The sequence below is a fragment of the Macrosteles quadrilineatus genome, unplaced genomic scaffold (genome assembly GCF_028750875.1).
Source record: "Macrosteles quadrilineatus isolate MER2022 unplaced genomic scaffold, UCM_ALF_1.0 Scaffold_4__1_contigs__length_99947679, whole genome shotgun sequence".
In the NCBI taxonomy this organism is placed as follows: Eukaryota; Metazoa; Arthropoda; class Insecta; order Hemiptera; family Cicadellidae; genus Macrosteles; species Macrosteles quadrilineatus.
In genome coordinates, this window is record NW_026542597.1 from 11,816,491 (window position 1) to 11,879,270 (window position 62,780).

General features: G+C 34.9%; 3 protein-coding genes and 2 non-coding genes across 8 annotated transcripts; 2 read left to right on the forward strand and 3 right to left on the reverse strand.

The window, feature by feature from the left end:
* Positions 1 to 21,261: 21,261 nt before the first annotated feature.
* Positions 21,262 to 21,333, forward strand: Trnaw-cca (transfer RNA tryptophan (anticodon CCA)). The gene has a single exon. It is a non-coding gene; the product is annotated as a tRNA-Trp (tRNA).
* Positions 21,334 to 22,280: 947 nt separating this feature from the next.
* On the reverse strand, positions 22,281 to 22,354 carry Trnat-agu (transfer RNA threonine (anticodon AGU)). Its single transcript has one exon. It is a non-coding gene; the product is annotated as a tRNA-Thr (tRNA).
* Positions 22,355 to 26,335: 3,981 nt separating this feature from the next.
* LOC128993346 (CCR4-NOT transcription complex subunit 2-like) lies at positions 26,336 to 45,857 on the reverse strand. Of its 4 annotated transcripts, none has more exons than XM_054417189.1 (8): positions 45,853 to 45,857; positions 39,286 to 39,557; positions 38,878 to 39,110; positions 31,361 to 31,539; positions 29,785 to 29,878; positions 28,267 to 28,528; positions 27,654 to 27,761; positions 26,336 to 26,770 (listed from the first exon to the last, which is right to left on the reverse strand). In XM_054417189.1, exons 2-8 carry the CDS (start codon positions 39,543 to 39,545, stop codon positions 26,557 to 26,559), a joined length of 1,350 nt encoding a protein of 449 aa, XP_054273164.1. In that variant the 5' UTR covers positions 39,546 to 39,557; positions 45,853 to 45,857; the 3' UTR covers positions 26,336 to 26,556. The 4 variants fall into 4 exon arrangements, with proteins under 4 accessions (XP_054273164.1, XP_054273163.1, XP_054273161.1 ...); XM_054417188.1 differs by lacking the exon at positions 45,853 to 45,857 and adding an exon at positions 45,603 to 45,686; XM_054417186.1 differs by lacking the exon at positions 45,853 to 45,857 and adding an exon at positions 45,243 to 45,438.
* Positions 45,858 to 45,907: 50 nt separating this feature from the next.
* LOC128991767 (V-type proton ATPase subunit E-like) lies at positions 45,908 to 51,035 on the forward strand. Its single transcript, XM_054414949.1, has 5 exons — positions 45,908 to 46,031; positions 47,604 to 47,779; positions 48,502 to 48,670; positions 49,467 to 49,559; positions 50,085 to 51,035. Exons 1-5 carry the CDS (start codon positions 45,999 to 46,001, stop codon positions 50,292 to 50,294), a joined length of 681 nt encoding a protein of 226 aa, XP_054270924.1. The 5' UTR covers positions 45,908 to 45,998; the 3' UTR covers positions 50,295 to 51,035.
* Positions 51,036 to 52,990: 1,955 nt separating this feature from the next.
* On the reverse strand, positions 52,991 to 60,130 carry LOC128992529 (bis(5'-nucleosyl)-tetraphosphatase [asymmetrical]-like). Its single transcript, XM_054416151.1, has 3 exons — positions 59,824 to 60,130; positions 57,747 to 57,862; positions 52,991 to 53,251 (listed from the first exon to the last, which is right to left on the reverse strand). The coding sequence occupies exons 1-3, from the start codon at positions 59,927 to 59,929 to the stop codon at positions 53,054 to 53,056; spliced, it is 420 nt and encodes a 139-aa protein (XP_054272126.1). The 5' UTR covers positions 59,930 to 60,130; the 3' UTR covers positions 52,991 to 53,053.
* Positions 60,131 to 62,780: the final 2,650 nt, after the last annotated feature.

A 62,780-nucleotide genomic window follows, 5' to 3' on the forward strand; every position in this document is an offset into this window, starting at 1 on the left:
TTTTAGTCCTTTAGTTGGTAGTAATATATAAGGATTTGTACAGATTTAGTAGTATGGCGTAAACTATCGTACGTCACTCGTCCAAAATGTGTTTACCGGACTCGTATGGTAATCCCATACTTGACTTCGTCTCGCACGGGAACGACCACACTCGTCCGGCAAACACTTATTTTCAGGACTAGTAACGTCATATACTATAACACATGTAAGAAGTACCTTACATGTCATGTCAGTTTGAAAACTGAAAAGTATTAGTAGTGTTGACAGTATTTGGTATAGATTATTGAGACGTGAGCAGTATCAATTGTCATACTATTGTCATTTCATAATGCATAGTACACGAAAGTATGTGGAGTCGGGTTGTAAGTGTGATGAGCAGTAGTGCCATACTTTCTGAAAATGTATTTGGAGTCAATTTGTAAAACTGATTAAGTATGGTAAGAAGTTATCTTACTTCGAATAAGTACTGTAAACAGTATTGCCATCAATTTTTAAAACCTTGTGAGTCTGTTTGTAGAAACGAAGACGTAGGCCTATTTTGATCAGTAATAACATAAATATAAAAACCAGAGTCGGTAAGAATAAATATTTTGAGTAGTATTGCTATAGTTTGTAGAAAAATATATAGGGAATCCGCTAAACTGAAAAAGATATAGAAAGCAGTAATGTGACAATATGGTTTTCCTCTGACGCATTCGCAAAATATTTTGGAAAATATTACAAATCCTTAAAAGTTATTATTAGACATTGAAGGACATTATATTGTAGTTTTAGTTTTTTTAAATTAACGTAGCAAATTAATTATTGTATTTTTTCTGCTTTGAAAGAAGTTGTAAACGGAATTGGGATGTATCTGAAAAAAAAACAGCTATTTCTGATATGACTAACATCGGTGACATCAAAAATTTCCCTTCTTTATTTGAAAGTGCACGGAGGAAATTATCACTTAAATCCCATACAATATTTAATTGTTACACCTAATAAATGCCCTTCATTAAACTTATCTAATTTGCAAATATGTATTAACTCTTGGTCTTAAAGATTTGTTGTCAAGTCCAACCAATGAAATTCCAACCTAGTGTTTACAATTAATTAGTAAACAATTAATTAGTGTTTTGCCCTGTTGTGTACATAGATATTTTTATTTGTTTTCTTTACAAGTTTTTTTTTTTGTAAATCGTAGTCATCTCTGTGCCATTTAAATAGTTTATGCATCTGTTTTTATGCTTAACACATTGTATACTATTTTTTTTCTTTTTTTACTTCTGTTTTTCAGCATGTAATAATCTACTATTGAACTGAAGATTGAGCCTGATCCTAAAAATTATTAGGAAAAATGTTGGACCCTATTATTGTCATCAAGTTTGATCAAGGTTTGATATCTTTGAAAATTATCTTTGTTTACAATTAAAATACGAGTATTATCAAAATGGTTTAGAATAATAATAAAATCTGATACTTTGGACTAAGCTAATTAACTTGTTGCAACTCGCGAACGATAATAAAATGACTATTAATATTGTATAGTGTTAAAGTTATTGTTGTTTTGGCATTATCACTACATAATTAGCTTGGTTGTAAATCATAGTTAATGTTGTGTTTTCCTGTCAATTAAGCTACTTTTGTTATTGCTTGCTAATTATATTATACACTGTTATATTTATATTTGTATAGAATTGTTATTTACATTTTTGTAAGTTTGTATATTATTATCCCTTGCTACTTATATTAGACTATATTAGATGAGTTCACTGTTTCATAATGGTTTTTAATTCACAATTTTTACAGCTACACTATGTTTTAATTTTGTATGTGTTTATGTTTTTAGTATGAAGCTATGAGTTCTTTGTCTGTTGATAGTTTCAATCTAACACTTAAGCAAATATTAATTGGTAGGCCTACATAATAATACATGTTGATAGTTTTTAAAATTTAAAGTGGAAAGTTTATATTATGAACGTTATAATTTATGAGTTTGATTATCTTAATGGTTATGTTTTTATTTTTATACTAGACTTTCAATCATATAAATATTGAAATTAATCGTTATTCTTGAACATAGAGTAGTAATTTTGATTATACCAAAATACATGCATGTTTCTATGTCTGATAAAGTTCTGACTTATTTATTTATTTATTGCCAACGGATTTAATCAATTTGCAATAATGAATTACAATATAGTGAGTTACTCATCATGACTAAATACTAAAACTAAGTTACAATGCAAAACTAATGAACAATACAATAAAGATAGGTCTACATGCAAAATCTAAGACAACAATAAAAAAAAACTAATAAAAAATATTAAAAAAAAAACTACTCATACCTAGGAGTAACAAGACATAAATAATACAAGACGGACGGTAATTGAATAAAAAGCACAAAAATTTAAGTCTAAGAAATATGTACATAACAGAGACAAGTGAGACTAACCTAGGAAATATAACGATAAATATAATTGATATTTGGACTACAGTTACTTTGTCTGTTATTTATTTGTATTTATCAGTGTTATTTTTTTATTCCATTCCAAAAGCAAATACCAAATACATAATAGGAAGCATGCATATATGGCTACATAAAAAAATAAAATTTTTGCGATTGCAAAAATATCAAATGCATAACCAAGCAAAAAATAATAAATCAAGTGGAAAGAGACTCGTAATTTATTTAGTCGTATTGTTTTACTGCACTGGATTATTTAATAATGGAAGTCTTTTAAAACAGGTGCTTTGTCATTAATAGATAAAGTAACACCCCCGCCGCAGCAAACCTGCAGACTAAGCGAATTTCCATTTTCCTGATTGGATTTATACTAAAATGTCTCCTTAAAAATATCACATTTGTTTTCTATCTAAATAACATTAGTTATACGAGTACTTAGGTTTGCCGCAACAGGGAGGGTAAAAGGCGTTTTTTAATGTTAATAGTTTAGTATGAAATGAATGCATTTTCCAAATTTGATCAAAATATGTTCATAAACAAGCAAACTACAACAGTTTACTTATTCTCCATAAGAATAACATGGGAATTTTAAATTTACAGTTTTTTGGAATTTTCTCCGTAACCATTAGGCGCATAATAACGCTGAAATATACTGAATTATTTTGTTTTTAAGCTCTACAAAATGGTTTGGAAAGAAAATTCTAAATTTTAAGTTTTTAGGGTCAAAAATAGGAAAAATCAATCTTTACCCCATAAAACCCCCCATAAACCCCTGTTCCCATAGTCCGACCGATCATGCTGGTTCGCGAACTCGTTCGAATAAACGTAGGTTTACACGTTTGTACGAAATTTCATCAAAATCGGATCATTTTTGCTCGAGTTATCGCGCTAACGGACACATATAAATATAGATATATATGCATATTTATAATTATTATTACTATTTATTATTAACTATTACTATTTATACATTTTTAAAATTTAAGAATATTTAACAAAACGCCAAGAGAAAGATAAAATAAAAAAACTATAATCAATTATATATAATGGGTCCAGGTCTTACCAAGAGTACTACGGTAATAGCTTATTCCCTATAGGGGAAATTCGCTAAAAAGAAATTAAATTAACATATAATTTGAAGAAGTATATTGGAAAAATCCTGCAGCCTAAAAATGTTTTACAAAATTATCACTTACTCGAATAAATTAATTAATTTTTGACACTGTCTGAAAGAAATCGAAAAATATATAGCTATAAAAAAATTAAATAATTAATTAATTGTATCAAATTTATTCACGCACAAAAATATAGCGTCAACTTAACCAAAAAACAAAAAGTCTGTTAAATTAAAAATATACTGTTACAAAAATCTTCTAATTAGTTCAATGATTCACAATCTTTTTTTCGTTATATAAAAATCACTGACGCGGTAATAGGCTACTAGTCTAGAGGTTTAAGTAGAACTATAGCGAAGACTCCTACCATTTTATTTATTGATTTATTCTAACAGCAAAAGCCAATTTCCACAGTTCTTATAACACAAATGAATAAAACGATGCAATATTAACAGTAAATTATCAACAATAGCAGGTAGAATAATTCGTCGAAAATTGTTGAATAAAAAACTATGTGCAAAATATTTCTTATATCGTCAATGTACGTAATATTCTTTGAAATATTACACTTATAATGGGAGGATAATCAAAGCAGAATCAACCCATAAAAAGGGAGAGAAATAGTTTGTTGAATAATACTTGTCATAAATACAACACGATTTCATAATATGTATGCGGCATTTTATTTTAGCAATAATAGGTCTTGACTTAAAATCAAGATATAAACACTTACGCAAATAGAAATGCAAGTTATTTAATAAATATAAATATATTGTAAGTAATGAGGAGGAGGGCACACCCAAACGTCTTCGGTGTAGGTACGTCCCCAATCGAATTAATTTACGTTGAATTTATTTTTATCACATAAAGTAATTAACTATGTATTATTTAAATCAAAACACACGGACTATTTTGTGCAATTGTCTAAGCTTAATTATCACGTTTATGCATTTTATTAGCAAAGCCATAGAGTTCTTAATTGTCGAATAAAAAACTACTGTATTAGTTACGTAGTTAGACCTATGTGTGTAACATTCTTTTAAAAATTAACTACTTTAAAAAAATACACACATTTGACATCTCTTATATAGCCTACTAAAAGACTTTTGCAAATCTTATGACAGTTAGCCTGACTATACTACTACACCGAATTACACGCGGTTGGTACCAAATGAAAGATATTTTCCTGTAGATGTGCAGAATCCTTCTATAAATTAAAATAGGCTAAAAATAGCCACAAAAAATGAATTTGAAATTTAAAAAAATAACATGGGCCATATGGGTTGCCATGTTGGTGACGAGAAAATCAATATATTGAAAATCAATATATTAAAATCAAAACAAATTGAAGAAATTCCTCACATGTTTTATTTACAGCGAGGGGTGAAAATAGAGAAGTTTGCACAATACATAGCCTACTTTTGGTCGAGTTATCGACCACGGGGCGAGGTCTCTTTAATTATTATTCTATTTATCCTACAATGGAGTGTTAACAGTTCAATTATAACCTAAATATACTGACTATTAACGAATAATATAAAGTAACATACATAACTGTGGTGGGCTACGTTGAAGGCACAAATATAGAGACACTTATTATAGAAACATTTCCACAGTCAAAGTGACACAAACTCGCCCGGCAGACATGAACGGTGGGCTAGACACAACGCGGAAACACTATCTTGCCAACTAAATATAACGTCTATTAAAAGATCGCGCATACAAGCGAAGGTACGTGCATGCCAAGGAATTGATTAAACTAACTCTATGCTAGACTAAAACAAAGTACAACGTGTACGTGTGTTCCTTAGGGCATGATGGACTTTATGGTCGAAATTAATTTGTGAAGTGTCCACGTACGTGCCTTTGCACTTACCTTTGCCGCTTAAGTAGACCGTTGTCGTCGGTGGAGATTGCCGGAGCACGTTCTAGTTAAATCTGAGAGTCCGAGTCGGCAGCATGCACTGCAGCGGCGGGCGTTGATTGGTCGCGCGGGGCGTGGCCGGCCAATAGCGCGGCGAGGAATGGCTGCGGTCTGGACCAATGGGAGCGCGCGCTCGGCATTGTTGTCCCGGACGCTCCAGTCCCCGGGTGGCTGCATTTGAATAACACTACAGCCACTGCCGCACTTGGTGATTTATCGTGTGGAATAGAAAATGGACACACTATTGTGAAATTTGAGTTATTTTATAGTTGCCAGGTGGTGAAGATTCGTCGGTGATTGTGATAGTGACGATGATTTAGTGTTTAGCCGTTTGAACGCTTCAATCGCGCTTGCACGTCCAGTCGTACTTGCCTATTCACTATACATAACTTTAATATTCCACATTTGAGTAAGCTGCTACTTTTTTAGCTTAAGCCTTAAAATAGTTTTCTTTTAACATATGAAGAGTTAGCCCACAAAAGTCTTATATTTTGTTTATTTAGCCTACATCCCAACGGCATCAACCAGTTTATACAGAGAAACAGTTCATAATTTAAAATTCTAAATTTTTCTAACATGCAAAGTGTCAAGATACAGCAAAAACTACTACAAACAGTCTAATGATAGACTATTTAAAAAGAAAAAAAAACTATGTAAATAATTGAACAATAATGTAACAATATAATATAGCCTAGTATGACAATATAAATTAGCAATCTAACAAATGTGCATAAGCAATCTACAAAAAATAGGGCAATCTAGTAGGTAGTGCTTAATTAAGAAGTACAACAAAATCATAAATTGTATAATGTATACATACATTTTCTATCAATTCATTTGCATTACCATTATACGAATACAATCGATCGGAAATGCGATGAATTGAAGACATATCTACGTAAATATGTTGATCCAGAATGTTTGACTATGATAACAATATCAAACTGTAGGCCTGTCAGCATTTTAGCGAATTTCCCTATAGGGAAGTAGCTATTACCGTAGGTCTCATGGTAAGACTTAGGCCCGGGACCGATTTACTTTTTCATTTTAATGTCCCCAGAGGCCAAAAACACCATTGGTTGAAATTTTTATATATGTATATATATATATATATATATATATATATATATATATATAGGTATATATATATATATAGATTTATATATATATATATATGTGTCCGTGAACACGATAACTTGAGTAATTTTTATCCGATTTTGATGAAATTTGGTTTGAAGGTGTAAGGCGGGATAAACTTGAATGAGTTCGCGATCCAGCATGATCGGACCATGGGAACAGGGTTTTATGGGGGGTTTTATGGGGTAAAAATTGGTTTTTCTCACTTTTTACCCTCAAAACACAAAATTTCCCAATTTTTCTCTAAACCTTCTTAAAGAGCTTAAAAAAACAAACAATTCAGTATATCAAAGTGTTTTTGTACGGTTATTGGTTACGGATAAAACTAAAAAAATTGTAAATTTAAAATTCCCATGTTATTCTTATGGAGAATATTGTAAAATGTTGTAGTTTGCTTGTTTATGGATATATTTTGATCAAACTTGGCAAATTTATTTATTTTATAGTAAGTTATCAATATTTTACTAAAAACACACTACTTTATTAGTTTCCTTGTAGCAGCAAACCTAGGTACTCGTTAAACCTAATGTTATTTAAATAGATCAATTGAAAATCAATTCTGCCAAATGGAAATTCGCTTAGACGGCAGGTTTGCTGCGGCGGGGGTATTTATTCTTACCAGAATTACTTTCGATATCTTCACCAAATCAGTTGTTCGGTTAATCGTCAGGTTTCATCCTAACCAGTTTATAATTGAAACAAGACTACTTATTGATAGTGGGGAAGGGTGTGGACCTGCATGGAGAAAATAGTCCATAAGTTTAAAACAAGGTATGACGGCAAACACATCTAAATCAAGCCATGTAAAGGTTATTTCCTTTGTGTCGATGGACTGCACAGTTCTAATGATTAGTTTAGTTTTGACTCAATCTATCCAACAACTGCTGGTCAAAGATAAAGAAAAGAAGTATGAAGAATACAATAAATCTGTAATAAGACAGCAAAATGATACATTATTAAATACTCGAAAATGGCTAATAATGTTCATTTAAAAAGTGGATTCCATTTAATTTATAGGTACCATTTAATTATGGTACTATGGCTAGGGCATTTAAGTCTTAGGCCTATTCCGTTCATTTGGTAGAAATGTTAAATACTAGCTTCATTACATCTGTCTATCTATTGTTTAATGGCTTTCCTTAGCTAATATCATTCTACTTTAATTACTGTATAGATGTGATGTTTATTAGACATACTCATTTATAAACAGTGGACCAAAGGGACAAATTCTACCAAAAAGGTGAAATGCAATTCTATCACCCAGTAGTTTTAGGATTTTGCCTGAATTAGAAAACAATGTTTTATCAATTAGTACGAACTAGTTGTGTTTTCTGCGGACGGTTTTTTTTATCAGTTGAAACCTTAATTATCAGATCATCAGTTGGATTGCATATAAAGTTTACATTTTTCCAGATATGCATTCAAAACTATTAGCTCTATGTGAATAGGCTACTCATGACCTTCGCAAACACAATATCTAACAGTTTCAAGCCAAAATTTGGCATAAAATTTCCCACATTTTGTTATCCTTGTGTTTTTTTGTAGCTCTAGTGGTTTTCATGTAATTTGAGGTCAAAGATTTTAGATGGCCGCCATTTTGAAACGGCTATAGTCAACAAAATGAAATTTTCCATGTTTGTGTGCCACGTTAAAATACACAAGTGTGTCAAATTAAAGTTTGTACCTTGATTCAAACTCGAGTTATAAGGTTATTTATAAAAAACACATACAGACAGACAGACGGAAAACGAGGCTCCGGCGACCCATGTTTATAATGTAAAATATTCATGTATTAACCCAAGGAATAATCCTGTGAATTTTTCCCAAGGAATAATCCTGTGAATTTTTTCGAGAGAGTTCACAAACACCCTGTATATTTTTTAAATTACCCATATAATCTATAGGTATTACAATCTTCGTGCCATTGTATTGCTGGGATTAAGAGTAAAAAAAAAATCAAATACAAGACGAAATTAGGAAGGATAAATGTATACGAAGTTGACAAAAGATTAACCAGTTTTGTGATTCATGAAAACTAGCCTACATACTGAAGAGAGATTCTATTCTTTAACAACTTGCAGGAAATATGTTTAACTAGGAACAAATGTGAAATAAGTAATTATTTATATAGAACACGAAAAAACTGTTTAAAACAATAAAATAAACAAGTATAGATGATAAGAAATAAAATATTAAATGATGAATAAGCCACAGACATTTTTAGCAATATTTTTAGCAATATTTTTAGCAATATTTTTACTTATGTTGTGTACTAGTTTGTGTTAGTACGTTTTAAAAATAAATATATAAATAATTTCAATAGCAAAATAACTGCTTGGTAATATAAATACCATTGAAATACTTGCGGGGTTTAAATAAATAAATTAAACCAGTGTTGAAAGTAACAACATTAAACTTTCACATCAAACAACACCCAAGTGCTATATAGAATAAATTAAAATATTAGACATATTAGAAATATTAGACAACACTTTCAACGAATGGTGTGAAAATTGCTACATTAAGGAATAAGTCATAGACATCATCTTAGCGAAATGGACTACAGTACTAAAACTTGTTTTTGTGCAAAAAATTGTGTCCACCAACACAAAAACATTCTGCTAAAAAATTGGTAAATATGATAATAATCCAAGTCAGCTTCGTCAGCGAATCAACAACAACAACAAAAACAACAACAACAACAACAACACCACCAGCAAGATCAGCAGAGCAGCGTCAGCAACAACAGCCAGAGCATAGAAACTGGAGCTGCAGCCAGAAAAATTAACAACAAATTAAGGCTTTCTTCGTTCAAGAGTATCTCAGTACACTGACTGAATACTGACGAAACTAAAACTACACACTTAAACTAATATAGATCAAGTAGTTAGCACACTAAAAACTAACTTATAACTTATCAGAAATTTTAGTTAATTTTTTTGCGTTGGCAAATTTTCTTTATCTAAGATACGTTTTGCATCCATTCCTATACTTTTCTGTCATTCTATGACATTTCGGCTACAACCAATTAAATCAATCGATAAAAGTGATAGCTTACAATCGAAGTTTACAACTGACATAACTGACTTAGCATAGGGACTAAGGGTATTTAATCCCTAGGGAGTACAACAGCAACTTTGGACCCGCAATGTGTTAAAACGGCTGTTTTTCTGCAGTATGACGAGAAAATAGATTTTGTTGTATATTTGTTATACAGGGTGATTAAAATAAGTGTGCCAGCCGTTTTATTCGAAAACCATAAGAGATATAAAAAAAAGTTAAATGGTGAATGCCTTGGATTTTTTATCTTAAAAATTTTAGTCAAATCGAAAAAATTATTTTAGCTGCTATTTTTCCAATATGGCCGCCAACTTTGATTTTTCTTATGGAACACCCTGTATTTTATGATGTATTCCGGTAGAAAATGTAATTTTAAGACGATTTTATTCTTGTAGTTTTTTTTATAAACCTACCCGTTTCAAAGATAATAATGGTTAAAGTTGTGAAATTTTTAATGGTTTTTTGAATAAAACAGCTGGCATGCTTGCTTAGGCCTTTATCAAAACTCTATCTTATAACCGAAACTTCAAAACTTTAACCATTATTATATTTTAAACGGTTAGGTTTATGAAAAAAAATTACAATAATAAAATCGTCTTAAAATTACATTTTCTACCGGAATACATCATAAAATACAGGGTGTTCCATAAGAAAACCCAAAGTTGGCGGCCATATTGAAAAAATGGCGGCTAAAATAATTTGTTCGACTTGACTAACATTTTTTTAATAAAAAATCCAAGGCACTCACCATTTAACTTTTTTTGACATCTCTTATGGTTTTCGAATAAAACGGCTGGCACACTTATATCAATCACCCTGTATAGGCCTAATGCTTTTAAAAATATTTTTCTATCAGACGGATTTTAATTTTAATTTGCTTAGCCTGCAGGTCTGCTGCGGCGTGGGTATTTTGTATTGTAATACCATTCCAGAAGTTGCCCTAACTACTTTCTTCTGCTCTGTGTTGTCAGTATCAACTACAGCTGTTTATATTGAAAATTAATACCAACACTGCTGCACTCTGTTGGTAAACATTGTGATTTTTGAGCGGAGCGAGCGAAGCGAGCGAAGCTCTTATACGTCGACTTTTATGCATTTCGTAATACGCAAACTCCTCCTAGACGGCTGAATCAATCGTTTTCAAATTTTGGATGGTGATAAAGACCATATCGGTGAGTGCCAACATCTATATGGCGTTAAAAATAACTCTCAGGAATCCGCCCCACTGGGTCTCAAAGTTTCAATGTAATCCTTATGGAAGCAGTATTTGACACATAAACAAAGACATATGATCAGCTGTTGACTTTTGAATGCAGTAGATAAATAAATAGCTGATAGCATTATTCCACAGATATTAGAACATAAACGGTGGTATGGATCATAAAATAATCAAATGACGACACTAGCTTGAGGTCCGCGACGTAGGAAGTGTTAAAGAAAGTACTAAAGGTGAACAGTCTGGAGTGTGGAAACTGTTTATGACGATTAGATTTAAGGTATCTGCATTCCAAAAATTATAAAGGAAGATAGGAAAACGGGTCCGCGACGTAGGAAGTGATAAAGGGAGTAGTCAAGGCAAGCTGTCTGGAGTGTGGGAACTGCTCATGACCATTATATTAAGGTATCTGCAATCATAAAATGCTATGGAAGGGAGAGAAACAGGTCCGTGGCGTAGGAAGTGGTGAAGGAAGTAGTAAGGCGAGCAGTCCGGAGTGTTGGAACTGTTTATGACGATTAGATTAAGGTATTTGCAATCATAAAATGCTATGGGAAGGGAGCAAAACGGGTCCGCGACGTAGGAAGTGATGAAGGAAGTAGTCAAGGCAAGCTGTCCGGAGTGTGGGAACTGCTTATGACCATTATACTAAGGTATTTGCAATCCTATGATGCTATGGGAAGGGAGGGAAACATGTCCGTCACGTAGGAAGTGGTGAAGAAAGTAGTAAAGGTGAGCAGTCCGGAGTGTGGGAACTCTTTATGATGATTAGATGAAGATATCTGCAATCCTAAAATGCTATGGGAAGTAAGGATAACGGGTCCGGGACGTAGGAAGTGATGAAGGAAGTAGTCAAGGCAAGCTGTCCGGAGTGTAGGAACTGTTTACGACAATTAGATTGAGGTATCTGCAATCGTAAAGTTCTATGGAAAGGGAAGGAAACAGTTCCGTGGCGTAGGAAGTGGCGAAGGAAGTAGTTAAGGCGAGCAGTCCGGAGTGTTGAGACTGTTTATGACGATTAGATTGAGATATCTGCAATCATAAAATGCTATGGGAAGGGAGGGAAACAGTTCCGTGGCGTAGGAAGTGGCAAAGGAAGTAAAAATGCTATGGGAAGGGAGCAAAACGGGTCCGCGACGTAGGAAGTGATGAAGGAAGTAGTCAAGGCAAGCTCTTCGGAGTGTGGGAACTGTTTATAACGATTATATTAAGGTATTTGCAATCCTATGATGCTATGGGAAGGGAGGGAAACAGGTCCGTCACGTAGGAAGTGGTGAAGGATGTAGTAAAGGCGAGGAGTTCGGAGTGTTGGAACTGTTTATGACGAATAGATTGAGGTATCTGCAATCATAAAATGCTATAGGAAGGTAGCAAAACGGGTCCGCGACGTAGGAAGTGATGAAGGAAGTAGTCAAGGCAAGCTCTTCGGAGTGTGGGAACTGCTTATGACCATTATATTAAGGTATTTGCAATCCTATGATGCTATGGGAAGGGAGGGAAACAGGTCCGTCACGTAGGAAGTGGTGAAGGATGTAGTAAAGGTGAGGAGTTTATGACGATTAGATGAAGATATCTGCAATCATAAAATGCTATGGGAAGGGAGGATAACGGGTCCGCGACGTAGGAAGTGATGAAGGAAGTAGTCAAGGCAAGCTGTCCGGAGTGTGGGAACTGTTTATAACGATTAGATTAAGGTATCTGCAATCATAAAATGCTACGGAAAGGGAGGGAAACAGGTCCGTGGCGTAGGAAGTGGCGAAGGAATTAGTAAGGTGAGCAGTGTGGAGTGTGGGAACTGGAAACCGTTTGTAGCAGTTAAATTAATGTATCTGAAATGCTGAAATGCTATGAGAAGGGATGGAAGCATCCCCACGACATAGAAAATGGTGGAAGAAGTAGTAAAGGCTAGTAGTGCGGAGTGTGGGGAATGTTTTGGCAATTAGATTAACGTATCTAAAATACTAAATTGCTATGGAAAGTGATGAAAACAGGCCCACGATGTAGAAAAAGGCTTAGAAAGTAGTAAAGTATGAGCATAGTGTGAAAACCGTCTGTCGCAGTTAGATTGATGTATCTTTAATCCAGAAATGCTATGATAAGGGAAGTAAACAAGTCTATGACGTAGGAAATGGTGAAGGAAGTGGTAAGGCTTGCAGTTCAGAGTGTGGGAACTGTCTTTGGCAATTACATTAATATATCTGCAATCCTAAAATGTTATGGGAAGAGAGGGAAATATGTCCACGACGTAGGGGGTGGTGAAGGAAGTAGTAAAGGTGAGCGTGTTGAGTGTGGGAATGGATTAATGTATCTGCAAAGCTAAAACGCTTTGGGACGAGACTGTAGACTGTAGGTTAAAATAATTTCGAAGCACGAATCGATACATATTTCGATACATGCAATCGTTTATAATAGAAATTTACAACTGAGTTGACAACAGCTGATTTTTACTCCATAGAGGATAAAAACTATTTTTACTCCATAGAGGATAAAAACTTTTTTTACTTCCTAAAGAGTAAAATTGCTACTTTAGACCCGCAACGCATGCATTAAAAACGACTAGTATTACTGCAGTATGACCAAAACAATATAATATAAACCCTTGATGACTCCGCTCAATTTTGTGGATGCCTCTGCGAACGCCGCCTAGTTTAATTTAACGTTATAGAACCAACTTGTTTAGTTAAAACAGCTGTTAATTCCTTTTAAATTTGAATACGCATACGGTTTACATGGGAAACTCCAGTCGTGCTGCAGCATGGCTTTATTTGGCTTTGTACCACTGGGGTGGAGCCTGAAAGGATTTTTCAGATGATAGCCTATGTTAATCGGGAATGTGAGCTATCATCATGCCAAATTTCAGCCTAATCCGACCAGTTAGCTTGATGGAGCCCCAAACTAACACAGAAACTTTCACATTTATTATATTATAATAAGATCTAAGATTGAATGAAGATCTAATCAAACGTGCTTATTAGATCTTACCCTCCCCCACCAAGCAGGTAAAGTTAAGAAAATAAAAACTACAAGTTTACAAACAAAAACCCCCGGTGACCTCCCCGACTCTGGGATTTCCGCCCCGCCCGCGCACCTGTTAGCCCAATAAATCAAAAGCGCTGTTTAAACGGCGGCAATATTCACGGCACGCAGTGTGAAATATTTCGCCAAAATGTTTCCCACGCACAGGCCTACTTTCGTTTTCATAGCTTCCTGTGTCCAGACAAAGCTTTGGAGGCACCGAGGACGACTAGCGAAGGTGTCAGTCAGGTTCCTCGAACCTTGTTAGAAATAACACCAAGTGTAAATCTGTAGATTGTATGGGTCGTATCAATCAATCAATCAATTATTTAAGATGGGGACGCCACTATGTGCGTATTTTAACCCAAATACGAGTGAAGGATGAGTGTATGATGAGTGGCGCGATCTTGTAGCCTTGTTAGTGACTGAGGCCGACATGTTCCTTAAAGACACAGCTGTTAATTAATAGCCCATACAGCTAATGGCAACTAAGGGACCTACAGTTTATAGTGGAATCCACGATTACTAGAGTGGTGGAATCCGAACCACATTTTTTCCTTGTAATTTACGAATTTGGTCTTATTATCAGGATAGTACTGTGGACAGTCGTTGTACTCACTAGTGCGGACGTTAATCCACACCAGGGAGCATCGCATCCACAGTGCATCCCTATAAATATCCACAATTCGTGACCTCCTAGTAGCTGGATTACAGGACGACGCCACCCGTCCCAGTCAACACAGACAATAGACCATAATGGTCTATTGTGGTCGTATATTGTTGCTATTATATATTGTACAAAAATAATAAACGGTTTCAGCATCAGCAAACTGACTGTAGCTTGTCAACAACCCATAAGCAGAAAGTAGAGGTAGTTTATGGTATTTTATGGGTAAAATCACAAAGGCTGCAATATTGCATTATTTAATAATATTATTATATTATTTAATATTATAATACAATAATATTATTTAACTGTCGAACCGTATTTGAAATTTTGATCAAAGTCGTTCTTGTTTTTGTGAAAATCAGATTTTCCTTTATTTTTACTTTCTCCCCCTGGCCCTATACATAGTACATAGTACATATATAGTACATATATGGAGAACTTATTGTTGAGGACCCAAAAAAGTGGTTTTCGAAGTGATGTGTGCGTGTGTGTGTATGTGTGGATGTGTACAGAGCTACAGACTACACCTGTGGTCTGATTTCGATGAAATTTGGTGTGTAGGTTCTAATCCATGGTATCTCCAGGAGTTTTCTCATTTTTTGAAATTTTGATTTTAAATGTTGATTTTCCCATGATGAACGATTTTGATATAAATTTAATATGTTGTAGTCCTTTAAATTCTGAACAAAATGGGACAAATCCCATTTCCGTAAAAATTACGGTTCAAAAGTTATTGTAACTTTTGTAATTTTTAACTATAAAATATCATATTTACTCTAATCGCTTACGCATGATAAAGGTTGTTGACAAGCTTATGGGAGGAAGTATATGTGTTAGAACGCTGATACCGTTTATTACGAGTTGTAATGGGAAAATCACCTTCAAACATCTTATAAAAAAAATCCTCTGGAGATATTATGGAACAAGTTGCCTGACTTTATAGTGCGTTCAAACAGCCGTGGCACCTGAGGGATTAGGAGGCCCCAAGGGTTTCCATGAGGTCTCCTTAATCCGTCAGGTGCCACGGCTGTTTGAACGGACTATACATACTAAATTTTATCAAAATCGGACCACAGGTGTAGTCTGTCTGTAGCTATGTAGGTACACAAGTCTAAGTCTACCGAATCATAAACGCCACAATGTGAAAAAAATCTGCGTTGAATTTTAACTGTCAAACTAATCTTCTTTGATAGGCGAAAATTTGAAGGTCTGGTGGTAGTGTTTTGGGCGCAAAGAAAATGTGTAAGATAATCGTTTTTTTCTGTTAATACCTAAACGTTATTGGCTAAACGTACTAGGGCGAGAGCAATTTTGTAGGGGGATAATTTGATAGACACGGCACTTTCTTGACTTCTTCATGATAAGACTACGTAAGGAATAAGTGCCACTCGCCACTGTCTTGATTAACTGTGAGTTTGGAAAAAATGTGCTGTGGGTTTAGTGCAGTCTTTTGTGGCATGACTACACAACAACGCGTGTCGCACGCATATTAACACTTGTACTCTAAATTTGATTGATAAAGCTGTTACTGAGTCACCGTTTCAGTTAAAATTATTTAAAGTAAATTAAAATTATTATAATAACCGTCTGGCGTTTACACAAACATAATATGTGATGTGGAAAGCGAAAAGGTACCTCTTTTTGGCGATGCAAACTTTTTAGTACGGCCGATATAAGTAATAAATGTCGAAAATATCTTTGGGTTACCTCATTTAACATAGAACAGGACAGTATCGGTTAAAATATCGAATTGATAAAAGGTCGAAATGTTGGTCGAAATAAATAACTTTGCTAGCCTCTGGTCTGAGAAAAGGTACCAAGGTACCTCTTGTCGCTCAATGTTATTTTGCCATAACATGAGGTCCCATTTCTAATATTCACTTTATAAACATACTTTAACGTCAAAGCTTTAACTTAGTCCAAAAAATGAATTGTCCTGCATTCTAGTGGAAATTTAGAAAACTACAACAAAGTTCAGTTTACGGAGAACAAAATATCTCACAAATTTCACGGTCCCAACAAGAGGTACCTTTAATATGGAGAAACAACTGTAGAGCCGACAAGAGGTCCCTTTTCTGAAATGCGATTTTTACGACATGCATGCTTCAATAAAACAATTATTTAAATGAAAACTATCGTGAGTTAAGACAAAAATTGGTAAAATGCCTCCAAAGAGGACATTAGTTTTTTCAAAATGACCCTTTTCCATATAAAAAATCGTAGATGCGTGGGACTTGCCAGTGGCGGCTCTAGGACCTAGTCTAGGGGGGGGCTCCGGGGGGTTTGGGGGGTGTGGAGCACCCCCCAACAGAAGAGGGGGGTCCGGGGGTCCTCCCCCGGAAAATTTTTTAAATTTTTAAAGCCGTTTGGTGACTTTCTGAAGCAATTTTAACGCCTAAAACTGTGTCCAATAATAGTCCAAAAACTCCCATTTCACCTGTTTTTTGTCATGCATGAGCAAATAGACATAAGTAGAGTAAAGTAAAGTATATTTTTTAAATAGTTTTTACCAATTTATTTAATAGATCAGATTTATTATCCTAATATAACTAGGCCTATATTAAATATGAATAGATATTGCAAAACATAACAATTAATCCTCTATTGTGGTTTCTATTTCATAATTCAACTTTTTAAACCTAGTTTTAATTTTTACTGCTCAATTTCGGAATTTTGGGGGAGGGGTTTGACCCTCTAACCCCCCTCCCTGCCTACGGCCTTGTAAAACGGGACTACACTGTATTGAAAATATAACTAACAATTGATAATTTAATAGTAAAATATCCACGGCAATAATGAGTAGATAACCAAACGGTAAGGCCTGACATTGATTGAATTGTATAATTTAAACACCCACGGCAATAACGAATAGAAAACCAAACCATGAGGGTAAGGCTTGACTAATTGTATTTTATATTAAAACATCCACGGCAATATGAGTAGAAAACCATACCATGAGGATAAGGCCTAACTTTAATTGTACTGTTTGAATGTGAAATCCATCCTCCTTTCTTTCTGCCCGGCGAAGTGATCTATTACTTTTTCGTTGAAGTTTAAAGTTGACAACAGCTTTTTTTCGATAGAACACATAGCAAGCGCACTTAGTCTGTCTTGTTTCATGGTACTCCTGGTAAACGTTTTAATTCGTTTCAAAGTAGAGAAACAACGTTCACTTTCCGAAGTAGTCATAGGTATTGTGCTTATGATTTTTAAAAGTTTGATTGACTCTGGAAGCACATCTTTGAGGTTGTTGTCATAGACAAAGTTGAGAAGTCTTAATGACCCTGTGGCCGTTGAAAAATCATCCCTATTGTAAATAACATTTAACTCCTGTTTCAATTCAGTTTTATTTAGGCTAAATAGTTCCGCAGCAGCGTGTAACTCTTTTTCGGGAAACTTGGTTTTAAACTCCCCAAACAAACTTGGCTGAAACAGTTTTGCCGCGGACAAATGATTCACAAACGTAAAACGGTCATCAATTCCCGACGTAATTATGTCACACACTTCCTTTGCGACGACGCGTTTTTGATCGTCGTGTCTTCTCCGCTTTTTGCTCGATTCGGGTTCACTATCTCTCGGTTGATCTAACATGGTCGAGTTTCTTACGCGATCTACCACAGTTTTGAAATCGCCGACAAACTTAAACGCCTTGACGCAATCAATTGTTGTTTGCTGCAGTTGGTTGTACAGAATGTCACTGTGGGGCAGTATTTGATTGAAAAAGTCCAGCCAGAAAATAAAGTCTTCGTCTTTTAGAATACTTCTTAGGCCAACAGCTTTATTTATTGTGGCATAGTCATTGGTGTCATCGTCGGGTATGTAACTTAAACATTCCTCCAACTCTCTTTGATAATTAAAAATTGTGCTTACAATTCTGGATTTAAAATTCCACCGAGTACCTGAGCTTTTTGGAATACGACGTTTTACTATCTCATCGAGAACTGCAGTTCTCTTTGTTGACTGGGAAAAGAATGATGAAAACCCCTCGATATTACTGAAGAATATCTTAACCTGCTTATTTTGTGTAGCACTGCGTTCAATGATTAAGTTTAATTGATGTGCGTAACAGTGGACAAAATTTGCATTCTTATATTTAGATTTTACACGCGCTTGTACTCCCGTGTGTTGGCCACTCATTACGGAAGCCCCATCGTAGCTCTGGGCAATGACTTTATCAGGAGTTTTGTCGAGGTTTAATTGCTCTAATACTTCAAAAATTGTTTCGCTAACTGATTCTGCATCATGGCCTTTTGGTCTAATAAAAGTGATAAATCGCTCGTGAATCGTGCCATTCAGCTCGTACCTAATAACAAATACTAGTTGGGATAAAGTGGCACAGTCTGTTGTTTCGTCGGCTTCAATAGCAACATAGTCGGTTTGTGTCAATTCGTCACGAATCATTTGCAGACAAACGTAATATATTGAGTCCAATAACTCGTTCTGTATGGTTTTAGACAGACCCAAAAACACTCGGTTATTTGTTTGATTTATGTGCTGTTGCAATGTTACATCCAGCTCCGCCATAAGGTTAACCAAACCATGAAATATGCCAGGATTTTTTGAATTTTCGCGTTCATCATGTCCTCGTAATGCTAATTCAAACGCTCCACAAAATTTAATTGCATCAATTAGCTTACTTAGAATGTATCGATTTTTCGAAACATCTTCATTTTGTTTTTGTATTCTTAACCTATATGCATTGTCCAATTGGCATCTAATATCAACTTTACCTAAAACAGCATATTCTATTGACGCATTTATGTGTTTTTCACTTGTTTTGTGTTTTTTTACTTTTTCCAGTAGATGTTTAAGGTCTGAAATGCCGTCTACAGTCCATGCTCTATCTTGAACCCCCATGACCAAACAAGTGTAGCAGAAAAATGAATTTTTAATTGAACAACCACATAGCCAATCTGCATGATTGTACATATGTGGCGAAAATTTCCGTGTGAAGCTATTCTTATTCTTTGAACTGTTTTGAATTTGGTTTATGTTCATGAAAGGTCTAGGAGGTCCTAATTTTTTCAAAGAAATTCTGTGGTCAATATTTTTGATCCCTTCATTGATAATCAGACTAACTTCGTTAGTGACGTTAGCCGTCGACGACAACGAAATGCCGCCGTCCATTATTATTTAGATTTAGGCCTTCAACCCACGGCAAATTTACCCGTAATAACTTATTAAGACTAATAATAAGTAACTATAACTAAAATTGTCCGAGTCACTTTACCTATGGCTAGTCTACTTAGTTTTCGGGTTGATTAGGTTAGCCTATACTAAAACTACAGACGTAACTTATTGACTCAAAGATACCAACTAACTAACTCAATCAATTAAGTATAACTATTAATAATTTCTACTTAGCTCTTTCAATCTTCAACAAACTACCGCTGCCTTCCTTACGCCTCCATCACTATCACTAAACACTATTGATCACAAAACAACAGGTCGTTTGGCACTAAACTATAACTGAACTGTGGTCATGGACATGGAAAGAAGTGAGGTTAGTTAATGTTTATGGTAGTGACAGTGTGGATGATGGCTCCAGCGCTGCCAACATGGTTCTTCCTATCCTAATCGTGTGTGATGCAGAATTATCCAGTTTAGGGTGGCTGCCCTGATTTATGGATGCGCGCGCAGCTTTGGACTCTGCCCCAGAGTCCCTATTGTAAAGCATTGGAATGACGTCACGGCACCCTCAGCGCTGTTAGGTGTTTCTACCATAAGACTACATGCATTGAGTTTGGGACGGAGGTTGCCGCCGTCCGCAATCCACATTATGAAAGCGACTATCGCAAAACAGTCATTACTGGATTCAAAATTTAAAACTATTTCATTTCATATTATTATCATATTGATTAAGTAGTCGTAAGTAATTGTAATTTAATTTTAATTACGACATATTATTTTTTTATTACATAAATAAAAAAAATACTGATTTCTGTATTGTTGGGAGGGCGGCGTCCGAGAGTCCTTATGGGCTAGCCGCTACTGGGACTTGCACCAAGTGATTTGGAATTTAATAAGGAATCCAAATATCTATATAACCCAAAATCGAAAATTCCCGACAAGAGGCTTGTAGGACTGAGTTCAGAGGACACCGAGGCTGTTATCGCGTCGGGCTGACCTGACCGTTGACCCTACACTACAACACACAATCACTGATACACCACCTCAATGACTAACTAATACTTAAGGATTCACAGTCAACGCTAATACACAACCCGCCACTCCTCTCCGCTCAACCTATCACTTGATTTTTGAGAAGCACTTTAGATTCTACTTAGTTTCAGAGAAATATCGTTGTCCAGTTCCAAGCAAGACAACATTTATTTTTCAGACGTGATAACAATCACTTCAAAAAAAAATTCCCATTCACTAAACAAATTACCCCTAACTCATGTCTGCGCACAGGCCCTGCCTATGTAGACACATTTCCATATAAGTTGATTAGGTATTTTTTGTTATCTCTTTGTGCCATTTAGTTATAATATTATTTTGTAAGTTATTTAGACAAGGATTAAGTAATTTATTCTGTAAAATACCATGAATTGTACTTTTTAGTTGGGAAATAAACATCATTTCATTTCATTTCAGGTCCCCATTCGCTTTCCAATCACGTTAAATTTCTCTAGAGTTCATATTTTTGTTTGACTATTTCTCCCTAGATTCTCAACTGACCTCGTGGCGCAACGGTAGCGCGTCTGACTCCAGATCAGAAGGTTGCGTGTTCAAATCACGTCGGGGTCACTAACTTTTTATCCGAAAACTTTCACAAATTAGTAAAGAAACTGTTAATTTTGTAAGATACCACTCCAACTCACAGGATTTTTTATCTAAACAATTTTAAATTAACATTTTGGATAACAAATGAAATTGATAGTATTTTGCGATCGTCATAACACATTCTGTAAACACCAGCATACTACAAAGTTGGTAGTTTGATTGTGTCTAACACAATACTTTATAGCAATACTGTACCTAAGTTTTAAGTTACTTAGAAACGTGTGAAAAAATCCAAATATTTTACTAAACTTTGAACAAACGCTAACAAGTTTATTTGTTTGGTTCTGTAAGTTACAAGAGTAGGCTAATCTAATATAAAATTATTATTGAAGAATGAATAATGACAGCGCAATTGCATATAAGCTCAATTCCCATACTCAATTTATTTTAAAACTAAAGCTATAGTCATTGAACATTAAATGCCCGCAACTACAAAAAAATATTCGTTTAATAGTCTATAAGACACAACAGATACATCAACATCTTTGTCTTTAAAACTGGGGGAAAAAAATACAATTAGCAATATAAATTGACACATTAAATCAAATGTGTTTCTATATAAAACGTTAATAGTAATAGATAAAAATTAATGATCGTAATTAAGTTAATGAAGGAATTTAAAATCCGCGTACAATAAATTACCTATGCTTAATTTATTTTATAACGTCGCTCGCTTAACAAAATTTATCTCCGCAATAAAGTTAATTGATATAGTACGGTTGATAAGGCACAATAAATACAGCAATAATCGTAACTTAATCTTTGATAAAAATCTATTTAAATATTTATACATTTATAAATATGAATTATTCTTAAAAATTAATTAAATAAAACCTTTTATTGATTAAACATGTATAACAGCATTTGAATACACAGACTTTCACATAGTAAAAATATCGTCGAACAAAAAGAGGCACCGGAGGGATTCGAACCCTCGATCTCCTGTTTACTAGACAGGCGCTTTAACCAACTAAGCCACGGCGCCGTTGGTGGGAGAGGCCGGAATAGCAACTGTTGAGACCGACCCCCCAAACGACGCGTTGAAGTTGACATAATTTTGAAACGAGTCGATTATTATCAATGTAAAATAAAAATTTGGCGGTGTACTTGTACCACTGTTTTATTCATCGACTTTAGATACTGAATTATACAAACGTGCTTCCTGATTAAAAGCATTTGTTGGATGGTTACTTCATTAGATAATGCAACCACAAAATATAACAAACATAATAAAATGTGCAAATGGTGAAGTTGTACTGGTAACATGGTGGATTATTTCAGTTCTCATTACTACTTAGACGTACTGAATCCTTCTCAAAACCCACTCATTGAAGTACTGAAGTACTCAACATAAGTTGCAGTTAGTTTAATACACTGTATAGTAAGTGCATCGTTGATATTAAGCGTGGGCCCTACTTCAGGAATAGGTGGGCTTAAATTTTAGAAAATTAACTTTTTCAAAATAATGTTAAGTTATTAACGTTTTTACATGTTTACAGGACCTCTTTGAACACTGTGTTTGAAGTAGACCTAATATAGCCATATATGATTTTTGTGTTGATGGCTTTGTTTTTACACAGAAAGCGACAAACAACTGAATGTGTAAAAATAAACAGGTTGGCACCCTTCCTTCTGTGTCTGTCCATGTGCCTTTTAAATTCATGGCAAAGGTAACTTTTACAGAAATTCCTTCTTAGTCAGTTTGAAAGGATTACGAACTATTGCGTAGTATGACAGATTGCCGTCTTACAGCCAACTTGGCTTTGATAGTGTGTAGGTGCCCAAGTGAGCTACAACCAATCTTTAACGCTGCTTATGTTTCTCATCAACATGATAATAGACCTCTTTTTAGCATGAGTTTATGTGGTGACAAACCTAAAGGGCTTAATGAGTTCCAATCTCTAAAATTGGATTCTACAGACCGTTCTCCGTCCCTTGGTAAAGAACTGAATCAAAATTGCCAGTGACAAATTTGACACAACATAACCATTCATTGAAACCTGTAATAAAGAAAAGATAAGAGGTGATGTTTGAAGATGGAATTCTTAAATGTATATAGAATGGTAGTAAGTGTCAAAAGGAAGACTATGTCGTAAATAAAGAAATATAAAAAACTAAGTATCCATGTGGTACTTACTTTTGAGTTGTTCTTGTTCAGACTTCTTCAAAGTGAATAATCTGATTTCATCCCCAGGTTATTTATTGAAGAAAGCAAAGACTAAGTTTGTTGGTCGTCTTGGATGACAAAAACAAAACACTCGGATATGAAAAATAAATATTCGTTCCTTTTGATTAATTTAAATCACATTTTTCAGCTGATCAAATAACGTAAATAAACATTGCAAGTCTAAATTACTTGCAGAATGATAAAATAGATGGTTTTTACAAAAACTAGTGATTTTGTATATTTTACCGTTGTAGCAGGTAAAAAAGGCTTTAAAATGATGCCTCATTTGTGAAAATTGGTGAAGAAATAAGGAAGTTATGGTGTACCTACGACAAAAAAAGAAATTAGAATATAGATGGTGGGGAAGATAAGAGAAAACCAGATATTATAAAAAAATGGCCCAATTAACAGAGAATAATGTAAAAAGACTTGTTGTCTTATGGTAATTTATTTTGGAGACTCTTTTGAAAATTTGTTTTATGTTGGTGGTGACAATTAAGTGTTACAATGTCAACTATATGTTTCTCTAATATTTTAGGGTGGATTTTGATGTCACACTTTTGTTTTAATACCAAAGGACAAGTACAGTAAAACCTCAATACCTCGACAATTTGTGGACCCAGAGGTTGTCGAGTTATCCAGAACATTAAAATGTTTAATGGGGTTTAAATTAATACATAACAGACAAATTTTTACATATATTACTTAAGTGAGCATTTTTACATATTGAGTAAGCAATCTTCAAAGAATTGTCAAATTTCAAATATTTAACAATTGGAATTGATGAAACTACAGTTCTGAAAAAATTGCTTTTTTTGCTTGCACCGGCACCCTGTCAGCTGTTTAGTTGGTGAGGTTTACTTTAAATGACGGTTAAACAAACCAAATTTTGTTGTATAGAAAAGAAGAAACATACCTACCGTATTAATATTATAATATGAGTATTTGACCAGCAGACTTTTACTGTACTCTTGCAGTTTACATAGAATATTTCATTTTCCCATAGCTTTATTCGTGTTTCGAAGGTTTTTGTTATTCTGGGCCATGTACAGTATTCCAACTATATTTCAAAAAGCTAGGCCTATGTAAATGTTGATAAGCTTGGTGGAAGGGGCTTACCAAAATGGTGGAAGACTGAGGGGTAATTATTTGTGAATTTTAGGCTAGCTTAACTACGATCCCGATTGGTCCGATACGGCCAGTTTTACAATAGGTGTTAATCAGTGCACAATGGCCGACTGGTTGGAGGGCCAAACTCTGCAGATTTTGGTTTAGCCCGACTGTTGAGACAGCGAAAAATTGAACACATTGAAATGGCGACGCAGACTGCAGGACCTGATCAGTAGGTAGTCCTAGTTCAAGTGAACGGTTTGCACTTGTTTTTTGTGTGAGGAGCAAAATAACTTCTTTTATAATGTTGTAGTTACATTTTGAATGAGAATTTTGTTACGGCTATTAAAGAAATGTCTTCTATCGTCAGAAGGTTGTGCCCAAGAGGCGCAAAGAAGGCAGCTTGGGAGGATGTATGTCAACTTCAGGAGATTGACAAAGATAAAACTTTCTTGTCGGTGGGTATTTTTCTTTTTCTTTTGTTATATAAAAAATTGAGATGGGGACGGCCCCCAAATTAAAGATCGAAGATAGCTGAGAAAAATAGACCTTTGTGAACATTAAAAAAGTCAAAAGACCAACAATGAAACTAATTCCTTACAAAACAAACGCATGAAACTTCACAGATCTACAACTCAGATAAAATAACATGGGGAAACATAGAAGTTCATAAGAGAACAAATTCTGGCTTCTACTAAAATTCAAACTAAATTCTCCTGGAAATACTAATAATCAGCAAAATCTGTGGCAAATAATCTTAGTAATTAGCATGAAATGTTTCTCTGCCTTGTCACCAACAAACTAACTCATATGAATATGGTATTGATGTTTTTGTTGATGGAAAATATGAAGTTAATTATTTTTTAATGAGGATGTACCTTCATTAGACGTGTTGGTCTTTACCTTCATCCAAATTAATTTTCTTACGACAAACTCTACTCCTTATGGGGGAACTATCTGCTCTTCTAAATAGTAAATACACAACTAGGTCTACATACAAAAAGAACTTCTCAAACGACTTGTGGACTATGGCTAAGTCAGGACCTTAGATGTTAAAAATATATACTTGTGGCATTCCCTTGAACTGCTTACAGCAACAAGTTTCAGCGTAATTTTCAAGCTGGCATCATCATTGCTAAAGACTGTCAAAGAAAAAAATAGACCTAAAGTTGAGTCTAGACTGTCAAGTTTTCCTGTCGTCTCCCAAATTGACAAAATGGATTCTCAAGAAAAAATATCTTCATGATGACATAAAACTCACTGATTTTATGTGTTGACTTTTGAACGGCTCAGAGAGATAACATTGACAGATCTTTGCAGATAGGTTAAAACATTGAAATCTAATGCACAGTTTGCCTAATTCTTTCAAGCTTTTTGCCAGATTGGTTACAGATTGACAGATTCTCCCAAAGTTTGGGCACAGTTTGCCTAATTCTCCCAATGTCATCAATATGAAGTCCTTCAGTCAAAATTTCAGTCGAGTAACCTTAGTAATCCTTAGTAGTGATTGTTTCTTAACACTTGTTGTACTTCCATAGCATAAATCTGACTACTTAACATAGACGTTTAACATATTCAGTTTCAAAATCACTACTTCGATCATGCACTCGGACTTGCTACAAACAACTACAGGAAAGAGACAGAGGGCAAGATAAAAAATGTATTACAAAATGTGCAATTTTTATATATAATTATACGTTTTATTTAACTTAAAGAAATTATTAACATATCCTAAAAAGTCTTTTGAACGATAGATCGGTTCACAAATAAAATAAAATAATATTCAACACGTTTCTTAAAAAACTATGAAAATTGATCATTTTTTTACAGGAATGGTAATTCTTAATGAATTTAGAGATAAAAATTAGGACAACAAAAAACCTGAGAACAATTCGTAAACTTAGAGTCTGTCATACAGAATGCAACTGTTGCGGGATGCTGGGCCTGTTCTCTAGTTTGCTGTAGTCCAGGTGAAACTCTTTGGGCACTTTACGCCAGTTCTGTGCGTCGAAGAAGTAGTAAGTGCCTCGCTCGTACGTAGACGTCTTCTCCACAGCTCCGTACCCTGGTGCCTGCGTAATCCACACCTTCTCTTCCATGTGGTACCTCCATTCTCTTGTGTAACTGAAACATCATACTCTGGTTAAACAAAAGATGCGTATGAGAACACCGATGTTAGATAGGCTAAACAAATAAGATTAACCCATTGGTAAAGGTACCGAAGATGCACTAACTGATTACACACAGGAATTCCTATTTTTTTCTCTTTTAGTGAGTAACAAAAACAGCTATAACTTCTTTATTCACTATTTTGTCTTGAATTATTATCTTACTTCTTAAAAATATTGGGAAGGAAATTAGCAATTATCTACAAATAGGTCTATTTCACTTGACCATGAAAGAGAGACTGTTGTGGCATTTTGACACAAAACATGACATCAACAGTCCCATTTATTATTTACTTACATATTTGTTTTCCAAAATATGTTAGGCAACCAAGGAAACGGAAAATACTTGCAATAACTATAGCAGGTTCACGAACAGATGGACGTAATAGTTAGAGTACATTTAGCAGCAGGGCAGAAACGTTCCGGCCTAAGGGTGCCAGTGAGTTAAATAGAGTAAAGCATTTACCAATAAATAACTTTCAGAAGAATGAAAATAGTGTAATTGTGTACATAAAAAGAAAAATCTGTATATGCGGTCTCCCGCAGTTACGGAAACGTTATTATCATCTTGAGAAATCACAGCAATTTTACTATAGTGCGATCTTCCCGAACGAGTTGAGTATCGGTGGTATCGATAATCGACACATCCCACATCCCTACTCTTGATCAAGCAGGGGGCAAACAGCTGTTTTCCCAACAAATTCCTAGTGTGGAAAGTTTAGTAAAACTAAAGTAGCCCAGTGTGGCAAAAAATCTCTCCGACACCATCATCTGTATGATTTATAACACTATACTATTTAAGGCTAACAACTAAAATCTCTCAAGCCATATAAACTTACAGTTCTGCTGCTGCAGCAATTTGAAGTACATCTCCCATGTTGGTATAATACATAAAGAATAAGAGATCATCTTTATACCTCGACAACTTGATTGGGGCGAGTTTTTCCCTGGAACACAACATTTTTTGTTCTTTAGAGAGAAACATGTTGATTATTTCAATTGATAATCAACAATTATGAACAACAATATTACACAACAACAATATTATGAAACTTGTTTAGTATTCTTAGTCCACAAGTAGTGTTATTTTTTATATTTACATTACTGCTTCTAGTAGCTGAATAATATGACATACGTATTACATTTTTACAAAAAGAGGATGTTGGTTAGTAATTTGCATGTTGTGATGGACACATTTTTATTTTTACAATTAAATGTGCAAAACGGTGTCAAGCTCAGGTTGAAGTAAACAGTATCAGTGTGTTTATTAGTAATTGCGCTCACAAAACCTGTTTTGCTTCTGTTTATATCAGTATAGAAGAGGAAAAAAAACATAGTGGTAGTTAATTAACGGAAATGGTCCAAATTGTTTGCTCATCTCAAAACGACTAACGAAACGATTATACAAAAATGTATTAGTTTAGATATGTTTTTTATTTCCCGTTGTCTCACCGAATGCTGTGGTTGATGATGTACTCGGGAGGGACGTGGTAGTCAATATCCTGTGGCCTGCAAGGCATTTCCGCCCAGGGACCACCGAAGGTCGGGTACAGGTTGTCTGGAGAGTTAAGGTTGAGCCCCAGAGCCGTCAGGTCTTGACCCAGCGCTAGAGACACGAGGTTGGGGTCCGTCTCCGCCGCTCTGATGAACGTCAGCAGCCCCACCATGCCAAACTGGTCCTTCACCATGCTGGATGGGATATTCGTTACCTTGCCTGTAACAATTTTACTGGTAATTTATACTCTGCTGCCTTACAACATTTAGTATCAAACACTTAATTTGATACTAAGATGTCAAATTTATAGATTAACACACAATCAAAAAATGGAATGACTTGTATCGGTGGCAGAGTGTTGTAGTGATCACCTTCAATTTTTAATCAGGGATTTTGGGCCCAGAAGAAGCCATTTGTCTTTTAGTTACAATCAATGATATTAACTATCAAGAGGTTGAAGTTAAATGGTATCAAGACCAGGGCATGGACAGTTTCCTTACAAATTAAATTAGGCCTACAGTACATACAAAGTTCAAATGGGGGAGAAAAAAATTGATCAGTTTGATTTGATCAGCAAAGTTTTGCTGGGCAATAAGAATTTCATTCAAGGTTACAAGAAGTATTTATCATTTTATTTTAAAAACAATTCCTTTAGAGAGAAATAGGCCTATAATACATATTTGAATATTTAAGTAGAACTAAAAAATTATAGGTTGGATAACATGTTCTTTCACTAAAACACATAGAAGACATGCACACTAAAAATACAGAGGAAACATGTTACGGAACAACTGTGCGCTTTTAGCTCTGGAATGGCGGGGCGGTAACATACTAGTATCGAGCATGGAAGAGCCCGAACGGCAATTGATTACAACAGCAGTTGTAGCGCACAGGCTTTTCCTACAGTGTGAGCTATGCAGTATGACGGTGAGGGGGAGAGGAGAGCGGAACGGGACAATTAATAGAATTTGCACTAGACAAGACTTAACCTCACTTACAAATGAGATAATAATGAAGTAAACCATTGAATGTTTCCTCTGTACCGTATCTTACTTCTCTATGACTAAAAACATTGAAGATTAGCAATGGCTATAAAAAGACACAAATAATCTACTAAATATTGCATATATCATTTCACCCAAAAAAAATTGTTATTTTAAATTTTGCCCAAAAAACCAAGTAGGAAAATTACAAATTAACTGATTGGTCTTGGACCTTTCTACACAATACACAGCATAACTGTAGTTCCATGATTCAGGAACAGAACGTTTAGTCAGAATAAGAAACAATAACATAAATTATTCTTCAAAAACTTATTATTGGGTTTATCCAAAGACAATCATCGGTTTTCAGAGATAAAGGGTTTTCTCAGTTGGAAAAGGTAAGAAAAAGTATTAAAACTATTCAAACTACAAGTCAATTAAGTGACTTAAGCAAATCTTAAGTCATAAATTATTACAATTATGAAGTCTTACCGTCCGGTGAAGTTTGGATGCCTCGTTTTAAAGCTAAGCTCTTGTCATTGCTGAGTACTAGCCTGCTGTTGACCAGGTCTTGACTAGCAGGTGGCTGTGTACAGAATAATACATCATTATACACTTAAATCTAACTGGAAATATAAGCAACACAAAAAACAATAGTAAAAAAACAGGAATTACTAAGGAAATTGACAGGAAAGCAGGCTTACCTTTAAATAAGTCCATTGAGACACATAAAATATACAACACAAAAGTTGAAATTTTCCTGGAGAAAGTGGTTTTAAAAAGTGGTCAGTGACAAAAAAAATTCTTCTTTTGTGTTGTACAGTATTTTTTATCTGTCTCTATGGACTTATTTAAAGGTAAGCCTGCTTTCTTTGTCAATTTCCTTAATAATTCCTGGCAAATGCCCCATCTTTTAATCAAATAGTAAATAAACAGATTTGATATTTCAGTAGCATAGCAATGTTATACAAAAACAGTATTGGTTCCATTGATGATATAACATGCATTTTGCAAGTTGACTTTGAATGTGTGACCAAAATTTGGCAATCTTGTAAGAATTCAAATTCTGCTTCTAACCTTGTTCAGCAGCTCGCTTTGAGCAATCAGTTTTGAAATTATTACTGTGTTTAACTCACTACAGTAGAACCTCTTTAATCCGAACCCCCGTAATCCGAACGTCCACTAATCCAAACCCCTCATTGCTGTACTTTACACAGTACAGTAGTTCTTTATCGTATACTGTATTTAATTTACAGTACTGTTTATTCACCATGTTAACTTCTATATTAAATAAACACTGTACCTATTTTACTTTATAGCCTAAAACATTTTTTCACTTTTCCCAAAATAATGTTGATCAATTTTAGCTATTGTTATGTAAAAACAACAATATGTTCTGTAATCCGAACTATTCAATAGTCCGAACTACCCCTGGTCCCAATTGGTTCGGATTAAAAAGGTTCTACTGTATTTTAATTGTAGAAAAATATTTTCCTACTCAACTCGATTCATTATGGCTTAATAAACTTCACTATCATAATCTAACCTAACTTCAAAACCCTTATACAGTCAAAATCTTCAGTGTGAAAAAACTGTAAGTAGACACACAAAAATAATTGGTAAAAAAACTATATTTAACATTTGCCCAATCATCAAATATTACTTATTGAGAGTTTTCCATCATCGTCAATTTTACTTATTCAGAGTTTTTAATCATCAACTTTTGCTTATTTAGAATTTTTAATCACCAGCTATTTGCCTTGCATCGTCAAGGATCCTTTGTATACACACTACTATAGTTTCAGACTTCTGGAGTCCATAATCAGGAGTGATAAATAATGAGGTCCAATTTGGTTGGATCCGTCGTGACCATTGTAAAACAAACAAAAAACATATACGATAAACAAAAATAATACTGAAAAACTGTAATCTTAGGAGACACGTGCAGCGATGCCGGAAGATTCGTATTGCTTATTCAGAGTTTTCAATCAACTTTTTATTATTCCGAGTTTTTAACCAACAGCAATTGCTCATTCAGAGTTTGGCACAACGTAGGCAGGGTATTTACCTGGTCGGAGGCGGGGGTAGTCTTGTCTCCTCCACCACTAACCACTGACCCGCCGGGCGAAGGACCCTCTGTACTGGCCGTGCCGGGTAGTGCGGGGAAGTCCTCACTGCTCATGGTGAACTCACTCGACTCTGACGTCGGCTGCTTCACCATACCCACTGCGACACCAACGGAATTCACTTCAGAGTCATTCAACAATAAGGATTACGTCAAACATGTGTGGTAAATAAGGTTTAACGAAAATAAAAAGTAACAAACTAAAAACCAGTTGATTGATCGAGTTGTGATTTGTCGGTGTAAATGTTAAGATCTGTTACACTCGTTTACAGTGATTTTAGCTACAGCCTACTCCTTTCTATGTTCACTTAGGGTACAGGTCTTATGGGTCATAGTCGTGCTATTAACATAATTAGAAACGTCATGTTTACTGGTACTAGCAGACTTTATCAAATATGGAAAAGTGACCCACTGGGGAGAAGACCACGAGGGAGACCAAGGAAACGTTGGGCGGATGAAGTAAAGAAAGATATGGCCAGGATGGAAGTCATTGAAGATACCACAAGAGACAGGGCGACGTGGAGGCAGTGTGTTGGTGAGGCCAAGTACCACTTGAGGTACAAATGGCCATGGGAGTAAGTACTTAAGTATGTTTACTGGGTACAGGTAATATGGGTCATAGTTGTGCTATAATTAGAAACCTTATGTTTACTATCAAAATTTTGAGTCAACTTTCCTTGTGATTCTCGTGAAGGTACTGATTAAAGTCATTTTACTTTTTATGCTTTTTAAAGATTGATATTTTAACATGTAATATGTAGGTACTTTGTATTTTGATATTGGTATGGTAGTAATTAGTTTAAAAACGTAAGCAAATAAAAAAGATAGGGAGTAATGCGGGGCTTAATGTTCTTAGTGTCGCTGTACTGCCATTTGAAATACATCCTATGGAATCCTACGGCTAACTCTTCAGCAACTCGATTTATTGGTTATTTCTTGGTTAAACTTTTAAACATAAACCTTACAAGCATACATTCTAAGCCAATGTGTAATGGTTAGTTCAAAATTCAGGATAACTAATGTAATTAATTTCTATATGTTAAATATAATATAAAAATAAAATGTTTGTTTAAGCCTGCCTTTATTAGAAAAAGAACAGCTGTAATGAAATTATTAAAATAACATCACAACAATTTAATGGTGTAAATAAAACTATTAGTGGAATGTGTTTGAGAATCTTGTTGTTGGTTTTGTGAATAATAATTTTGTTTAATGTAAAAAGTGAGTATTTATTTAAATATAAAAAAGTAAGAAAACTTTTCAGGTTATGGGCCCAGGGCTGCTCATGCCATAAAACTAAAAATTAACAACCAGGGCTGCTCATGCCATAAAACTGAAAATTAACAACCAGGGCTGCTCATGCCATAAAATAAAACCAAGTAAGAACAGGGCTATTAATGCCATAAAACTAAAACCAGAAGAACAAAGTTTGAAGTTGTCTATTAGCGTGAGTATATCAACATTTACTAATAATGACCAGTGAAAATGATTATAACACTATTCAAAGACTTAAAAACGTGGAAACATTTGCTATGTGGGAATTTGAGATTAGTGTGTTGTTCAAAGCACGAGAACTGATAGATGTAGTAAACGGAACTGAAACCTTAGATGAACAAGGTGATGACGCATCAAAAATAAAAAAGTGGAAGGTAAAGGATGCCAAGGCTCAACATTATATATTGCTAACAATTGATAACCAAATTAAACCTCATATTTTAACTTGTAAAAACGCCCATGAAATGTTTCAAACACTAAAAAGACTTTTTCAAAAAGATACTGAAACCCAAAAGTGTGCATTACTTCAGGACTTTTACAACTTCAAGTACAATAGAGAAATTGATATGATGAGTAACCTTTGCCTAATACAGAACCTAACTTATAAACTAAACCAACTCGACCAGAAAATAGATGACACAATGGTGATAACGAAGATACTGACGATACTACCAGAAAGCTTCAGACATTTCAACAGTGCCTGGGACTCGACATCAGCTACAGAAAGGACACTCGAAAATCTGAAAGCTCGACTCGTTCAAGAGGAAAGTAAGATGAAATCTATGGACAGCAGTAGTGGTAATGAAAGCACAGTTTTTAAGGCTAGCTCTACGCAATATGAATAAGGTATGACTAAATTTAATAAGCCTAATAATGTAAAATGTTTCACTTGTCAAAAGATAGGTCACATTCAAAAGAATTGTCCTAGTAAAAAGTTTTGCTCTTTTTGTAAAAAGAATAACCATTATGAGTCAAACTGTTATCTTAAAAATAAAGTTAAGGAAAATAGGCCAATGATGTGTACTATTTGTAAGAAAAGTAACCATGATACTAAGAATTGTTTTTTTAGAGATAGGTCTAGTAAAAATAACAATAACAAAGATCCTAAAAACACCCATAAAACTGTTTTTCTGACCAAGGTTAAGGAGGAACAGGTAGGCCTAATCCTTGAAACAAGTATGCCTAAGCATATAAATGAAGTAAGTGAAGTTAACAAGGCTTTTGTTGTTGACAGTGGTTGCACCCCAAACCATATGACCAACTGCAGTAATATTTTAAGTAACTTAAAAGAGTTTAAACAGGAAATATCAGTCGCTAAGAAAAACCAGTCAATGTTTTCTCTAGGTATTGGTAGCATTGAAACAGACAAATGTATTTTAAATAATGTCTCTTACGTACCAGAACTTAAAAATAATTTAATGTCTGTAAATGCCATTACGGAAAAAGGTGGCACAGTTGTGTTCACTAAAAATAAAGTAAAAGTCATTAAAAATGATGAAATGATACTTGAAGGTAATAAAAATAGTCAGGGATTGTATGTAGTCAATTTAAGAAGCAGCATTTGTAGTGAGAATAGTCTCTCTAATGGTAATACCAGCGTCACAATTCAGTCAGGTGAGGTGGTAAATAACAACAGTCAACAAGAAGACAATAGTGAAAACAATGAAGTCTGTAAAGGAAATGATGACCGTGATAAAAACGAACCTAAAAATCAAGAAAATTCTAGGGAATTAATGAAAATATGGCATAAAAAGTTAGGACACCTAAATAATGAGAGCATGAAGAAATTAACTAAACCTAAAACCAATGATCGACAAGACGTTAAAAAAGAAGCTGTACTAGATGAAAGTGAAGAACTAGAAGAAGAAGACACTATAACTGAACACAAAGAAGAACATGAACAGGAACCAGAAGACCTATATCAAGACGAAAATGGACATACTGATGAAGAAGAACCTGGAATAAGAAACCAAAGATATAATCTTCGACAAAGAAACAACATAAAAAGACCCGTCAGATATGAAGACTATGATCTTAACGCACTTTTGACATACAATGAATGTATCAAGGGAGATGAAAAAGAAAAATGGATAATTGCAATAAATAATGAAAAAGAATCTCTGAAGAAAAATGAAACTTGGGAAATTGTTGACAGAAAAGAAACTTTAGGAAAGCAAATTTTAACAACTCAGTGGATTTTCAAAGTCAAAGATGATGGAACCTATAAGGCGAGACTTGTTGTTAAAGGATGTCAGCAAAAAGGGAAAATAGATTTCAAAGATACATTTAGTCCTGTAGTGGACAGTACTTCACTAAGATTACTTCTTGCTATAGCAGCACAAGAAAACATGCATATACAAACATTTGACATAAAAACAGCATTTCTATATGGTCTAATGGAAGAAGACGTGTATATGTTGATACCAGAAGGTTTTGAAGAACAAGGTCAAGTCTGTAAACTAAATAAATCATTGTATGGTTTAAAACAGGCACCATGCTTGTGGAACAAGAAATTTACTTCATTTCTTAAAAGTCAAGGATTGACACAACTGGAGTCAGATCAGTGTATTTTTAAGAATCTCGATAACGATCTCTACTTAGCTATCCATGTAGATGATGGTATTTTGATTGGTAAAAATGAAGGAAAAATTGCAAACCTACTAAAACAACTTGAAGATGAATTTGAGATGACGATAAGTCCAAATCCAACAGTTTATATAGGGATGGAGATCAAACGTAACAGGGACGGAATTTTACTCAGCCAAGAAAAGTATGCAAAACAAATTCTTGAAAGATTCAATATGAAGAACTGCAAAGAAGCAAAGACACCAATTAACCTGAAAGATACAACTGTAACTCCAGATGAAAATACTAAAGGAGCTTTTCCTTACAGAGAAGCAGTAGGAAGTCTGCTTTACCTCACTAACAAAACCAGACCTGATATGAGTTTTTCAGTCAGTTATGAAAGTAGACACTTGGAAAATCCTGATAAAAATGATATCCAAAATGTAAAGAGAACCCTTAGATATCTAAAAGGAACACAAACCCATGGAATAAGATTCTCTTCAATTAAACGTGACAAAATTGAGCTGAACGCTTATTGTGATTCTGATTTTGCAGGAGACACTCAAGACAGAAAAAGTACAAGTGGTTATGTAATAATGTTCGCAGGTGGACCTGTGACTTGGAGCTCAAGAAAACAGCCCATTGTAGCACTTTCAACAGCTGAAGCAGAATATATTTCCGCTGCTGAATGCTGCAAGGAACTAAAATATTTGAAAACTCTAATTAGTGAACTTACTAACAAGCCAGTGAAAATAACACTCAACATAGACAATCAAAGCGCAATGAAAATGATTCAATCTGGTCAAATGAACCGCAGAAGCAAACACATTGATGTGCGCTATTACTTCATAAGTGAACAATTTCATGAAGGCCTGTTTGCACTCCAATACTGTAGGTCTGATGAACAGTTAGGTGACATTTTCACAAAATCTCTTACTTACCCTAAATTTCAAAAGTTCAAAGAAATCCTCATTAAAAGCTTTGCCTAATTTTGAGTTGAAACTTAGAAATAAGATGATGAGGTAAACAATGTACTGTAAATATAATGTAAATATTATTCATTAAATTAAATGGACAATAAATAGACAATCTAATAAAAACATTGTATTTTCAAATGTTAAAACTGTTTTTCAACTTTGTAAAACACAAACAATATTATTAACTAAGCTAGCAGTATGGGTTTACAAGAATCTAGCGTTGAGAAATATATAAAACATTTTATTCTTAAGGGGGAGTGTTAAATATAATATAAAAATAAAATGTTTGTTTAAGCCTGCCTTTATTAGAAAAAGAACAGCTGTAATGAAATTATTAAAATAACATCACAACAATTTAATGGTGTAAATAAAAACTATTAGTGGAATGTGTTTGAGAATCTTGTTGTTGGTTTTGTGAATAATAATTTTGTTTAATGTAAAAAGTGAGTATTTATTTAAATATAAAAAAGTAAGAAAACTTTTCACTATAGGCTACTCATGACAGCACCTTATGTTACAGCACCAAAACCATTAGCTTGCATTGAGTTGGATAAATTTAGTATTTTTTTATGTTATGAGCAAACTTAGGTAGGTAGAAATATGTGATGGAAACCTCAATCATTGTCAATTCGTAGCTCATTCTTTAAACCTAGGATTAAAAAAGTTTCTTGAAACAACAAACTCAGGCAAACGTGTAGGCAAAGCTCAATCGTACTCATTGATTATTTAAATGCAGATTTACTAATGTATTACCATCACTTTATATAGTGTATTGCATTTAAAATATATGCAACAGTCTAATTCATTGACCACATAGCACCAAGAAACAAATCATCATATAAACAAATTTAATTATAGCTGAACAAAGCAAAGCTGAATAGCTGGGTTAGTATATTTTCTTCATAAGAAATACATTGGGATTTTGATGGCCTGTAGGGCAAAGCCTGAGGACTTTTATTACAGGAATTGGTGAAAGGGGGCGTCTACACAAAAAAATACATAATTTTGACACGTTGTTTTTAAAAATCCGTCCAATATTAACGGAGGAGTAGTGTTTCATAGAAAATTTGTATGCCTTACATGTGAGTTGTATAAAACTGTCCATGTAATTGTTATTAGCATTGAATTAAAATAATATGAAGCATCACAAGTTTCGCCACAGTGAAAACCTCTGTCAAAAATCAAATAACAAAGCTTTGTGTTTTTGTAGGTAAATTCTGTAATTAACTGACAAATAAAAAAAACACACATATTTTAATCTTCAAGAAGAACTGTTAATATTGAAATGAATATAAATCTAAATATATAAAAGGCAAAGCCCTCACTGACACACTCACTCACTCACTCATCACTAATTCTCCCACTTCCCATTTACCTAGGAGGCTGAAATTTGGTACACTGATTCTTTAGGAATTAAATAGGAAAACTAAGCTATTTTTATTCTGATCGGACTCTCGGGCTCCGCCCCAGTGGCTCTGGAGTTTCCCATGTTAACCTTATGAGTACTCATATTTAAATGGAATTAATGAATATTAACAGCTGTTTCAATTAAACAAGTTGGTTCTTTTCTATGATGTGCAATAGCATTTAAGTTACAAGGATTACCAACAGGGTGCAGCACTATTTTTTAAATTTATGACTACAGCTAATTAGCAAACAAAAGGTGAGTGAGCGTAGCGAACGAACTTCAACCTGGAGGCGAGTTAGCGTAGCAAACGAGCTAACCTGAAGGCAAGTGAGCGCAGCGAACGAGCTCCAACCTATAGGTGAGTGAGCGTAGCGAACGAACTTCAACCAGGACGTAATTGAGCCATGCGAACGAGCTCACTTATGAAGTTAAACGGGGCAAAGCCCGCGGGTACAGCTAGTTAAAAATAAAAACTTCACCAATATTTTAAAAGTTTTTGATTTCATGAGGTCTTTTGACAGCTATACTGGCAAAAGGCCTCATGAAATTAAAAATTTTGAAAATATTGGTGAAAGTTTTAATTTTAAATTTATACACATTTTAATACTTAGTGTCTCAGATTAAACAAAACAAGAGATTAACAGACAAAACTATTCCAAAACTAAGCTGAAAAGCCGTAGCTTGGTAGCGAGCGATTAAACTGCTTTGCCTAAATATCTGTAGGTCGGCGGTTCAATCCTGATAAAGAGACATACAATTTCTGATGGAGTAAACCCCGTTGTTCTTAACTATTGGTCTTTTAATAAATTGTGCAGGCTAAAGAATCGCTGGTCTGGGTCAGTAACAACGCTAAACAACAAAGTGTTTTACTTATCCTAATCTCATTGTCTTTTTTCTTGGCACCTTAGTTAATCATCTGCTCAAAATAATGATAGCCTAGTGATATAAAAAAAGATTTTTCCTTCAAAAAAACATCCGCCGTTAACCGGTAGGCCTATAATAGACAGAATCACTTTACGTTATGTTAATAATCTTTTCAACAATAACTATTAGTGTGATACAAAATAGATCATTGTGTACGTTTTTCACTGACTACTGATTTTTCATTAGCTTTCCTGACTGTTGCATAGCTTTTTGCTTACTCTGAAATTCAGGGAAACCACGCATTCAGTCTGATCATATTCGTTGTTTCAAGGTTTGATTTAGTTAGTTGTAAGGCACATGCTGCTACTTACCATAAGGTTGTTTGCCAGGCATGGTGCTAGGTTGTGGCATGGAGTCGCCTTGCCCTCGATTGGTTAACGACGGAAACTCAGAGAGAGACAAGTCTAATAGTGGAGGTGTGCTGGTATCTCCTCCGCCTCCTCCTCCGAACACAGAGTGGAAGTTGCTCATAGCACCTTGAGATCCGAACGTTCTATTCTGGGGAATCCCAAAACTCCCCATACTTCCCATTGGGTTTGAACTCCTGCAAAAATCAAGCTCAAACAGTATAAAAATGAAGTGTGGAAGTGAAAAATCTGTGACAAACAGCATCAATGCAAAACGTCTTTAAGGACGGACTTAATATGAACTGAAACTAGCACCTAATTGCATCAATCCTGGAGACAAAAAGATTATTATATTATTTTCGTAAAACTCACCATTCTTGCATCACAGAACTTAGCGCAGGTACAGGCCTCCTCTCCGGAAAAGCTCGTTGGCCAAACAAATTTCTGTTGGTCATTGGAGGGAGGTTTCTGTTCGGAGACAGTTGTTGAGGAGTGAACGAGCTGCTTGAACCTTGGAACATTCCAGACGTAGGCGTAACATGACCAGAGAGAGAACTTGTACCAAAGCCTGTCCTCGAAAGACCTTGGTTCGCAATACTTCTAGGCGGTTGTTGAAAATTAAGGTTGGCCATGGCCACCGATATCTAAAACAAGCATTAAACATAAATAAAACAAGCGTAAACCAGAGTATCAAGTACCCTGTTAAATAGGCATACATTATGTCCTATGTATTTAACGTCCGGACTACAAATAATTTTATACGTTATCGTAAGCTACCATATTGTATCAAAGTGGAGAAGGTTAACTTAACTTAGTTTTCCCAATGGAAAACAAGTGTAATCATAAAATAAGCTAACTTAACCCTCCATTTCACACGCTGCGGTCTTTGAGTCTGCGCATTTGAAAAAGTGTGCCGAAATAAGTGAATCCGCAAGCGAATGACATGACGCCCCATCTACCAACGACACAGGTTCCTTAACTACCTTCCCAGGGACAATGGCGGTGTTTTGATTGTCTTAGCATCAGTTGGCCCTGAGCTACAACGGGGTGTAAAGTTAGGCGCATCATGTTTCAAGAAGATGAAGAATGTCGGTTTTCAACACAACATATTCAAATTGAAATATTTGTAATTATTTTGAAATTTATCTATATCTATATATACCGGTGCCTACATTTGAATTATTTGAAATTTTTATATTATATGAACTTAGGTATATATAAAAGAGCGTTTCCAGTTTTTAACCATTTTGTAAGGCCAATGAAGTATCGAATCAAAAACTATCACTGGACTAGACTTAGATAAGAGTAGAGTGCCAAAAGCAAATTTATTTGTAATGAATTTCTCTTAAAAGCACTAGAAAGAGCTATACACAATCAAATTATTGCACACCCGGAAAGAAATAACATAATCACGTCATGCCAACATGGATTCAGAAAAAAACTTAGTACCACAACAGCCATAGCAGACCTTTGTAACAAAATTGCAGAAATCTGGGAAGAAAACAAACGGCCTCTGGCAAATTCATCAATCTGCAAAAAGCATTTGACTCCTTAGACTGGAAAATACTTATGTAACAAAAAACCACTAAGTGGTAACACTTCCCCCGCCAAGTCAGCAACCCAAAAAAGACAATAAATCACCACTTTTCCGCCAAGTAAAACAATGTAATGTATGTAAGTTTGGCCACTTGGCGGCAGACTTTTGCTTGTTTTTTTTTCATTAAAGTTACGTTGGTGGATAATTTCACAAATCAACTTCTCTAATTAATTAGTCCAACTAAGTATAATAATTTCGAGGTAATCAGTAAATATAAAACCATCACTATTATGATTTTATGAAATGTGACACAATTAAGGTCAAATTTTGTAAAATAAGCTCTCATCTAGCAATGTACTATTTGGAGAGATACTTGCTCAATGAAACTAATTTTATGGTATTTTTTAAAGTGATCAAGCAAAAGTCTGCCGCCAAGTGGCCAAACTTACATACATTACATTGTTTTACTTGGCGGAAAAGTGGTGATTTATTGTCTTTTTTGGGTTGCTGACTTGGCGGGGGAAGTGTTACCACTTAGTGGTTTTTTGTTACATTTTATTTATTTTTGTAGAAAATTAACAGTTAAAATAAAAATCCTCTTTTCTCTTATATATAGACCAGGGCACAACTACATATAAAACGCATTGGTGTTACATAAGTGTTCCGATAATTAAACCCGTATATCTAAAGACTAGTGTAAATTGAGCCCTTATTAGAGAAGTAAAAATGTAATCAAACAGATTAGGTTTGTTAGAAATAGCATAAGGCAAAACAAATATTGAAAAACTCATTTTTATCCTAAATTTACATATCACTTTTTACATTCACTTTTTTGCTTGTTTAACATACGTAGACGGATTTTCCCGATTGTTTTATTTGTTTTAGTGTATCAAAACATAAAACTAACCTTAGTACTAGTACTAAGTTTCAAGTTCCTAGGTTTCATATGTTTTGATAAGTAGTATTAAACTGTTAAAAATGACGAGCTGCTGTACCAGTGTACCATCAGTACACTGCATTTTTCAATGGAAAGTATCGGGGAATATCACTGCTCTAAGTAATTTTATATAGTAAGTAGCTCAAATCATTCGGTATACCTGAAAAAAAAAAACTTTATAAAAGTTTTAAAATAATGTTTCAGCTGTTCCTATGAATTTCTCTAACATTTTAAATTAATTGAGATTTAATCGCAGCTGGTCCTTCTTTTGTTTTGATTTTAATCCCATGTTATTTAAATGGGCCAAAATCGTACTTTGAGGGCTTGCCAAGGGTTTATGGGTCAACGCACCGACTTGAGACCCTCAAAAGGCACATCTACACGCTAAGGGCTTTCAAACAACATAAAAAACATTAAAATTGAGCCAGTGGTTTGGGCTGTAGGTCCGTCAACATTTAAGGAGAAGAAGGAGAACACGGAAAATTTGTGAATTTTCAAACTAGTTTTTCTTGGCTCAAACACAACCTTTTTTTAAATTCTTTTGTTTATTTTGCTAAGAATGATTGCCCCTATCCAGTGGATGAACAATTATTTTAATAGCTTTTGTTTCTTCAGAGCTATAGACGAGTAAAAAAGCCACTTTGTCACGTCATGTATATATACACTGCAGCAGCTGTGTACCGCTGGGGGACTTGGCGGGGCGGAACGCTGCCGCGTTCCTTAATACGAAAATTAGAAAAATACAAAATTCAAAATCAAGCCATAAAATGAATCAAAAGCTATCTTACAGACAGAACTCAATACCGGTACACAGAAATAAATCATTACAGCCTCAAATCAATCAATATAGTAAAATCATCAATCAAACAAGTGACAAGAGGTGTACCTCAGGGCTCAATATTAGGACCTCTACTATTCCTCATATACATAAATGACTTCCCAGACAAACTAAACAGCACCCAAAAACGTGTGCTCTTTGCAGACAACACTACAATAATAACCCCAACTGTGAGAAATGGAAATAGAAAGCCGCATCATGAACTCAACAATAGATCAAGTAGCCTACGGTAACAACCATCTGTAAACCCTACAACTAATAATAAATAACAAAGCAACTTTGCATATCAACTTCACACCCACATGCACAAAAAATACTGAAACCAACAATTGAAAACTCGTAGAAGCAGGCTCAACTAAATTCCTTGGCATCATAGTTGACCAACACCTCAGCTGGCATCAACACATATAGACCACCTCTGCAAGAAGCTATCCAAGGTGTTATTTGCAATAAGAAGAATAAGAAGCATAACTGATGAAAAAACAGCCCTTATGGTATATCATGCACTGTTTGCCAGTCACATTAGATACGGCATTGTGGCTTGGGGATCTTCAGCCAGAACAAATTAGACCAATTACTCGTGATTTAGAAGGCCATTAGAACAATATTCCGGAAAAATTACCAAGAACACTGCAAGCCGCTCTTCAAGAACCACAAGATCCTGACCATCACATCCACATACATCCTGGAGACCATAATCCTCATAGTAAATTCAAATCCAATCCTTTGATCCAGTCACACAACCACAACACCCACAACAAAAACAACATTCACCTTCCACACCACAGACTGAACAAAACCAGTAAATCACCATCTCACTCGGGATCATCCCTCTACAATCTCCTGCCACAATCCATAAAACAGATAAACAAGCGAAGCATCTTCATTAAGTCACTATAAGGGTACTTAACAGAAAGACCCTACTACTCACTATCAGAATACACTGAAGAACACACACACGCCAACACCTCAAATAGGGCTCATCAAGCTACTTCAATAAAATATTGACGATTCCCCAATCACCAGATTGTGGAGAAGACATCGAAGGTAAAGGTAAAGGTAAGGTAAAGGCAGCATCACTCCAGGCCCTGCATAACTTTTAATCAATTACGTCAGATATTTTGATTTTTGGAAATGTGGAAGAGAAACTGCCTGTCTAGAACACAAATTCTGTTTTTAAACGACAGGTTTATTTTTTTAGGTCTGACCTATTAAATATTGGTAGGTACCTTACACAAGAATTAAACATTAAATTTGCTAACCTAACTTATTAACTTATTTGTCATAGCCAACAATTTTTGTAAGAAGGTAAGTTAAGTACTTAGGCCTAGAACTAAACTGATAAGTTAAATGCCGAGGAGATAATAAATAAAGAACCTGAGCGGTCTTAGCTTAGAATCTAACATCAGAATCTCGATGTCTAAGTTAGAACATAAATCTAGCGTTAGAAACTAACTTAAGTTAAGTTACCAACGCTTAGCCAAACGTCTGTGTTGTTGTAACTTTAGTAAAAAACCATAGCCTACAATAAAATATCAAATATCTATGTTCTTGCGCAGAAAATATCGATGATTTCGGTAGGCTACATCGAAGGTTAACTTAAGTTAAACTTAAAACCGACGTTGCCAGTACCGTACCATAAACGGTGAGCATCGAGAGGGTTCCAAGAACTCATCTCTTCAATACAAAACTATTTAAGTTAGGTAAGTACATGTAAGTTTAGGCTACTACTTAACTTTGGTAATTCTGAGCAATTACTTGGTCAACCCAAATTTTTTTCATATTTTGCTACGGTCATACTTAAGGATGTTATCAGAAAACAAGAAACATATAATTCAAGTGCCGCAAGGCCATTGTACAGGTTGCCGGGCAATAAGTTAAGAAGGTTCAAAGTCAAACTTACACGATAACAGTGGCTTGCGGGAGACGCGCGGAAGGCCAGTTGTGACAGTACCGTTATGTTATGTTAGGTAAGGTTAATTCATACATTAACCTATCATATAGGCCTAATATAATTCATATACCTCCAGGATCATTATGAATTAACCTAACCTAACCTAACCTTGCGGGACTTGAATTATAGCCTAAGTTAAGTTATGTTTCTTGTTTTCTAAGAACATCCTAACTTAATGACCGTAGTAAAATATGAAAAAGTTTGGGGTTGACCAAGTAATTGCTCAGAATTACCCTAACTTTTAATGTTTTGTCCTTGTTTGAAAGAAGACTGCTTAAGTTAGGCCTAATCAGATTAAAGAGTCAAATAAAACTCAATATTTTTAATACACCTTTAAATTAATCCAATAATAATTTATTTTGCACTGATAATCAAGATAAAATAATAGGCTGTGGCTCAAATCTAGTCTAAAACTAAACTTACAGAGGTAGCCTACTCAAAAAGAGATATGGATAAAGCCTAGCCTATTTTTTGTCTAGTCCCTGGAATTATTACTTCTTAGGGTTTGAAATCGTACATGGTTGCGTGAGTGAGTTAGATTATAATATGAAAATATCCGGTACATTTTAAACGCATATTGAAAGAGTACATCTATGTTAAGCCCTAAGACTGGGACGGGTGGCGTCGTCCTGTAATCCAGCTACTAGGAGGTCACGAATTGTGGATATTTATAGGGATGCACTGTGGATGCGATGCTCCCTGGTGTGGATTAACGTCCGCACTAGTGAGTACTACGACTATCCGCAATACTATCCTGATAATTAGACCAATTCGTAAATTACAAGGAAAAATGTGGTTCGGATTCCACTATAAACTGTAGGTCCCTTAGTTGCCATTAGCTGTATTGGCTATTAATTAACAGCTGTGTCTAAGGAACATGTCGACCTTAGTCACTAACAAGACTACAAGATCGCGCCACTCATCCTACACTCATCCTTCACTCATATTTGGGTTAAAATACGCACATAGTGGCGTCCCCATCTTAAATAATTGATAATTGATTGATTGAATTGATTGATAATTGATAAGCCCTGCTGCAGTTTTATAAACCTAAGTAACTTACACTTAGGCCTAGGCCTACTCAATGAAATCCTACCACGGTTCTACGAAGAAAATAAAGGTTAAAACTATTTGTGACACCATTAAAATGTGTAAAAATGAAGCGGGGAATTTTAAGAAAATAACCCTTTTTGAACTTTTAAAATTTTGACAGGACTACGCAAATACTTAAAAAGAAAATACAACAATAGCAAAATTATACGCGTATTCTGGACAAGCAGGAAGTCTCAAAGATGGAAGCTGTGTACCCAACCTTTTAGGCTACCCCTCCATTAATAAGAAGTAACAGAACGATGAAACTATATTTTTAATTTAAAATTGAGTCACGCATGATTAAAAAAGCACACTAATACAAAAAACTTACATTATGATCGAGAGTTTCTATTTACAATTAACTGTTAACTGTAACTCCACATCAAGAAACCATCCATGTTTTTCACTGCTTGCCAAATACCACTGAGTTCAGTTAACTACCAAAAATATTACGTAAAAATAAAAGGTTTTCTTATAACATTTTTAGTTGTAACTTAAAAACTAACTATTATCTTAACTGATTTATTTTTAACAAGCCAATAAAAAATATAAAACAAAATATTGATTGAAACCAAACTAACCTTGAGTACAGTAGACTATTCCAGCTCGATCATATGATTTTTCTTCTGCCTGTCTGTCTGTGACATCGTCTTCTTCAGGGCTTGGTCTACATTCTCAGACAATTTTATTTGTATTTCTAGAAATTCGTATCTAACTTCAATCAATCATGGCTTTAAGTGATGCGGACGTACAAAAGCAGGTATGTTTTCCAGTTATGCTAAAAATTTTACTAATTTTATATCCAAAATAAGCAGTAAATATCCTTTCCCTAATCAGTTGTTCCAACTGGGTGTCTGTACTAAGACCCGAAATTTCAGCTTCTATTTTAGACGCTTTTATCTTCTTCGACTATTCTGGCATTAAGTTAAACACGATTATTGTATTGTTACAAAAATAATTTTTAATGGCATTTGTTACAAAAAGTTAGGAATTTGATTGACGGGGACCTCTTTTCTAATGGGAAGATAGGCTCTCCCAAGTCATGTGACTCTGTCAGGATAGTCCAAAGCCACATCATTTTTGTTACAAGATAAGTTAGGCTACCTACATATCTGACTCCTGATAAAAAATCTCATTATCTTTGTACCCTTAAACATTTGACTGAGAATCAACATTTTAAGCTGCTGATGTTGCATGATTTTTTATATAAGTTATGTTAGCCTAATTCAAGCCTACTAAGTTATGATGGCCTTGAAATGTAGGTTAGAGCTTGTATTCTCTATCTAGACCAAAGACTTCAGAATTTTTTGGTTAGAAAAGATTTGGTTTACCACTACTGCGGATACTTATTTTAATCTATGCCCTATTAAAAATCCAATAGATAAATTTAATAGGACGGGTCAACATTTATAAAAGCTGATTTTAAACTTTGTGATTTATAAAGTGTACTGTCTTAAAAATCCTCTCATTGGAAAAAGACTGGCTAACTTAGAGCATGGTTGTAAAAAGCGCAGCTTTCAGTATATATATGGAATATATATATAGTATATATATGGAACTGCTTACACAATGATAAATAACATTTCATGATGCTCAATTTCAAATATTGGTGCGATTTTGGCTATACAATATTTTTTGCAGGACCTATTTTTCTCAAGTTATGAAGAACGAAATTGTTTACATTTTGATAAAAGCTGTATAATTTAATTGCTGTTAATATTTAAGGTGTTCGGGAAGGGTGGGGGTGGGGCGGTAGCGGAGTGGGGGAAGAGCCATAGTCTGTCTCACGCCTACAGCTCGGTATCTCTCTCTCTCGCACCAATGTTACGAGGAGGTAGTTTTCTAACCGGCCGACCTATAGCATCCACGATGATAACATTTTATGGAATAAATGTGTTTTTGGCCAGTGGTATTGCTGGCCAACACTCTTAGTTTTGTTAAACGGGTACCGTAAGTGTTTTTTTGCAACACCACTGTCCTGTGTGGCAGGGAAAACCTACTATGTGAAATAGGCTATATCTCAAGTTTGCTTAAAAAAACAGGGGCATTACAGCCAGCCACCTGAGTGATCAAAACTACATTATATTTTTTAATAAATATTAAAATGGTAGGCCTACATTTAATCAATGGTAAGTTAATTTTAGGTCAAACAGTATATTTTTTTTCTTATTTACAGTAGCCTCCATTTTGTAGACTTGAAAATAACTTTCACTGCAGTCCATTTAAATAGACAGGCTTTTAAGCCATTTAAGAGCTTTCTGACTCACTTCCAGCAAAGTTTTTAAGACCTAACAATGTCAACTCATTTCAACTAGGCCTATTCTGTTTATAGATCAAGCATATGATGGCTTTCATTGAGCAAGAAGCCAATGAAAAGGCCGAAGAGATCGATGCAAAGGCTGAAGAAGAGTTCAACATTGAGAAGGGAAGGCTTGTTCAGCACCAACGTCTCAAGATCATGGAATACTATGAAAGAAAAGAGAAACAAGTTGAACTTCAGAAAAAAATGTATGTTTGTTAACTTCTCAACCTTTCCTAAACCTTTGTTTCCTTCTTTTCCCACCATCCTGGCAGTGTAAGTGGTTTGTAATATAGAAACTATTGTTAAGTTTCATTCTATAGCGTAAAAACCTAATTAAGTTATACAAAATTTTTCGATGCCTTAGCGATACCCAATGCTTATCTTTCAGGGGATTGCGGTGGAATGGAATACCGTACTGGTTCATCTCTTTCGGAAAGATAAAACTATTTGCGTAGGCTAAATAGGTACAAATCACATTAAATAGGGCCTTGGTTACAGTTCCGGCACATCATTTTTTTTTAAATTGAGTACTGGCGATACCAAAACCATTAAAAATGCTGCTATTGGACAAATGTAGTAGTTGGTTTGGCAAAAATATATCAGCATCAATAAATAATGATAATTGATTAATCATTCATTAGTTTTTTGTTTCCAGGATTGATGCAATTGACTACAATAGAATAGATTAGAACTACTTAATAGTCCTCGTCACTCAAATTTTCAGTTGTTTTAGTTGTACTGTTCATCTGTTCTAGTCACTTCTTAAATTTAATGTATTGTAGGCCTAGAATTTTAATTAAATATTAATAGATTAACCGTAGGCCTATTCTAATTTTTAGTGCTGAAATGCATTTTAACTAGATAACAAAAACAGTGCTTCAGTGCTAATAGATCTTTTTTTATCCACAAATATGCATTTGGCTTACAGTCAGTCATCGAACATGCTGAACCAAGCTCGACTGAAGGTGTTGAAAGTGAGAGAGGATCATGTTCGTACCGTGTTGGATGAAGCTCGCAAGAGGCTGTCTGAGTTTAGCCGCAACACAGCAAAATACTCAGAGGTCCTTAAGGCCTTGACCGTTCAAGGACTGCTACAGGTTTGTAAATTTTCTGTCAAGCCATTTATGATTGCAACTGGCTCTTTAATGGAGCAGGGACGTAGCTTATTGGTTAGAGCAAGAGAATTCTGTGTCGGATGTTCGGTTTCAACCCCTACCTATGATGATTGATTGTGGGTTACTTATTGTAGACAACTCATCTACAAGGAACAACTGTAGAACATTTATATTTAAAAAATAACATTGATGAACCTACTTTATAGTGTTCTAGAGTCTAAAATCCATTTTCTCCTTTAACAACTCTGGCTAGGTTGTGTGTAGTCCTTTGTAATGACTAGTATGGCATACAAACTTCTACAATGTCGTAAGTTAGTAATTAAATCAATTTAATACATGTTGCAACTGTTTAACAATTCTTTGGTTGTAGTGGCAAAGGATAGGCCTATTCGGGATTGTAAATAAATCAACTATTCTCAGAAGTAGGGCCTATTTATAACTCGACACTTTAAACTTTCTTTGGCTGGCCAATAAGGCAACACATTTAACTTATATTAAGCATGTAACGTAGAGCACAATGGTCCATTGTTCTTAAGAAACTATAACTGTTAAATATTGAATCTTATTTTAATATTAGATAAAAAAAATCAAGAGAGACCATCCCGGCTCATGCTTTGTATAGGAGTTTGTTCAATATTGGAATCATCAATGTCTCAACCATTTTGAACACTACCTGTAGTTTCAGGGTCAAACTTAGTAACAGTAGAAAACTGACAAAAGTTTACCGTGTAAATTAAACAAATGTTGTAAATTAAATGATGATTTTGATGTTTTCTAGCTGTTGGAACCAAATGTGCTCCTGCGAGTGCGTGAAGCTGATATTCCATTGGCTGAGAGCATCGTCCCTGCCATAGCTGAGGAATTCAGCAAGGTAAAAACTAGTAATAGCCTATTTGTTTGGTTGGCAAACAAATACGTTTGTATTGTTCTCGTCAACACCTATGGTTAGATTTTGATGACATTTGGTGTGTGCGTACTAATCTATGGTAGCCTATCTCCAGGCGCATTTCTTCATTAAAAAAATTTTTAGTTATCTACCCATATAATAATAGGGAAAAAAGATTTCTACAAAAACAGCTATTATAATTTTGGTAAACATTTAGTAGGTTATAGTCCTTTAGACCCTCAAAACAACGGTATAACCCCCAATGCCGTAACAGTTAGAGTTCTAAAATTATTAACATTTTTGTGATTTCGCCAAAACAATTCATAGTTACTCCCTCGGTTTACCAATATAATTAAGCAAATAGGAGGATTATATATCAGTATGTTGATTGATACCCTTTATTTAAAATGTTAGGCTGTAAACACATTCTGACTCAACTTTTTTATATTTTAGAAACAATTAAGGATGATCCCACGATTTCTAGTCTACTAAGTTTTTACCGTTCTATAGGTTTCTGGCCAGGAGATCAACCTGAAGGTGGACTCGGAGAGTTTTCTGCCGCAAGATAGCTGTGGAGGTGTTGAATTGCTCGCTCAACGAGGCAAGATAAAGATCTCCAACACTCTGGAAGCCAGGTTGGACCTCATAGCACAACAGTTGGTGCCTCAGATACGTAACGCACTCTTCGGCAAGAACACCAACAGAAAGTTTACCGATTAGATTGCCTACGAGAACTTTCTCCACATTCCTTTGCTTTACTCAGAATAGAATCCAGATAGTCCATGCCTAACAATTTTGAGATTTTTAGTTAAAATTATAAATTATATTGATCCGTTGGTGAAAAGTCTAAATGGAAAAAAGATTAAGCATGGGATAGTTTGACTAGTGTTATTCGCCCTGAATATATTCAGCCTTTTATTAGTTTCCCCTTTTGAGTCTTCCTGCACTTTTAGGTTATTTAAGTTTTTAGTAAATTTTATCCTAGTTTCCAGTTTGTTTAGTAATTTTACATCAATTAAACTGCCAAGAAACCACCAATAGACGAAAGCTATTTACTAGTTGCCAAAAAAACTATATTTTAATTTTTAGGAAGTGTGTTTTACAAGTTTACTATGTTATACACATTTACTCATATTTATTGTATTGTTGATTAAACTGATTTTAAATAGCATGAATTTTATTTTAGCTGTAAATGGAACAGTATTCTTAAACTTATAATCCGTTTAGGGATGTTAAATAGGGTGGTATGAGCTATGCATGTTTGTGATTTAAGTATTTTTTCCGATTAATTGTAAACCAGAACCAGTGAAAACACAATACTTTATTCCAAAAAATTATAGGTGTTGGATTTGGTGCCATCATAAAGTTGTCAAAAAAACTGCTTTATAGTAAAATTTGAATTGTATATATGTACATGTCGTAAGATTTTTGTTGATTAGTAAAAAGTTTATTGGGCACTAATTTTTGTTTTTGTTTTCCTTGGAAATATTCTTGGAATACCAGTCCATTGGTTTGACTGGTGATTGTTAGTGATGTATTTGGTTGCTGGGCTACAAGCTTAAGTAGAAGTACTGATTCATCAATTCCCTGATTACATAACAGTCTGTGAAACTCAATAGTTATTTGTGTAAGTAGTGGGCAAAGTGGCACTTTGCTGCACACAAGAGCAATAGGCTCGTGCGGAATGATTTCGAGTGCAGCAAAGGCCTTTTGCACTCGTGTTACACATTATATTTTTCCTACAGTCACTATAAAGCATATAAATAATTAGTCTTTCAAACACTATACAACACGTTTTTAGGTTCAGCTGGCAACACAAATAGGTGCCCTAGAGAAAGTAGTCTCCGGCCCGTATCACTCCGCTATTTTTCCTTGGCAAGAAATGTGCTCCGCGACTTGAGAATATAGTTCCTAATTCAACAATTAAGTGTGGGAGTGGTAATTTCGTATGTTTTTGTAATTAGAAGTGGTTTCTGCACCTAAAAAAAATGCTTTAAAGGTATTTTCTTGTTTATTAAGATCGTAGGAATGTTTTAAAAACGTTTAAAAGAAAGTCCAGAAAGTTCAGAAATACCGAAACTATAAACACAAAATGACAGGTTAAATCGTAGTTATAATAGTCAATCAGCTGCTCATAGTATTATTATCTTTAAGTGTTGCCAACCTATTTCCAAGCGTACACGGATTACGTGCATAATAGAACCACACTGTTTGTGTTGTTTCGTTGGGATCCTGATGTGTGCCAAAGTATAAACCGTACGACAAAGTATAAACCGTACGGCAAAGTATAAATATGCAGCAATTAGCATCTTTCTGTACTATAAACAGTACAAGGAAGCCAACTTTGTCGGGTGACTGTAGGAAAAAACATTTTTTGTTTTGGAGTAATCACAAATTAAAGAATTGGCAACAAAGAAAAAATCTTGTTTACTGAATTATTAAAATATAAGATGAAGCAATACGAAATGTCCACTCAGTCACAGATCTCTGTTACCAGTGGTACTAAGAGGTCAAGGGTACAAGTGTGAGTGAGGGGTCGATAAACTGTGGTAAACGCAGCATGCAAAAGCAAAGTCAAGTGCTGGCTAGTATCTTCCAAGTTCAGCAGAGGGCAGCAGAACTGTTTGTCTTTTCTCAACCACAGTCCTCTAGGTCAAAACAGGCTTTACGACACGTGTAGAAAATTTAAGTTAAACTACATGTTTAACAACAATGGCTTCATCACGTAAAATTTCCCAGCTTTGTCACCTCCTACAAAATAAATAAAATGTTCAAATTGTGTTGTGTGTTTTAAATGTGTAATTTTTAAATCTTAAATTTCATAGGTTTAAAACATTCGCTGCGGGTCACTCGGTGTGTGCTCTAGTTCGTTTCTGCCACCCTGAGCGCTCGCCTGTGAGTGGTGACATTGCCTACATTCCATTCAATTTCTCCGCAGCAGCACACCGGGAGGAACGGGCATTTTTAAGTCTGCGTTTAGCTAGGAAAGGGTGCTTTATTGTGGTATAGGTTGGTACGTTTCCCTGTAAAATCACTGACAAGCTTAGAAATCATTAATCAACTTGTCCCGTCTTGCTACTTCCAATTGGCAATACAATGAGACCGGCTAGTTCCAGACGGTGCTGCTATCTGTGAGTATTTAAGCAAACTACGTCGACTTTCGTCTTAAAGCTAAACATCATTTGCTATTTGTCAGTCCGAAATATTTGAAAGCCAAACTGGTTCGCTCGACTTTGCCGTTGTTGGTACACAGTGAATGTGTTAAAGTAAAGGTTGAGCATTTAATTAGAAAGTTGGTTTTAGTACATAAAATAGGTAACAAAACTTAGGCACAAAAACACTAGCTTTCAAACTTGTACTCCGTGTAGAAATGTTCTTTTTACTTTAGGTTGGTTAATAAGATTCAAAAGCTGGAAATGGGTATATAAGAATAAGTTTATTTAACGTTTAAGGGTATGGAAAAAATTATTACTAATAAATCACAGGCTTTTACAAATGAACTCCTGACATTCTTTCAGAAGATCGGCAAAGTCCTTGAAACCAGACAACTCGCAAGCTTTTTCCAGAGGCAGCCACTTGAAGTCTTGATGCTCCTTTGACATTTTAATTTCTTTGTCTTTGTCAACAAGCTCAGCCAGCCAATAGATGACAATTTTTGGTTTATTGTTCACATTGTACTGAAAACAGAATAATCCTACTGATATTTTTATTATTCAATAGGTGTCTATTGTCGGGACCACATAAGTTTGCAGTTGAGGGAGGAGCCTATTTACCATATGGTTTTCAATGAACCAATGAGAACGGTGCGGTGTTGCCAAATCTAACAATACCAGCTGATTTAAAAATATAGCTTTGTATATTTTTATTAGTGTTGTCAATGGGTGATGTGGCAACGTCGCACTAGCCTCGTCTTGTGATTGGCTGCCACCAACTGCAAACTTACGTGGTCCCGACAATAAAATACTAAGTGAAAAGAGATATTGTAACAAAAAGACGTATGCATCGGTGATAATAAGACAAAAACATATGATTTACTCCCACTAATTCTCTTAGCAGAAGATACAATAAAAATGATTATTTTGGCAAATTGTGCTGTTAAAATACAACTAAAAGTGTATCACCGCCTTCATTTTAATTTCAACAAACATTAACTATAGAAAAAATGACAATTTGACAATGGTCATTGTTTTAACAGATACTATTAAAGAGTCTTTATAAATTAAAGATACAGTATTTAGATACAGATTTCAGTGATAGATTTGTCTGATTTTTAATTTATGCATAAACCAATCTAGCTCAACAGCGCGACTCTGCTATGTATTAAACACAAAACCAGTAATAGTGCTAAATAAACCATAATAGCTGTATAATAACTCTGTGTGCATACACATCAGATCCCTGAACCGCTTAGTTCTATTATAGCCTTACACATAAACAATAAACTCGGTTAGAAACAACAAAATGTTCTCCATGATCATGCTTTATTCATTACTCCTTTCATATTCGCACATTGATAGACTCAACCCTAAGTATCGTCTTCCATTCTAACAGGAGATCTCCAGTTCCTCAGCTGTCAGCGCCTCGGCAAATCGCTTTGGTAGAAAAGTGCTGTAATCGCCGTCCTTTTCCTGGACATTGATCTCGAGCACGATTGATGTTCCATGGTAACCCTCTTCACTCCTCATTCTGGACACGTGGGAGATATGCTCTCTTCTCTAAAGTGTTTAACTTGTTGTAGAGACATAGGTATTGTATTCTGTAAAAGGAAAAATGAAGCAATACGTGGCAAACTAAAATATGTAAGATTTAAAATGTTGTTGGATGATCACTTGTTTAGTATAATACAGTGATCACAACATTCCAGACAATCGAATGATACTATATATTGAATTTGTAAAAACAAGCAAGAACAGCACGAAAACATTCTCAAATTATAAAAGATCAAATATTGTGAAGTTACTGTTCACAAACATAAACATTTATAAAACATTGTAGCTGTAATGTTGAAATATACCTCCAAGCTTACAAGTGTGAAGGAACAAATACAAAGGTCGAGTAAGAGACCACAGCTACTAAGAGTTTGTATTGTTACAAGATAAAACAATAAATGTCAAACGCCATGAAATGTACAAAAGCAATGGGACGTAACAGAAAACACAATATGCAATACGATGAATTGGTGCTGAGTTGCATCACAGCTAGGAAGTATTAGTATTAAACCATACGCATACAGTAGGCCCCCTCTTAACCGACCCAAATGGGACCGGACCTAGGTCGGATAACTCAAAAGGTCGGTTAAAACGGGCAATCCCTAAAATCATAAAATAATGAAGTGCTATTCATTTGTAATTATATAATCATTATTTTGAAGTCATACTTGCATTATTTATAAAATAAAGTACTCTTATCTCCTTTTTTGTATTGATAGAAAAGTCACAAATAAACACAAAACACGGTTATGTCAAATAGGCCTACTTTCAGTGGAATATATTATAATACTAGGCAAGAGTCAATAAAAATTCCTATTTTAAAAACTTTAGTACTGTAATGTATTAAGTGATGCTTTAAAAATCCATCGTAGTACAGTACAGAACCTTTTGTCGAAATTAAAGATACAAGCAACCATTTTGTTACAAGACAGGATGTTTATTTATAGCCTCTCACTGGAGGCTCCAGGCACAAAACTATCTTGATCTTGGAGTTGTTAACCCCCTTCCCTTCCCTCCCTACAAGTTGCGTTGACAAGATAATCAGTTCTCAAAATCGTAACGCACTTTATGATGTTATAAATTTTCCGCACAGATAACAAATCAGATCAGATGTGCTCGGGCTACGTACGATGATGACAAACTGACAATAGGCTATGCTATATTTTTTGTGACCAATACAAAATAATTTATTCTTAGTCATATCCTGTGGAGATAAGCGCATGGTTCAGTTCTCATCGCCCAGCGTGGGAGCGGAAATGCCGAGATTCCAAGAAAGTGGCGGTTAAACCGAACTGCTCTCAAAGTAAGGTCGGGTAAAACAAGGCGGATAATCCGATTATCGGTTAATACGAGGTCAGTTAAGAGGGGGTCTACTGTAACAGTAAAATGTGTACAAAATGTAACAGTGAATTGTAACTGCAATTTTGAAGTTTTAACTGTTGTTACAACTACAACAAAAAAACTTCACTGTATTCCTAAATCAAAATAGTAAAGTGATTCTTGGCTACAGACACACACACACAAGCAAATTTTCAGCGTAAATATTGCAGATGCTAATGGCAAAGTGTGAGCAAGGCCCAGGTACTCACCTGTTCGGTTGCACAGGCAGTACGGTACCGACACTGGCTATTGGGTGCTAATAAAGCAATTGAAAGGTCAACTTACCACTCTTGACCATGCCTCAACCTTTTAAAAGCGGCTTTCTAAAACTGCAAAGGCACATCTGAGCTCCAGTATCAGGACTTTAGAGGTCTCAAGTTGAGTCAACTGAATGTTTTTTTTTTTTGTATCTTATTGTGTAAAATCCAGCTCAGCTACAAAGCGTAGTTTTTTTATATCCAAGATTCATGTGACCTTGTTCATCTTGTCGCTTGTCCTATCGATAGAGCTAGTGGCAAAAACTTATCCGGATGAAGTGTCGCAACACGGTCTCACACAAGGTGACTGGAATCCATCTACCTTTTTCTTTAGTCCCCATCACTTGACTAGATAAAATTTTTTTTTCTTTGATCACTTTTTCTACCAGACAAATGACAGAATAGTTTTTACATTTTAGACTCGTAAAAAGCACCTTTCACAATGTCCCCATGTTCATCTAGCAAGTTGTGCACAGGCAAGGTGTGTGGCACACGGTCAGCCACAAAAATTCCGTACTACTTTGAAGGTAGTATTCAAAAAGAGTTTTATACTTTGATATTCTCACTACATCGTTGAGTGCAGATTTGGGCTTTTTGGTGTTGTCACACGTGGTGAGAACCAACATAAGTTCCTGTTTTGGGTTTTCTAAAAACGTCATTTGGTCACAATTTATTGTCCTATGTAAACGGGGGTTGTATTTGTCAACGAGCTCTGGTAGCATAGCCTTACTTGGTTCATAGGTACCTTCTCCACATCCACCCTTTAATCGTTCGGTTAAACCGTTACATAATAGACACATTCAAATGTGAGAACGTACTGTAGTGAGTTATCCCAATCGTTTCATGAATGGCTGGAACTCTTTTTTGCAAAATCACGTACCAAAATCAGATTGTATGTTGAATGGCTTTCTAGGGGTGCTTGGTTTTTTTTAAGACCTTCTTCATTGCAAGAGTGATAGTGTGTGTCACAAACTTTTTTAGCAATGAAGATGAAGCAGCTAAGGGTAACAAAAAAATCTTCTTCTGATGCGGTTCAACCGTCATGGCAGGACAAAACTTGAATCTGGAAACGTCTGCGGTATCAGGAACCCTTTCACTTGTTAACAGTTTACAGAAACTAAGAATATTTTTTTTATATTTAACTTTTGTTTTCATTTTACCTTTAAGATCACAGTTGTATTTTCCCAAAGCTAGCTGCAAGCATTAGCACCCTCACGCACTGGGTGTCATTACCCGCGGCAGACATGGTGACGAAACAAGCAAGTCTTGCTGTTGAGCTCAAACGGTTTATGCATAAATTTAAAAAAAAAACCAGGGAGATCTTCCTACTGGAGGCTGTTAGTATAGTAATATAGTCTTAATTAAATTTTAATAATGGCTACATGTGTGAAGTAATTGACTCGGGGTTGTATACTATTTTCTAAATTCCAGATTTTTTAAGGGTAGCACAGTGGCCCCAAGTAACTATTAGAAGGTCTACGATTCGATCCTTAGTAAAGTCAGTAGCTTTTTGGTGGTTTGAAACTGGACCCAGCTGTCCCTGATCGTTAGGCTCTAAATACATGATCCTGACTGGTGAAATAGCTGATCTTAGTCAGTAACAGAGCTACACAGATCATCTCCCAACAATCTACACTAATCCTTTACTCGTATTTGGGTTAAAATACGCAATATGCACCTAGGTGGCGTCCCCATCTCATTTTGATACTGATAATTAAAGTGAAAATGAAATAAAAAGTGTTGGAGACACATAATATGTTCCGTCAAATAGTTGAAGTACCAAAAACGCAATACCACAGCATATATAAAACCAGGGTACAACTTACATTCAAAGTTCTTTCAAATTGTTTAAATACTTTTAAATCCTTTTCTGATAAGCCAGCTTCCTCTTCTGTTTCTCTTAGTGCAGTCGTAAAGTCTGTCTCTCCTGGGTCTACATGTCCTGGAAGAAAATGTGACGCATGAGTGTTTAATTTAAATCATTTATGCGTCATAACACTACAATACTTATTAATGTATTACCAATAATCTACTTTAAGAATTCAGCTTAAAGGGGGGGGGGGGACTTATGGCAAAAGCTTTTATATCCAACTCCATACTAACAAGCATAAAAGTATTGATTGATCAATAGCCTAACCAAATTTAGCCTAGACTAGAACCAAAAACCATGTACTTCTATATCTATTGAATCAAATATCAAAGTTCTGCTGAAATGTCATCCTTGCCCTAGTAACAAAAAAAAGAGTAAAGTTAAACCTAATCGGTTTCCAGGCCTCAATAAAAGGTAACTTACTGGGCTATCAACCTACAGGTAGGGGAAACACCAGATATGATGTTATGAATAACTCCTAAGTCAGCAATCAGCATTGCCCATGTTATTAGTCATTTACTGGAAATACATAAAAATACATCTAATAACACTTGAACCATATGTGACCATTGGGTTTGATAATGATTGACGTGTCCAATCAAAATCGATCATCACTTACCATCCTTAGGCCTACATTATATGTATTTACCACTTGTGAGTCAATAGTATTAAGTGAAAATACCGGTATATGTTCCAAGTGGATGTGTTGCTAGCCAAGTTGTTAGCATCTTGGACTTCGGTGCAGGAGGGACGGGTCCAATTACCGCCACATCCACAAAACCTAAATGGATTTGACCGCTTGATTAAGCGTTTGATCTCTTCCGACTTTAACTAAAAATGCCACTGGGGTGGAAAAAAGTTTTATTACACACATTTTTATATAGGTAGGTGGTACTTTCAATAACTTTTTATTGTAGAGCACAAATTTAGATTTCATAAAAAATTCTAAAGAAAAATGGTTTGACGGTTGGAATGAATAAAATAAAATATGTCGAGAGAAAATAAAACTAGCTTACCCATCAACCGTTGCTGCAATTTTAAGAAAGTTAACCATTCAATATTGAATCTCTGGAAGGTCTTTTATATTTCAGAGCAATCCATTTTATGTTACTTTTAATATTATTTAGGCTATTAACTTATGTTTTACAATTAGAACAGTAAAACGTCACTAACTTATACAGTAAACAATTGATGAAGGGCTTTTTTGTAAACAATATTTTTTTGTTTTTCAGTTTGGTGCGTAAACAAAGAGGCCTAGGCTAGATTATTGATTTTCCAACGAGAGAGCATGTCACATAAAGTTGTCCATGCGAGAATCATGGTTTTTTTAAAGTCACATCCACACACTTGCAGTGATTGCCCTTGAGATTTGTTTATAGTTAACAGTACCGGTATTACAAATGTGAGTCGCACAGGAAACTGTAAACGTTTGAATTCAAAGGGCACATCTGTAGGGATTGTTGGAATACTTAGGTGACAAGAGAATTTCTCCTCCCTTAAATTTGCCACTTAAAATTGTTATTAAGCCTCTAAAGTTCTTTATACTTGTTATTAAATAGATTAGTCATCAGTTTCTTTACTATTTAAGTTAGTGAGTTACATTATTGTGGAAAGTTGAACTAGGTCTTTTCAATTGAAATGGAGAACATTGATATTTCAATAGGCCTAGGCCTACCGGTACGGTACATTGGCCAAAAACATCCATGTTCGTAAAAAAACATTGATATAGGCCTAGGCAGCTTAGAAAAGAACCTGTGCGCTAATGCTTCCAAAGTTAGCCAAACAAATACATTGGTAACTTAACCTAGCCTACTATCGATGTAACTTAAAAAACATCGAACATCGATATATCGAAAACATCATCGATGCTCATTCCAAGCCTAACTTAACTTAGACCCTATGACAAAGTTAACATTTTTATGGGTTCCGGTTAGCCTAGTGGGAGGATTAACTCCTATGACTTGAGCAGACAAGGGATATTTTAAATCTTACAACAGTAACAACTCATTATCAAAAAACTTAGTCGTGTTTACCTTTCGGTGGAGTCCAATGATGTTTCCCATAAGAAGTTTGCATTAGTAAATATTCTATATCTGGGTTTCTGCGAAAAATTACAAATCCTGCTGCTCTTACAGCCATTTTGCAATAAATATTTAACCTAATATTATTTTTTTAAGAAAGCCTACAAAACATTGACAATGACAATAATTGACAGATATGTATCTTATCACGGGTTAAGTTATAGAACTTTTAGCCCACACCCTAAAATAGTGAAAGTGAACTGGAAACTCGTATAAATAAATTAAATTAACACCCGCTCGCTAATTTAGGTTATGTTATGACGTGACTGAAAAGTGGCTAGAATAATATTTAGGTTACGTTCATTGGTTTTGTTATGTTTTTTCCCCCAAAATTGGCCGGCTTTGCTGCACACAAAATGCAGCTGTTCAGGTCAATGCCGACACATTGATTTCAGGCTGCATGTCATAGTGCATAATCTTACAGTATCTAATGTGAAAAATGGTTTCATACTGCATAGAAAGGAAACATATATATATATACAGTGCATAATTTGGTTTGTTAAGTTTAAAATAAATGTATGAATAAACATATTAGTGTGTCCAAAGATGTAGTGATTGTAACCCTTAACACTTGTTAAAGATTTCTTAGAGCTGTATTGATAACATTTTTTCATCAACATCAACATCTGTTGATTCATGATTCATTCTATTATTATTACTACTATACTGTATATTCTAATAAAGATGGATGTGACTGAGTGTACTAGTACTTGTAGCTATTGGATAATGTAGTTGTAAAGATTGAGCTTTAACCCAGATATGAATAAAGTATTATTTCCTTACAGTGAAGCGAGATATAGCCTCGTTGACAATGAGATCAGCTGTTTCCTTATCCATAAGAATGTTGGCAAAACGGCACTTCAAAACAAATTGTTAAGTTCAATGTTCAAAATCAAATACCTTCTAGCAAAACTCCAGAAAAATTTCTATTTGCCAGATTAGATTTTCACAAAAATATCTCCTTAAAAATTGTCATATTTTAATACCTATTACAATATTATAGTTTATTGAGTAGGCCTATATCTAAGGTTGCTGCTACAGGAAAAGTATTAAAGTGTATTAGAGAAATGGAATTGATAATTTTCCAAATCTGATAAAAATAAAGTCCATAAACAAGCAACACTACAATTTACTTACTCTTCATAAAAATATGGGAATTTAAATTTTTTTAAATGTTCTCTATAACTATCAAGCAATGTTTCAATTTAATAAATTATTTTAAATGTTTTAAGCTCTACAGAATTGTTTTGAAAGAAATTTTCCTTTATAGGGTCAAAAATAAATCCCGTACCCATAGTCCAATGTTCCCGAACTCGTTCGAATAAACATATGTTTACATGTTTGAACCAAATTTCACCAAAATTTTATAACTTTTGCTTGTTTAAACTTACACACATACATATATCCCTCCAAGTGTCAATGGTCACACAAAACATACTACTAAACATAATAATAGTAGTGTGTTTTCTGTGCTAGTTCTTGACGTTGGCCTATTGTTTATGTATTGCACTTGCAGGGTTTTATCAGACTAAGGAGAATTGGTTTTATGTTTATCAATGAATACAAAAAAGGTTTGTATTCACAATTTTTACTAAAATGTACCTGACTGAGAAACTTAAGACAATTGTTTTACATATAATTTTGTTTGGAAAATCATATGCTTCAATATCATAAAACATAAGCCTGTAAAAAATGTTCAACAAATTTGGAAGGTTAACATTTTTTAAAGATTATTATAAAAAAATTGAAAAACTTTTAGGTTTGCACTCAATAAAATTGTATGGTTGAAAATAGCCAGTGTTTTCTTCATTTTATGAGGATTTCAAATGTCCTTATAGGGAGATAAATTTGCAAAATGCAAATAATGTTTATGGAGGACGCACGTTTCGACCTTTAGGTCATCTTCTGCTCCGCTGTTGCACTAGGTTATTACATACTTAGTTGCATTGTTGGTGTAGCAACCGCGTCAAATAATTTACATTGTGAAACATAGTCAGACCACGTAAACATAAAAACACGACACTGACGAAGACGAAAACATTTAAATAAAACTATCACTGTGCGCACGGCTGAACGGGCTCGGGACTGCGGCGGCACTCAAGATGATGACCTAAAGGTCGAAACGTGTGTCCTCCATAAACATTACTGGATTGATTGACGTAAGTTGTAATTATTAATTTAAACATCAATCCGTTTGCTACAAATCAATCATGAAAAATGCAAATACATAAGTTGTGGGTGAAAAACTTATTCCATCACTTTAACTTTGGCCATATCTTATTCACTGTATGGGAAATTAGCTAAAAAGTCACATTGCACACAAATTGCACATTCTATTCCCAACAGTGGTTATGCGAAACAAAAGAACATTTTGTGCAAATAACACTGTTGTAATTAGACATACATATTATGTTTTATAAGGAACTAGCTGTACCCGCGGGCTTTGCCCCGTTTAACTTCATATGTTCGCATATCATCGTTCGCATGGCTCAATCACGTCCTGGTTGAAGTTCGTTCGCTACGCTCACTCACCTTTAGGTTGGAGCTCGTTCGCTGCGCTCACACGTCCTGGTTGAAGTTCGTTCGCTACGCTCACTCACCTTTAGGTTGGAGCTCGTTCGCTGCGCTCACTTGCCTTCAGGTTAGCTTGTTCGCTACGCTAACTCGCCTCCAGGTTGAAGTTCGTTCGCTACGCTTACTCACCTTTTGGTTGCAAATTAGCTGTTGTCATAAATTAAAAAAAATAATAGTGCTGCACTCTGTTGGTAATTCTTGTAACTTTAATGCTCTTGAACATCACAGAACAGAACCAACTTGTTTAATTGAAACAGCTGTTATGATTCATTAATTCCATTTAAATATGAGTACTCATTAGGCTAACATGGGAAACTCCAGAGCCACTGGGGCGG

Bases quoted from the DNA above. Each gene is read 5' to 3' on its own strand.
- LOC128993346 (XM_054417189.1), bottom strand. From the start codon at position 39,545: ATGGCCAACCTTAATTTTCAACAACCGCCTAGAAGTATTGCGAACCAA. The intron at 29,879-31,360 runs GTAAATACCCTG...TTCTGTACACAG, and splicing joins CTACCCCCGCCTCCGACCAG to CCACCTGCTAGTCAAGACCT. The intron at 26,771-27,653 runs GTAAGTTTATAT...ATGATGTTTCAG, and splicing joins ATTGCTGCAGCAGCAGAACT to TTACACAAGAGAATGGAGGT.
- LOC128991767 (XM_054414949.1), top strand. From the start codon at position 45,999: ATGGCTTTAAGTGATGCGGACGTACAAAAGCAG. The intron at 46,032-47,603 runs GTATGTTTTCCA...TTCTGTTTATAG, and splicing joins ATGCGGACGTACAAAAGCAG to ATCAAGCATATGATGGCTTT. The intron at 47,780-48,501 runs GTATGTTTGTTA...TTTGGCTTACAG, and splicing joins GTTGAACTTCAGAAAAAAAT to TCAGTCATCGAACATGCTGA.
- LOC128992529 (XM_054416151.1), bottom strand. From the start codon at position 59,929: ATGGCTGTAAGAGCAGCAGGATTTGTAATTTTTCGCAGAAACCCAGAT. The intron at 57,863-59,823 runs GTAAACACGACT...ATTTTCTTCCAG, and splicing joins TCATTGGACTCCACCGAAAG to GACATGTAGACCCAGGAGAG. The intron at 53,252-57,746 runs GTAAGTTGTACC...TTCTGTTTTCAG, and splicing joins AATTTGAAAGAACTTTGAAT to TACAATGTGAACAATAAACC.